Source organism: Mirounga leonina, unplaced genomic scaffold (genome assembly GCF_011800145.1).
Source record: "Mirounga leonina isolate KUSES-001 unplaced genomic scaffold, KU_Mleo_1.0 Mir_101664, whole genome shotgun sequence".
In the NCBI taxonomy this organism is placed as follows: domain Eukaryota; kingdom Metazoa; phylum Chordata; class Mammalia; order Carnivora; family Phocidae; genus Mirounga; species Mirounga leonina.
In genome coordinates, this window is record NW_023270175.1 from 11,799,633 (window position 1) to 11,871,721 (window position 72,089).

At 44.1% G+C, this 72,089-nt stretch overlaps 1 protein-coding gene across 2 annotated transcripts; it reads right to left on the minus strand.

Moving 5' to 3' along the window:
• Nucleotides 1–17,741: 17,741 nt before the first annotated feature.
• Nucleotides 17,742–53,651, minus strand: LAMP2 (lysosomal associated membrane protein 2). 2 transcript variants are annotated; one of them, XM_035008084.1, is made up of 9 exons: nt 53,414–53,651; nt 42,685–42,803; nt 41,815–42,028; nt 37,702–37,860; nt 36,607–36,794; nt 34,867–34,989; nt 30,789–30,852; nt 30,112–30,276; nt 17,742–20,058 (listed from the first exon to the last, which is right to left on the minus strand). In XM_035008084.1, the coding sequence occupies exons 1-9, from the start codon at nt 53,475–53,477 to the stop codon at nt 19,919–19,921; spliced, it is 1,236 nt and encodes a 411-aa protein (XP_034863975.1). In that variant the 5' UTR covers nt 53,478–53,651; the 3' UTR covers nt 17,742–19,918. The 2 variants fall into 2 exon arrangements, with proteins under 2 accessions (XP_034863975.1, XP_034863969.1); XM_035008078.1 differs by lacking the exon at nt 17,742–20,058 and adding an exon at nt 24,861–27,386.
• Nucleotides 53,652–72,089: the final 18,438 nt, after the last annotated feature.

Genomic DNA, 72,089 nt, shown 5'->3' on the forward strand with positions numbered 1-72,089 from the left:
CAACATATGTCTGCCCCATTCTCCTCCTGGTCTCAAGGTCTAACAACAACACTTCCTCATACCAGCATCCCAAGGATGAGGGCTTGTGGTAAGGTTTTCACTTCACTGATCCTTTATCACAAAGGAGTATCTTTCACTGAAACCACCAGCAAATTTTCTGTGTCTCCCTGGCCAGCACAAGGTAACATACCCACTCCTAAATGGTGTCACGGACAAATGGAAACAAGATGGCTGAGACCAATCATGAGACACTGCCCATATCTTAACACATCACTGTCTAAGCAATGTAGAGGTTCTGTTAGCAGGTAAGAGAGTATGGCTTGCTGTTGGTTATTAACCAGCAATATCTGTCACAGGAATGTTGATACAGTCCTTTTTCAGATATTTAATGTAGAATTTTTACAGATGGGCCAGTATATTTTATACTATATTATTTTCTACACTATTTTTTTCTGATTGGCTATTAAATTTTATTGGCTTCACAAAATGAACTGGGGAGCTGTCCATCTTTTTCTATGATGTGGAATATACATCTTTAGCTTACAATACCCATCTTTAGCTTATCGTAATATACCTTTAAGAGTTATTACACTCCTTCATATATAATGCAAGAATCTCAAAACAGGGAATTTCTCTTGGATATTAACCAAAAGTAACACAGAAATGTTGGTACAATCTCTTCGCAGCTATATTTACAAATGAGATGGGTCAGTAGCATTCTTTTTGAGGTAATATATTGTTCTCATTGGATATTATATTATAATGGCTATACAAAATGATCTAGGGAGCTTTTCATATTTTTCTATGGCTGAAATGGCATACGTCATAATCATCTGATTTTAAAGGCTAAGCAGGAATTAGCATGAAATCATGTTTTGTGCTTTTAAAAACTGACTACACTCAAACCATGCTTCTATAGGTTGGAACGCTCCAGGACTCGGTCCTCTGTTTCCTACTCATCTCTTTCCCTAGGGGATCTCATTCAAGTCCATGGTTGTTAAATACCATCAATTCACTGTTTTTTTCCCCCAAATTTATATATCCAATCCAATTTCTCCCCTCTGCTCCAGACCTGTATATCCCTGAAGGTCTACTTGATATCTCTACCCTAGTCATGAACAGACATCACAAACCACATCTCTGAAAATGTACTCTTGTTTTTTCCTTTCCTCCCCTGTTCTTCTCCATTTTGGAAGTGGTACCATCATCCACCCACCTGCTAAAGCCTATAAACTAGGGGTCATCCTTATCTCCTTTCTTTCTCTCAATCTTTACAACCCTCATACAATCTAAAAATACCTGTCAATTTTGTTTTTTTTTTTAAAAAAAGATTTTATTTATTTATTTATTTGACAGAAAGAGAACACAAGCAGGGGGAGTGGCAGAGGGAGAGGGAAAAGCAGGCTCCCGGCTGAGCAGGGAGCCTGATGTGGAGCTAGATCCCAGGACCCTGGGATCATGACCTGAGCTGAAGGCAGACGCCCAACCGACTGAGCCACCCAGGCACCCCTCAATTTTACTTTAAAAATACATTCTCTCTCCCTGTGTCCATATCCATTAACAATACTTTAGACTAAGCCAAATCATGATCATTTCTTGCTTAATCCACTGCAACAGCTTCCAAACTGTTGTCCCTGTTTATATAATTTCATATAATGTCTATTCTGTAACATCCAGAGTGAAACTTTTTAGACCTGACAACACTACCACAGGAAATACTACAACATTGCCCCTTCGTACTTAGAATAAAATCCAGTCTTCTTAATATTGCTTCCAAGGCCATTGCAAGATGGCCCTTTTGTTTATGTTTCTAACATCATCTTATTCCACTCCCTCCCTAACTTACCAGGCTCTTGTCACACTTGGATCTCTTCTACTCCTTGAAGATTTGAAAATTTTCTGCACCAAGACTTCTGCCACTGGAATTCTGGGTCTCAGTTCAAATGTCCCTTTCTCATAGAGACCGTCCCTAAACTCCTTATTCGCAGGGGACAATCCCAAACCTAGTCTCTATCTCTCACATCAACTTATATATTAACCTGATAGCACACACCACAATTTACAATTACTTTGCTTTATTTATTTACTTTCTTCATTCATTATTCCACCAATGGGACATAAATAGCAGGAGGGCTGGGAACTTTTCAGTATTTTTCAGTTTTTGTCCAATGAGCCCACTATGTGTTTAATAATTATCTGTCAAAGGAAGAAAAATGTATGGATCTGATGATGAAGAGAAAAGTCTAAGTTGGAAATACAGAGTTGTGATTTGAAGTAGTGTTTAAAATTATGGGAGTGGATAAGCTCACCCGAAGAGGAGGGGTCTGAAGACAAAACTGGGAAAACACCAACTATGGGGCTGTGTGCTGAAGAACTGGCAGTTCAATGAAAGATAAGCGAGAGAGCTAAGAGGAACATCCGTAGAATTTGATATCTCAGAAACGAAGACAGTATGGTGTCAAGGAAGGGAATGGTCAACAGAATTAAACACTGCTGAAAAATCATGTGAAAACTAACTTTTAGGGCACGTGGGTGGCTCAGTCGGTTAAGTGTCTGCCTTCAGCTCAGGTCACGATCCCGGGGTCCTGGGATGGAGCCCCGCCTCCTGCTTCCCGCTGAGCAGGGAGTCTGCTTCCCCCTCTCCCTCTGCTCCTCCCACTGGCCCTGCGCTCAGCGCATGCACGGGCGGGCTCTCTCGCAAATAAATAAATAAATAAATAAATTTTTTAAACTGACTTTCAAAGTATCCACTTGCTTTTGTGCTGAGGTAGGGACTGCTGGTGACCGTAATAGAGAATTTTCGCTGAGGTTTTGGGAGGTAAGAACCAATGTGCCGCAGACTGGATGGTGAAAGCACGATGAAGTGGACAAGAGTGTGGACTATTCTCTAAGAGTCTAATAGGAAGAGAGAAAGGGCAGGATATAGGGTAGAGGGAGGAAATTATTCGAAGCACAGAGAGAACTTGGCCAGGTTTACTGTATGCGAGAAAAAGATCCAGTAGCACAGGAGATGCTGGGAAATACGGGGGGCGGGGATAAGATGTACTGAAGTGGCTGGGGAAGGGGAACAGGAGCGACTAGGGTCTGCGGCAGGAAGACAGCGTTTAGCAAGGAAAGCCGACGGACTTCAGGGCTCAATCACTTGATTTTCTCGATGACAGGAACTCCAAGGTCATCTGCTTAGGACGAGGCGGGAAGAGGGCGGACGGCTTGGGAGTATAGCAAAGTTTGCTATCGCACCTGAGAGTGATGGGCGAGGGCGCTGAAGCAAAACGAGCCCCCGGCCCCGCCCCGCACGCACTCACCGACCCCCAGGTCAGGACTTCATGCCGCGCCTCTGGGTGCTGTCCTTCAGAAGCTCTCGGGAACGAGACGCGCCTCTGGGCTCACTGCAATTTCCAGCACAGTCGCCCACCCGCCCCGCCCTGTAGGAGGCGTTTGCCAAGGAAAGGGGGCAGAGCCCAAGGCAGCCGCCAACCGGCCAGCCAAGCAGGGGGCTCTCTCCCGAGTGGGGCCGGTCCCAGCGGGCCTTGCGGCCGTGACTCAGAGCCCGTATGTCTGACGCGCTCCTCCGTCGCCCCGAACGAGGTCGGCGGGGTGAGGCGGCTTCACGCTTTACCGAGCGAGCGACTGGGTGAGAGAGCCCGCGGAAGGGGAGGCCAGGACTGGGCGAGGGCTGAAGTGGGGCTGAGGCGGGGAGGGCGGGGGTGGGCGCCGGCGGGGGTGGTGCTGGTGGGCGGGGCGGGCCCGTAGGCCGCCGTTGTTTTCGAGCAGCAGGGGCGGCCGCGGCGGCCGACTAGGCCGCAGCGGCCATGGCCGTAGATTCCGGCGACCCCAGGAACGGCTTCCGTCACAACGAGGTGGTGGTGTTCATCAACGAAGAGGTGCTCAGTAACGGCGGCGGTCCCGACTTCTACCTGACCTTCTGCTCGAGGCCCTGGAACGAGATCGAGGACGAGCTGCTGTCCATCGTGGCCGACCCCCAGGTGCCGCGCGCCCTCAAGAGGGCCTACTCCTGGAGCGCGCTGGCCTTGAGTGTGCGCGCGGCCGCGAGGCAGCAGGAGCAGCAGGCGCGCCGCGTGCGGCGGCTGCAGGAGCAGCTGGAGGAGCGCGAGACCACCACTTGGGCTCTGGCCTCCCAGCTGCAGCGGCTGCGCCAGGAGCGTGAGCAGGCGGTCTCGCAGTTGCACGGCGTGCAGCACGACCTGCAGCGGGTGCTGGACGAGCGCCAGGCGCTGCGTGGCCAGCTGCTCCAGGCCCAGAGGCAGCCCCAGCAGGCCGGGTCTCAGGCGCAGTGGCTCTCGACCGAGATGTGGCCCCTGAATGTAGCGGATCGCAACGAGGTGCCGGCCGCCACCTGGTCGCAGCGTGACCGGGATGCGGAGAGCCAGAGAGGGGAGGCCCGGATGGCCCCCGCGACGACAGGTGTGCTTTACACGCCAGGACCGCCGCCGCCGCTGCCGCCGCCGCCGAGTCCCTGGGCCCAGGTTGTTCAACCCTCCCTGCCAATGCCGTTCCCCATGCCCTTCCAGGTGGCGTTCCCCTACCCACCACCTCCCCAACCCACAGTAGTGGCAGAAGCAGCAGCCGGAGCAGCATTCCCGCCCCAGATGCCTACCGGGGCCGTCTACCCACCTGGCACGTGGCCTCCGTTCGGGCCCCAGGAGGAGATGGTCCCGCGGTGGGGCCAGAGGAGCCAAGGCCAAGGAGAAGGTCCTGCGAGGCCCCACTTTGGCGTAAACCCCTCAGGGCACAGCTGGAGCCAGAGAGAGGAGATGAAGCAACAGCCACAGAAACAGATGCCCAGGCAACCAAATGGTAAGAAAGCCTTTGAATCCCAGCAAAAGGACAAACCTGCCTCCGACCTGAGGAGGAGGGGATTGGGACTGCCTGTGGTGTAGAGCATGATTAATTTTTCTGGACACTTGGCTTGTGATAAATGCAAAAAAAAAAAAAAAATCTACATGCTAACTTTGACCCCAAACGAGTTTCTCACTGAATTTAGGCATGTAGAAAAGAACGGGGACAAGATTCCAAAGAGAAATCAATTTCTGGAGGCCCTCTTCTGATCAAAAGCTCACTCTTTTATTTACAGCAGAGAAAAATCGAAAATGCCCCAAATTTTCAGTATCCTACCATCAAGTAATAACCATTTTTAGCACATTAATATAGCTATTTCCACAGGTGGATCTCTTTCCCCAGTTTCGTATCATACATGTTTATGTGTGTGTGTAATGTGTATTGCTTTAAAGAAAGATGAGACTCTAACGAATATGTTAATGAATCGTTTAAAGGAAAATTTTTCCAACTGTGTTTAAGTTCACAGGTGGTGGACTCTGGATGGCTGCTACCAATTGGTTGACACCCTGGAGAGGCTGACATGATGAAACATTCTTTTTCTCTTTTCTGTATTCTCATTAACCTCCTCTCTCCCACAATAGCAGGTCTTTGGCTAAGAAGAATCATGCTTTTAGAACATACGCACATTGTGTTCTAGGAACACCACTTTTCCTTGAGAATGCTATTGTTATGCTATAAACTGCAGCAGTGTTCATTTTGTTTCTTGATTTGTTTTTACAAAATTCATAGCCGAGGGCCTGTTCTTTGTGTCTCTAAGCTCCAGGAACTTTGTGTGAAGCCGAAGAAACTCCAGCTCCCAGTGTGTGAATGAATCCTCACAAAATACCCTCTGGCTCTCAGCAGGCTTCACCTCAGTGAGATCTCAACTGGCTGGGGCTAGTAGAAGTGTGAAGAAATCAGGGAAAAGGAGACATTCTGGCACACATCCTGAACAGGGGAAAGCAGACAGATTTTGTTAGAATTTGATTCTTCTGTTAGGGAAAAGGGATTGACAGCAGATTTCAAAGGGTGGATGGGAGGGTAGTATTAAATGTTGGAGGTTATAGCAAGTTTGTTGAATTTCATTCATTAATTCATTGAACAAATAGTTATTGATTGCCCAGTATGTTAGGAACTACAATTATATGTTATTATCTGGTGCACACATTATAGCTCAATTGGATGAGTTTGGTTAGATGACAGAAGAGCCTAATTTGGGATACAGTGTACATGGGGGGTGTCTTTGCCTAGCAAGTAGTAGTGGCTTTTGGGTGAACCCAATTGAAATAACATCAAGATCCATTTCTGTGATTCTGGAGGCAACGTCAAAGGCACTTTCACGGAAGGACTTGAATGACTGAACTGCTCAGCACATCAGTCCCAACGGAGACAAACAGGCAGTGGCAAAGATGGGGAAAAGTAACCTCACAAAAGTACGGGCAGGACTTTTCTGAGACTCCTGCTGATTTCCTCCCTTGAAAAGGACTGCTATTTTCCCAGTTGTCTGAAAGGCCACTGGGTTGTCTTGAAGAAGGAGAGTGTCGGCTACACACTCGCTCCCTCAGCTTTGGGACACCACCATCCCAAGCTCCTTTCCAGTCAAGATGGATTCCGAGGGCGAACACCATGCTGTGGATGGTGCTTCTCTTGGGAAGACTGACTGGATTAAAAATAGAACTGGACTGGGACAAGCCCTTTTGGGAATGCCCCGGGCCCCTTCTCTCCCATTTGGTGTGTTCTCTGCAGGCTCTCTGCTCCCCCGAGGCAGGTGGAGCCCAGGGGGTGGGAAGTTAGATGGTCTCCAGTCTGAACGAAAGGTGTCCTCGAGTTCCCCCATGAAATCCCAGCTCACCAAGCTCAGCCTCTGTCAGAGGTTTCCTGAGTCTAATAATAAAGAGTGTGCACTTGCCTGCTGTGTCTTCTGTGTGGTGTGCATCTCGGGGCAGGTTTGCTCCAGGGCGGCAGTTTAAACCCACATCTTCCCACCATCCCACTGAGGTGAAGGAAAGTTCGAGCTCATTCACCATTAGAGGGCCTCTCCTCTTCCAGCAAGTTACCCAAGATTGGGAGGGGGAGGAGCTTCTGTGGGGCCTTCAATCCATTGTGAACGTCCCTGCTCCCCTCACTGTCCGAGTCCACATGGTCCTTTGAAGGTGGGCATCTCCACTGCTCTTGGGCCCGTGGGGCACGGGAGGGGAGGTGGGGACGGGGCTCTGTCTAGGCTGGGAACCCGGATGCCTGGTGTCCAGCCTCCCTATGTGCACCAAGAAGCCATTTCCCCGAGGCCCTGTCTCCCAGAGTCCCAGCAGAAATTTCCCTTCTGCATTTCTGCCCTGCAATCCACGGTCCCCTCCCTCCTATGCATAATCCCATGAAGGTGTTCAGAGTTCGGGGGAACAGCCAGGTTTAGACGGCCTGTTAATAAGATAAATGTTCCCTGAGGCAAAGGGGGGTAGAACCTGGCTGCCTGCTTGGTGTAGGGACAGGGGATGGGGCAGAGAACTGACCCTACCCCACCAGCTTTCTCTCTCTCCTCAGTCCCGGTAACCGGGAGGCCTTGCTTACTAGAGGGGAACACTGGGGACGAAGAGGACCATCAGGGACATCGACCTAAAGCTAGGTTTTCTGGGTCAGGGGCTGGTTTTGTGATACTCCTGTGTGTGCCAATAGCTCCCTGGAATTTTGAGAGGATGGGGCACAGATGCGACTCGGCAATGTTATAGGATATTTTTATCTGATGGTTCTCAGCGTGGTTTCTGGACCAGCAGCATCAGGATCACCTGGCAACTTGTTACGAATGCAAAATCCTCGGACCTGACTCCAGAAGTCCAGGGAGTGGAGCCTAACAGGTGTTTCTGATGCCCGCTGAAGTTCAACAACGCTTGTTTGTAATCCATAGTGCAATGTGAACAAATCACCCAGGATTTCATTATGGTTGGTTCATTTAGGGCTTCACAACTCACTGATGTCCACTGGAATGTCTTTAGGTCTGTATGAAAGCAGACTCATCCCTGGGCATAGCTCTTCCACAGCCCAGTGTGATTACCCAATATTGCAAGGCTGACTTTTTTCATAAAAACATTCATAAATCTTTGCCCAGAATTACTGAGGCTGGCTCTCAATTATCTCTTCATTCTGGGCTGGGCACCTGCATGTAAAACCAGTAAGTTTAGTTTAAGGGACGAGCCTGGGCTTCGGAGCCAGAGAGACCTCGGTTCATAGATAACCTGTTCTGCCATTCAATAGCTGTGTGACCTTGAGCAAACTCCTGAATTTCTCGGATCCCCAAAAAGTGTTGGCTCCCTTCTCCTACCCTTACCACTCTGCTCTGTGATGATGGGGTAATGGGTATAAAGGATACCCGCTGAGGGCCTACCACGTGACATTTGGCCATTATCCCCCTGGTGACTGCCACAGCTCTGTGAAGTATAATAGATTCCTCTATTAATAGTTCTTCAAGGAGGATATTGTACTCCCACTTTACAGCTGTGGCAACTCAATAACTCACCCCAAATCACTCAGCTGGGAGTTGGTGAAGCCTCGGTTCTCACCCCAATCTGCCCGGCACCAAATTCCATGCTCTTTCTACTGTAATACTACAGTGCCTCAAACTTCTACCCTTCCCAGTTAATAGCCGTTAACAGGGTCTGTCAATGCCTGGACTGATAGAATTGACTATAATGAAAGGACTCGAAGTCACAGAGGCAGTCTGGTGGGGAAGGAAGTGGGTGGAGATGGCAAGAGTCCAGCTTTGGTGGCCGGGGAGTGTTGGTGATAGAAAAGAAGGTACTGGAAGAAGAGGACTGCGGACACACCTCCTAGAGGCGTCAGGCTGGTGGAACCTGCAGAGACAGAGGTACGGAAGATGGAGCAGCAGGCAGTGGGGGACTCGTTCCCAGCCCCACCTGCACAGAGCCCATGGCCGGCTACATTTCTACTCGCGTTCACCTCCGCTGCAGAGGGAATGGCTCCAATTCCAGCCTTTCCCGTGGGGGCTTCTGCAGGCAGCGTGTGGAAACGCGTAGAGATGGGGAGAAGCAGCTCTCAGATGGCACAGGAGGCAACGACAGGCCGGTGAGAAACGTGCCTCTGCATCGCTCTGGGGCTGGCAGAGCTGTGCACGGGGCATGGTTAAAGGCCAGGTGCCTGGACTAAGGAACAGTGTAAAATAAATGCATTTTTCTTTGAATTAAACATGCTTTAGGGGGCGCCTGGGTAGCTCAGTCGTTAAGCGTCTGCCTTCGGCTCAGGTCATGATCCCGGGGTCCTGGGATCGAGCCCCGCATCGGGCTCCTTGCTCGCTGGGGAGTCTGCTTCTCCCTCTCCCTCTCCCCCTGCTTGTGCACTCTGTCTGTGTCAAATAAATAAATAAAATCTTTAAAAAAAATAAATAAACGTGCTTTAAATGAGGGGAAAGTCCTGGTAGGAGTGGAGGCTTTGTCCTCTCCCAGAGCTAGCGCTCATCTCGGAGCAGACCACCAGAGAGCACCACGGAGATTCCAGACCCACTCTCTGCGGGAATTACCTTCCTGAGGCCCTTTCTGGTTATCAAAGCAAACTGGATTGACCCAAACAGAAACATCAAAAGCAGTTAAAGCCGCCCACTATCCCCAAACCTGGGGGTGACTGCTGGTTATACTTTAATGTATTTGTTTTATACCCATACAGGCTTATGTACATGTCTGCACATACAGATCTACCAAACAGGATAGGGTACATGCTTTTTTCTGCAGCCTCCTTGACTGCAGAAGTAGTGGTTCCAATCCGGACCCCTCTTGCGGGGGATTCTGCACCCAGCGTGGGGAAGGTGGAAGAAAAGGGAGAAGCACGTCTTGGGGGGCAGAGGAGCAGTGATAGATACAGATAGATAGATATACGTTTATTTACCAAAACAGAATCGTGGTACATCTTTCTTTCCAACATTTGTTTTTCTCTTAACAACAGTAAGACATGAACTGTCTCATATTCATATTGAGAATATGATTTTAAATGGCCGTGTAACATTCTGTCACACCAACGTTTCAATGGACTTAACTGGTTCTGTCTTACTGGGCATTTAGATTATTTTCAAATTTTTATTTTCACATTCAACATTTTATCAGTATGCACAATTTTCCGTACCATGGCCAAGAGTGAATGCCACCATTAAAAATATCCCAACCGGTTTGAAAGATCTCTTGTTTTAATTTCTATTTCTTTGCCTACCTGGACGATGGAACCTTTTTTTCAAGCTACTTACTCAGTTTGTATTTCTTCTATCATGATTTAGCTGTTCATGTCCTTATTCAAGTTCACTCATGGAATATTTGTTATCTTGTTTTGTATTTGATAGTAAGGATATTACCCAACCCTTTGTCATACTTAAGATTGCGAGTATTTTCCCTTGTTTGTAGTTTGTCTTTAAATTTGGGCCCGGTGGCATTTTGATGATCAGAAATATTACATTTTTATATATTGAGATCGTCTCCACTGGCATTTCCTTTTTTTTTTTTTTTTCCTTTATTCTTAAGAAGGTCTTCTTTACTGGGGCACCTGGGTGGCTCAGTTGTTATGCGTCTGCCTTAGGCTCAGGTCAGGATCCCAGGTTCTGAGTTAGCCCCGCATCAGGCTCCCTGCTCAGCCAGGAGCCTGCTTCTCCCTCTCCCACTCCCCCTGCTTGTGTTCCCTCTCTAGCGGTCTCTCTCTCTCTCTGTCAAATCAATAAAATCTTAAAAAAAAAAAAAACAACAGGTCTTCTTTATTTTGAGGTAAGATCTACAGCCATCTATATTTGATTCTATATCTTCTATAGTTTTCAAAAATTTAAGTCTTTAATCAACCTTGAATTTATTTTGGTACTATCGTGAGGTAGGTGTCTAAATGTAATTAACCCCGTGTCTCAGCTTCAATGTTTACTCTTTCCCCACTGATCTGAAAAGAACATCTTTATCAAACACACACACACACACACACACACACGCTGATGTTTGCGCGTATGTTGCCTGTTAAACTGCTGGTCTATTCTTATTCCCACCTAACATTTGATTCTGGCTTTATAACACATTTTAATAAATGCAGTGCAAGTTATCACTCCTCTTTTTCTAAACTTTTCAGGGAGTCATCACCTGTGTATTCTCTCAGTTGAAGCTTCATAGTTTACCTCTCTGTTCCTTTGAGTCCCGGATGTACTTCCTTCATTTGGATTCTGTGAGACTTACCCTATAACTTCGTAATTCACTTCTCTTTTTTTAAACCTAGTTTGAGTGAATTTCCATTCCTAAGGTTTTATCTCAGCCCTAATCTCTCTTTACTTCCTGTGTCTGTGATCTTGTCTAAACATTCGACATCTATCATCTTTAGAAAGAAGATCTTGCTCCGTATCATTAAAAAGCCCACGTTTATTGCCTTACTATGTATTTGGTGGCATTATGCTATTTAGTTTTCTTTAAAACCCTACAAGAATGGGGGGCGCCTGGGTGGCTCGGTCAGTTAAGCGACCCCACGGTCCTGGGATGGAGCCCCACGTTGAGCTCTCTGCTCAGCCAGGACCCTGCTTCTCCCTTTCCCTCTGCATGTTGCTCCACCTGCTTATGCTCTCTCTGTCAAATAAATAAATAAAATCTTAAAAAAAAAAAACCCTACAAGATGGGTAAGAGCATCATCTCCATTTTACACATGGAGAAACCTTGGCTTAGAGGTTAAGTCCAAGGTGATACCGCCACTGTGTGGTAAGAGCCAGGACTCAAATTCTGTTCTCACACACCTGCCATGCTCTACCATACAGCATTTAAAAGAAAGGAAAGTGAAGGCTAAATATTGTTTGCTTTAAAAGTGAAAATTATAGCAACCAGAGAGACAGCCTTCTGTTTTGGGAACTGAAAATGACACAAGAACCAGTACCAAAGGGAGGCTGTTACGGCAGAGCACTGCTTGGGTCTGAATCCCAGAGGCGTTCAATGGATGGAAGGTAGATGGTAGAATCCACGTCCAGCACTCTCCCCAGTGCCTGGCACATAGCAATTCTCAGATGTACATTTTTCATTTTTATACCTTTGAAACCAATGGGGTTCTCACAACCAATTTTTTTTATTTTTTTTAAAGATTTTTATTTATTTATTTGAGAGAGAGAGAGAACAGGAGAGAGAGAGAGAGAAAGAGAGAGAGAGCACAAGCAGGGGGAGGGACAGTGGGAGAAGCAGACTCCCCGCTGAGCTGGGAGCCCGATGGGGGGCTCGATCCCAGGACCCCGGGATCATGACCTGAGCTGAAGGCAGGCGCTTAACAACTGAGCCACTCAGGCGCACCCCGCCCCAAGATGCCACTGGCATCTTAGAATTGATGAAATAAAGTATTAAGCGCTTAATAAATGTTCAGCTACGGCCCAAGATGACCACTCGTACACTCAGGAACTATCTATTCCGTGTGAACTATGTGCCAGGCACCATTCTCGGGACTGGGACAGAGTAGTAAACACAGCAAAAACTCCTGCTCTCAGGAAGTTTCCCTTCTAGGGGGAGCCATACATGAAACACAGATTCACAAGTAAAATGTGTGGTTTGTCAGATGGTGAGAGGAGATAAGCAGTAAGTGGAAGCAGAAGAAGGGGAGCGAAAAGCAGGGGCGGGAGTGGGGGTACTATTTTAAATACGGTGGTCAGGGAAGGCTGCACTGCCTGAGGGACATTGGAAAAGAGAACTGAGCGGGATGGCAGGGTGAGCCTTGAGGAGAGCTAGGGGCAGATCTTTCCAGGTTAAGGCAGAGCAGGCATGGGGGCCTCGAGCACCCTCAGGGGCTTTGAGGAATAGCCGGAGGGCCAGTCTGGCTGGAGTGGCGTTGAGTACAGAAGAGCAGTGGATGAGGTAAGAAGGGGGAGCACTGCAGATGCGGCTGGAAACTTTAAGTATATGGGTACAGATTTCCTGAAATCCTCTCAGCAAGGCTCTAGATCTGACAGTAGGAATCGCGTACCGGAGCTCAGAACCACCCAGCAAGGACCGCCGGGTGTCAGAGCTGGGGGACGGCTCGGGGCAAGCATGGCGTTAATTTAGGCAAAGTGAGGACAGAGAGTTCCCACTTAGTCTCTTAAACACACTAATGCACAGTCAAAATGATTCAGAACAGTTTGACGGCAGAAATGATACGTGATTCTGGTCACGATACGTGACCAGAATAACTAGATGAGGCTCTTCTGCAAAAAGTGACGTTCAGGGCTTCCCATTACTGATGAGGCACATTGCAAACCGGCCTTGGCTTGATCTTTCAAAAGGCGTGTTGCCACAGCACCCATCCGCTCCTCGAGTGGGCGGGACAGAACTCAAGTTATTTTAAGAATACTGAAGAACATTTCGAGGATGACCACACACAGGATAGAAGAGGACAGAAGCCAGATTTCTGTAACCATTTAATATAAGGCGTATGTGTGGGTCTTTTGTTGTTGTTGTTGTTGTTAAATCTATTGTTCCTTAGAAACCAGAATGCAGAGTGGTTAAGAGCATGGTCTTTGAAGGCAGACAGAGCTGAGCTCAAATGTCAGTTTCGTCACCGACTTCCTGCGCGACTCTGGTTAAGCAGCCAAGCTAGTCATGTCATCTGTGACCTGGGGACCATACCACACCACCTCGGAGAGAATGAAATGAAAGAACGTGTGTCAAGCGCACGGCTCTGTACCTGCTCACAGCCACTACAGCTGCTGTTTCCTACTGGAGATGCATCGGGTTCCAGGAGCTCTCCGGTTTCTGATGCAGATCTCTTGAAACGAAGGGGCTCGAGTCTACGCGGCCATCAAAATACTCACAGAGAGTAAGAGCAAAAAGAAAACACCTCCTCGGAGTTTGAAAGGCCGTTCTAGCATCCAGAGTAGACACACTGAGCGTAAAAAGATGAACCTCCACGTTGACTTTTTTTTTCCAAGCGGACTTTTTAGATACTTTTTAGCCCTCCCCGCCACGTGTAGAGAACCACTCTTCTCGCCGTCAGTCTTGTTGAAGTGTTTGCTTCTTTTCAAGGCCCCGCGAGGTGCAGAACTGTGAAGTACAGTCAGTGAAGACGCTGAGACAAGAATGACGGCTTCTACCGGGAACCCCCTTGCCAGTCCCTCAAATGCAAGTAAGGCCTTTTTTCTTCTTTTTTTTTACTTAATTAACAGCCATTAAACGTCTAACAATCAGAAAGTGAAGTCCTATTACTCAGGAGCTATACAGAGGGCCAATGTTCAATGCCATGTGCCACCCACAATGCGCCCTACATAAAAAGGTGTTGTCATTTGATCCAATGATAGAACATGTGAGCATTAGACTGGGTTGTAAGGAATTTAAAGGAATCTGCAGAAAATGGGTTAGGCTCCTTCTCTGCCCCTGCCATATCCCTGAGGTATATCTTGCTCGGAATGGAATGAACTTCGACAATGAGTACAGTACATCAAGGAAAAACAGACACGTGCTGAAAGTCCATTTATTCACAAGCTCTTACATTTGTTAGATTTCCATATTTTCTTTTCAGTGTTTTCTTGGAATTTTCACAACCACATAGGCCCCCGCATTTGAATTGTCTGTACTAGAGCTTCCTAATGCCTTCTTCCTGGTGGTACTTGGTTAATTTGCAGACCTATGAAATCACAGGATTCCTACTGACAACTCAAGAGACTAGAATTTGAGGAACTTAGATTATACAAATCAATCCAAGCTCTTAAGGCTGAGCACATGGAATAAAAATGAAGTTATCCATAGTGATGTGGATTGTATAATCTTTATTATCTTTGAATCCACTGGTCTAAAAATCACACATATCAGATTAAACAGGAATACCACAGTATGTTTTATTTTGCAGGTATCGATTAGTTCACTAAATTGATATGTCCAAAACTTTAGGTTGCAGCAAGCATCCGTTCTTCCAAAGAAGCTTAGGTGAAAAACAATCCTTTATATCTGTGAGTTCAAAGTCCTACTGTCTGATCCACTGTTGTACTGACAGAAAAATGAACTCAGTGAGCAAAGCTAATTGAATCCTCAGTTCATAGATTTGGGGCTTCCCATTCTTTATTGGAATTAAAGCAGCTTTTGTTTTAACCCTCCACAAATATTTTGTATTTTAATCTTCATTCTCAAACAAGAATTAAACACGTCTGCTAATTATCTAAGATAAAGCCATGATACCTAATGATGAATTAGTGCTATTAGTCTCCTACCCGGAAGGTAGAAAACTTCTAAGTGAAGCCTTAATTCTGAATGTATCTGAATTTCCAGTTCATATACTTAGCAAGGTCACAAGTTGATTTACATCATCCGGCTTTCCAGACAATCATCTCAAAAATATTCATCGAAATTAAGCCACTGTTCTTTATGGTGCCATCATTTTGACCAAGTAACAAATAGGCAATTGTTTTCACAGAACATGTTAAAAGAAAACCTTCTTTCTGTACTTAGCAAATAGAGGCGAGCTTGAATCTGCCAGTCAGAGCTAGAGAGTTCTAAGGGAGATGTAACTGAGCAATCTGACTCTATGCCACATTGGAAAAGATGTTTTCGAGATGAACATATAGATAAGATAGCAAAGAAAGATCTTGATGAAGTCTCTTCCTTTTTAGCAAAATTTTCTAATTCCAGTTACTGGCAAAGAGTTCTGGCATCAGTTAAGGGCAACACCACAGCTGCATTGTGCTGAGAGGTAGACTGGGACTTAATCCTTGGATTTAATAGCAAACTAACTTTACTTAAGGTTTAGGCTTCATTTTTTAATCCATGGAACACTTCTGAAGCGAAGGCAGATCTTTGGAGACTTTTGTTTTTAGTTAGATAGAAAACAGCTTGGTACAATAAACATTTGCCTTAGGCTAATACCAGGTATGCAAAGTAGCCATTTGGGCCCTAGAGAAATACAACACTGCTTCCAAATCAAAGGGCAATTCAACAGCCTAGCCAACCAAGCGGGCCCTGGGATGAATGGTCTCTAGTACCTTACTCCAGAAGCCAGAGCCATGAGAGGTCCCTACAGGGAGAGAAGTCTCTATCAAGATCAACAAATGTACAGTATAATCCCAGTCCAGCTTTGGCTAGGCAGCCATCTGACTGATGAGACTTCAGAACCCACTAGCCTCTAGAGTTAGCACTTGCTGCTGCAAGAAAAAAGAAATCAGTACATCAAAAAATGTCAATCAGAACTTATTCATGTAGGGAGTGGGAGAGTGCAGGAGGCCCACAAAGTATAGAAGTGGTTTGGGGGGGTTTTTTTGGTGGAGGATGAATTCACTTTCTGGACAAGTTAAGACTCTAAGAAAAAAAAAAATCTAAATTGTAACCCTAAAAAACCATAACCCATCCTATATCAACACTTTAAAAAAAAGCTGAAGATTTTAATTCATTCTTCAGATAAATATCAAGTCTGAGATAATCAATATATTCCAAACTCCAGGAGGCAAAAGAAAAAAAAGACATCCTTATTAAAGTACAGTTGCCACAAATGGTAATGAAGAAAACAGGCAGACTTTTGCTATTAAGCACATATTGTGAAGCCATTTCTTTCTCTCTCTTTTTTTTTTTTTAACAGAAAAATACTAAACAGATTTAAATAATCCTGATCAGGAGGTGAGGAAAGGAAGTCTTATTATGAACCAAATTTTATGCTTGCCACCAATGAAAAGGAATTCATTGTTCTTGAATTTATTTCCCCAAGCAAGTTAAATTCTCTAACAGCTTTGATTTTGTAAATACTGTCAACCAAAGTAGCAAAATACAAGTAGCTGCAACATACAAAATTATTCTTCAGTAGAAATGCTTTCATAATTGAATCCAGAAGCTTAAAATCATTATTTACTAAAAAACATATTCTAAGCCACAATTTTTCTTCCAATTACACTTTAACAAAGGAAGAAAAAAAACAGGAAAAAAAATTGGTCCTAATACATTTTTTTTTTTTTAAATAAGAGCTACTCATGCCCAAGTTAGCTAGCAATTCACTGAGGTTAGTCTGCATGTCTTAAACAATCAATTGCACAGCATTTCCTGGCATCTAGCCAATGGAAATGTAACTTCTGATGGCAAAAAAAAAGCGCACTAGATTTAATTGATTACACAGACTGATAACCAGTACGACTTTTCCTTCTTCCAATCATATAGGAGATAAAGACAACAATTATAAGGAAGCCCAAGGCCACACCCACTGCAACAGGAATAAGAAAGTTGAGGTCAGAGTCAGCAGAACATTCTTCAGCTGTTAGAAAAGAACAGACAGAGAGCAAGGAAATTAGTAAGGAAGGCAATTAAGCAGAAACAAGCCAACAAGAAACAAGCATTTCGAAAGTGAATGTACATTAGTCTTTAATAGCGTTACCTCTATGTCCCTATTCCCTCGATATCCACCCAAATATTTCTAAGGAACTGATCCTCCAATATCTCCCATTATTACTTCATCTCAAATCACACCTAATTTCCTCAGTACAAAAAGCAGAAGTTAAGGGACAAACAAGAAAAGATCTGTGCTCACCTAACACGGGAAGATTTTATGTTTGTCTAATAGCACTGGGGAAAAGAGCAATCATCTACACTTAACAGCCCGCCTGCGTGTTTTCCCGCTCCCTTTCTCCCTTGCCACAATTATCATCAATATATAAATAAGAATTCTGGGGCGCCTGGGTGGCTCAGTTGGTTAAGCGACTGCCTTCGGCTCAGGTCATGATCCTGGAGTCCCGGGATCGAGTCCCGCATCGGGCTCCCTGCTCGGCGGGGAGTCTGCTTCTCCCTCTGACCCTCCTCCCTCTCATGCTCTCTGTCTCTCATTCTCTCTCTCTCAAATAAATAAATAAAATCTTAAAAATAAATAAATAAATAAATAAATAAATAAATAAGAATTCTGTAGGACTAATAAAATTTAAGTTAAAAAGGACTTGGGGTCAAGAAAATGCAGTATAATATTTTTTTTTCCCCACACGGGCATCAGGTTGTCAGGTTATAAACGTGATTATTTGTAGCTCAACAGTGGCCTGGAAGAATAATAGAATCCAGTACATCGGAGTCCATTCCGGGACTACCAGGAAGGCAGTGTGTATGTAGATTTTGAGCTTTGGACTCAGACAGAACCGACTTTGAATCTTGACTACTTCCCTAACTAGCTAAACGACTTTGGTCAAGTTATTTAAACTGGGCCTCATGTTCCTCACCTGTAAAAGGGGGATAATCATGCCCGTACTTAAGGTATTTGAGGACTAAATACAATTCTATTTCCAAAGCATCTGACATACATCAGGTGGTCAACCAGTGTTCATTCCCTTCTTTCCTGCCATGTCTGTGATCCCATCCAAGGGTTAGGTTTTGAAGTAGCAAACAGAGATCAAAAGCCAATATTCAGTACTTTCAAAAAATACTTAAAGTTGGCATCGTGTGTTAGTTATTGAAAGTAGTTAGTACAGAAGCTCAAAGTGCCCCCTTCTGATCCCATAATTTCATGTTTAAACTAGTTTTACCAGTGAGTGATTAGATTTCCTTGGGACAATTGCTATCAAAATGCTAATATTGGTGTTGCTGCCCACTAGATAGGTAACCTCAGCGAAGTCACTCCCTTTTCTGTGAAATTATAGGGTTAGAGTCAATAACCTTTAACGCCCTTTCCAGTATAAGCCTAACGTGATTAACAAGATGTGATATTTGGTGTGATTTATGATTGAGTGATAACTTGCACTTTTTCCTCTAATTTTATCTTTTGTTCCTTTTGTACTTTTGTCATTCATTAAAAACACAACACAACACAAAACAAAACAAAAAAGAGTTGCTAAGTTTCCAAGTACATGGATTTCAGTATTGACCATAGCCTTTATTGGAAGGATCCACCATATTTCACGAAAAGCCTTCAGAGACAGACAGATAGCTGGGTACCAAGATACTGTAATCAGTGAGTTACAGAAATTCTGAACAAGCCAATATATACACAGAATGAATTAATATAAGAATCACTTGGATGTGAATGTCTGCTCCAGTCCATTGGTTAAGCTTCCTTCTTATTTGTCTATACATTCAATATCTGAGCTGCACATATGACAAGGAGTATGCTTCAATAGGGGCTGATTATCTAGCTCATTTTCATGACAACAGCTTCTCTCTACACCCCCCCCCCAATCTATGCTCTGCCCCACGGGGGCCTTCTTGAAGAAGCAAGAGCCTAGTTGCTATGCTTCACTGCCTCCCTTCTGAGATTGCTGTTAGCTTACATTTCATAAGTACCAGTCTGATGACAACACTAAATAGATTTTAATGCTCTAGAGATCAACAAGATGAGGTAGAGAAACACAACACAATCTGTCCTAATTAGTTCATAGAATATTTCTATCTTTCAATGCTAATCAGGCATCCAAAGAAGAGAAAAACACACGGGAAAAAAAAAGACAAGTGGTTATATGTGCTTGAATCTTCTCAGTCTTTACTGCTGAAAAAGAAACAATTTTTCTAAAACTCTAATTCTGAAGCCAGTTTAAGTTCTGTTGTGGCCTCTTGGGGCTGTTTTTTACCTAGGGAAAAAATCACAAGCCTGAGATACTGACTTCATCCTTAAATCAAACTCAAAGAAAACAGCAAAACCGAAAAAATCTTGATGGTCCCGAGGACATTCAACTGAAAACCAAGTTTGCGCGTATCTGATGGGCATTTATGTCACATCAATATGTATTAAATGAACTATACGCAAAAGTACTGTGATGAGCTTAAATCAGGATAGTTCTTATACATTAAAACAGAACACTTGTAGTTAAACAATATTTATTAATTCCATTAAGAGACAACTGCATATTTTATTCTTATAATGGCCATGTTAGTAAGTTTAAGGCATCTTAGGTTAGGATCAAAATTTGGCCAAGGCCTCTTAGGATAGACCTCAACACACTGCAACACACCAATGTGTTTTTAACCAGTTTGTCTTCAGGACCAGTGAACACAGTATTTAATTTTCAGCCGAAAAAAGAGAACAGTTTTTATTCATAGAGACTTATCTCAAAATGCTGGGACTGATTCAAGAATTAACGTTTCGACATATCAATCTTAGAGAGCAACGTGTTTCAAAATGGAGAGGCAAGAAAATCTCATGTGCGTGTATTTTTATATCATCGATCAGATTGCAGGTTCTAAAATTGCTCATATCCAGCGTGATGGCGCTTGAGACCAATAAAGTAAGCCAGCAACACTAGAATAAGTATTCCTGCCAAGGCTGCTCCCACCACAATGGGCACAAGGAAGTTGTCGTCATCTGCACTGCAGTCTTGAGCTAGATGTGGAGAAAGGACAATTGAGAACAGAAACAATGACACAATTTCCAAGCCGCAAATGTTAATACCCAGCCTTGCCTCTGACACCGCGGTCACCAGGCATTGGCATTCCTTACCAGCGAATGAGAGGTTCCACAAAAGTGATCCTCCAAGGAACCAAACCATACACTTTTAGGTACCCCGCCCCCCCGCCCCCGCAAAACACAGTCATTTTGGCTGAAAGAGAGATTATCAACCGAACACCTACTGCCCAGATTTCTTAAACAGAAGATAATGGATAAAATATAACGAATCTTCCCTTGATGATCAGGGGGTGGGCTTTCGGGGGCAAACCGTTATCATGTAGAAGCAGGCACAGTGCCCAGAAGTATTAACGAAATGAACCAAACGGACAGCGACACAAAGCGGACGCACGACCTCCACGCAAGGCACTCTGGGGTCCTTCGGTGACAAAACGAGAGAAGCTGGCGCGGACGGCATGACTGTTGGCATCCAGCGTGAGTCAGACAAGAAAAGCGGTGGTTCTAATTCCGAAAGGTGCCGTCACGGGCAGGCAACGCGCGAAGTGTCACGGAAGCGTTCCAGAGACACACTCAACTCAGCCTTGTTACACAAGACGTACTTTGAAAGAGGTGACCCTGGAGCTGAGTTGTTAAGGATGAGCAGGAATTAACCGTGCAGGTGATGGGGGAAGGGCATTCCAGGTATAGGACACGGCACAGACCAAACTGTCTGGAGGGCAACCGAACACGGCACTTGAGGGGAAATGCAGGTGGGCTGGCAGAGTGGGGACAAATCGTGGCTGGAAAAGAGGCAGGAAAAGTGTAGTAGGACCAGCGCACAAAGGCATCGTAGGCTCTAGGTGCTTCCGCCTTACACTGATGGAAGGAAAAAAGAGTACGGTGGGATTTTAGGCAGGATATTTGTTGTAGAAGTCATGCCAACCGGAGACTGGCAGCGAGGAGGCGCCTCTATTGCTAGAGGCCAGAAGACCAATAATATGGTCCTGACCTGGGTGAACGAAGCATAGCTGCAGAAAGGGACAGACTAGAGATCCAACGAGAAGGCAGAATTGACCTGATGGATATTGGGGGCGTGGTGGGAGGTAATAAAATGGCTCCCAATTCCCCACTTGAGTGATTATGTAGATCCCGGTGCCATTCATCCCGACAGGGAATACAGGAGGGAGAATGTATGCATTCAGTTTTGTTGGTAGTTATTTGTGTGTGTGTGTGTGTGTGTGTGTGTGTGTGTGAGAGAGAGAGAGAGAGAGAGAGAGAGAGTGAAGGGTGGGGAGGGATATGTGGGAGAGGGAGACGTTCAGTTTTGGATCTTCTGGGTTTCAGATGCCTGTGTCCTAACCAAGTGGTAGGACAAAATGATGAACCTAAGTGGTAGTAAAAACCAGGGACACGTTTGTTTCTCAGCAAGGGCAAATAGAATCTAAAAAGGATTAGAGACAAAACCTTGGGAACACTCAGATTTGAGGAATAAAGGAGCAAGAAAAAGAAAAAGGCAAGTAGACAATGGCGCCACAGAAGCCAAGGAAGGTACCAGTTTTGATTAGCAAAGGGAGAAGAGTGAGAACTATTAGAGAAGCCTATCGGATCCAGTGATATGGAGGGTGTTGGCTGTGAGGCAAATCGCTGCTGGTTTAGGAGCAAATGGGAAGTGATCGGTTAGGAGATCAAGAACTTGGGATGGGGAACATTCAGTGGTCATTCCGAGAAGTTTAGAAGAAGAGAGGGCACGAGGGAGGGAGTCAGAAGGCCAACAACGGGGTCAAGAAAGGGTATCTTCGGGGTAGAAGAGACTTAAATGCGTTTGTAGAATGACGGCAAGAGCCGCGAACAATGGACTGAAGCCGACAGTACGAGGTCTCCCGGGAGGTAGGTGAAATAGGATTCCAGAAGCCCAGACAGGGAAAAGCAAAGCGAGGGAGAGTGGAGAGGAGGAAGGGATGGTGCCTGCAGACGGAGGTCCATTTGCAGAGGGAAGGCAGCTGGGATGTTGAACCACCACTTCTGTTTCCCATTTCCTTGCCTCTTATTGCCCTAGTTCTCCTCCTAGCTCGCAATCTACCAGGGATGGAAAAATCAGATAATTACGCTTATTAGAAATGTGTCAAAGTAAGAATGAATAGGCTGCCAGGCAATTCTGATTGTGCCCGCATTTAAGAAATGTGCCAGGCTTTTGCTAGCCTCTGGGGCAATAAATGGGAACAAGATGTAATCCTGGATTTTATGGACTTTATGATATCGGCTTTGGCTGCCAGCTCAGTGAGCTTTTTTACTTGCTTCTTGGTTCTGTTAGAAATCCAGATAGCTGAGATTGCTAGATGTGACCTGGGAATACTTGGTGTTAAGAGCACCCAGTTAACTGACTCCTCCCCTTCAGTTTCCCAAATTACCACCTGCCACATCAACTATTAGGTGACACAAACCAAAAAGTATTATGCCTTGGATTTAATATAACTTGGTTTTTAAAAAATTCATTAGTAGATTAATTTCTTATTCTGGCAACAGATTCACAGTCCTCTCTTTCCCAAATTGGGTATTTGACCTAGTACTGAAACGACTTTCATAAATACTGCCAATAAGGCTTTCATGTAAGACAAATATTCCCAGAGTAGATCAAAAACGCAATTCCACTAATACAAAGATCTTTCTAGATGCTGTCACTTACTTAAAATGCTCTCAATTAGTATGTGAAGTATTAATTTATAATAACTATTGATTTTATGAATTCAACCTTTAAAAATTCTTTAGGTAATGGGAAGACATTTTGGAAAACAGTAATTTTAATAGGATCACATCCTGAGGAAAAGAAAATGTCATTCTGTAAGTCATTTTGACCTGATTTATTTGCATAATGTACACTGGAAACCATATTGAAAATATCTGGGGGGAAGGAAGAGTGTATTTGTGGAAGAACTTAATGATTAATTACAGAAGCAGTGAAGATTTTTTAAGAAAAAAGTTTCGTGGCCATTGAAATTTCAATGAAAAGTTTCATGTAGATTAAAAATACTGTTAATCCTCATTTTTCTGATAGCTCAGAAATTTTCCAGATACAATTTTCAGTGTGAGTTGGAAAGCTGAGATATACAGTTGTAATAAGAATTCATCTTAAAAACCAATTGTGTCAAAATTTCTCTTTGGAAGAATCACCATTAAGAATCATAGTCTTGGGGCACCTGGGTGGCTCAGTCGTGAAGCGTCTGCCTTCAGCTCAGGTCATGATCCCAGGGTCCTGGGATTGAGCCCTGCATCGGACTCCCTGCTCCGCGGGAAGCCTGCTTCTCCCTCTCCCACTCCCCCTGCTTGTGTTCCCTCTCTCGCTGTGTCTCTCTCTGTCAAATAAATAAATAAAATTTAAAAAAAAATAAAAAGAATCATAGTCTTGGGGCACCTGGGTGGCTCAGTTGTTAAGCGTCTGCCTTCGGCTCAGGTCATGGTCCCAGGGTCCTGGGATCGAGCCCCGCATTGGGCTCCCTGCTCTGCAGGAAGCCTGCTTCTCCCTCTGCCTCTTCCCTCTGCTTGTGCTCTCTTTCCCTCTCTCTCAAATAAAGAAAATCTTAAAAAAAAAAATCATAGTCTCACACGACATCTTATTATATACCTTTTAGATCTACAGTCAAACTGAAGTACATCACATGAATGTGAAGATCACGAAGCTACTCAGTATTACCCAAACATGTCTCTACTAGTTTCAAAAACAAGGCATGGTAATTACTGATGGAGAAAGTTAGTTCCCAGAGTAAAAGAGATGGGTGGGAGAGAGATGAGCCCAAGACAATATAACCTTACCTACTTAAAGACATAAGGATGAAATGCTATAATCTTAAAAATATCTGAGTCTTACAAGAATTCCTCCTGAAACGTGCAAGAAACTTCAGCTGGTACACTTTATACTGTATGTAAAGTATATGTTCTTGACTGTAACGAGTGGCTTATCAGATTCCTTCTAAAAATACTCAAAACTGTCATTGAAATAGAAACTATCACTCACAGAAATTAAGAGGAACAGGATTTTAAAGCCCTCGGCCCCCACATGAAGAAGCTGAGACCCCAGAAGTAAGCAGCTTGGCCAAAGTCACATGGCAGCTAGCTGCGGAGCTGGGAGTTGCGACGATTAACTGGCGGTCACACAGCTTAAGTAGGTAAGCCAGAGGAAAGGTACGAGCCAGGTTGCCAAGTTTTTGTGTGTGGGAAGCTATGGGGAAATTGGAAGGTTCGAGGATTTTAGGGTGATCTGAGAGAGTGACTGCACACAATCCTATTTAGGTTCAGACCAATAGCTGCCACAGGTTCCTACCGAGTATCAGCCCCAACTTAGAGGGGCGGAGAAAAGCGAACAGAGAGATAGTCTCAAGCTTTTCCCATGAAATACATATTCTAGATCACTGGTTCCCTGATTGGCTACCCACCAGACCCCACTGGGGAGCTTACACACCCACACACGTGCATGCGTGCACACACATGCGCACACACTCGCAGGCACAAGCGTGCACGCACACACATGCCCAGACCTGCTAAGTGAAATCCTCTAGGAATGGGGCCCCGCATGTGCATTCTTCTAACAAGCTTCCCAGGTGATTCTCACTCCGTAGCCAGCCCAGCATCAGTACAGACCTATCTATGTATGGGACCACTCTTCCAGATGGTAATACACAGAATGCTCTGGAAATAATTTAGTTCCACTTCTAAGCTTTTCTAAAGTCCTCCCTTTTGGAAGAAATTGTCATATAGCATACAAAATTTTCACTTTAACCAACGGGAAAAAATGTGAGCAAATTTCCTTAAGAAATAAAAGAATCTTTATTGTTTGTTTTAGAAGCAATATGTTGAGCAAATGGACAGGCAAATATCTAAAGAGAAACACCATACATCAACTAGTGGTTTAAACATTTGAGAAAAAGAAAACACATGAAAAGTATTTACATGGACCAGTTTCTTTATACAAATGCTAAAACATGAAAAACACCCAGAACCAAATAGCAATGTTAGACCATCAAAGTGTAAACCCAGTAAAACAAACAAAACTACAAAAAGTACAAAGAACATGTGGCTATAGGAAATAATAGCGTAAATAAGAGTGTATAAACTGGTCCATGTAAAATACAAAAATATTCAATGAAGTCAGATTTTTCTATAAAACAGTGCTAATTAGAGGTATTTTAATAGGAATTAGGTATATAATCTAAATGTAAAAACTTTTAGAAACATTAACAGCATTAAGCTCGTGCCACCCACTTGTGCTTCCAATTTTTATTTTCAAAATAAAAAAAGCTGCTTTGTTTTGACTCACGAGAAGTATCTAATGTCTATTTTCTTATAAGCATTATCCATTCATATAAGGTTAACAATCCTACACTAGAACACTATTTAAGTAAAAAATAAGTTTTAAAAATTGGATTTATATTTAGTCCTCCAAAAGTGCCTTAAGCTGGTAATGCAGCTCAGTGTAGCTGGAAGGAAGAGGCTGGTCAAGAATCTGATTCTGAGCCAATAAGAGTTTCAGGCTACTCTATGCAGAGGGCAAATTTAAGTGGGAGAAAATATTTACCACTCCAATATAACTCGAAAGATACTTACAGACATCCACATGCTAACAGGCAATTGCCTCTGTGTGTGCGTGGTGTGTAGAGATAGACTACCGAATTAGTTTAACATCGATCAGAGTTTGGAACCCAGATGTCCCATTTTCTAGTGAATATGGGGGCACGTCATCTCCCACCCCAAAAACACAAGAACCTTACATATATGGCTGCATACTAACAACTCTTTAATATTTACTCAGCCATTCCAATACCAAAAAAAAAAAAAAAATCTGGAAGCAGCGAGAAATACTTGACGTGTTAACTATCAAGCTGAAATGTTTTGCTTTCTCATATAAACATTAGGTGGTGCACGGTAAATGGACAATTGGTGCATGTCCCCAGAGCACAAAACCGAACACAAAGTACATGAATTAATAATGATTCTACCATAATGAACAATAATAACGTTAAGTTTTGATTAGCACAGAACTATTTAAATGTGAAAGCCAAATTAGTAAATGTTGTAAATATCAATGCAAGCCGGAAACAAAGAACAACTTTTTAATGGACTAAGAGAAGACCAAGACTTTTGGGTTAGGTGCAGGTTACTTGCTAAGTCTAAGTGCACTTCTTTATCTGGGTTCTAGGACATTCTGGCATTTCTTAAGAAAGAGAAAAGGACAGGAGAGAAAAGGAAGAGAAAGGAAAGGAAAGAAAAAGAAAGAAAAGAAAAAGAAAAAAAAAAAACAAGAAAAGAACATAACATACTACCACCACCAAGGATACTGCAAAGCTAAAGAGAAACTACATTCATTTTAGCAGTGTACGCACAGGCCAATTTACAGGTAACAAAGGACTAATGCCCCAAATTGGCACGGCCTAGCAATTATCTCTAAAGCACCTAGAAAATGGATTGAAATGCCCAGCTGGAATAGTCTTGTGTCTTGCCATTTAAAAGACTGAAAAATCCAGTTTTTTTAAAAAGGATTAAACAAGAAGATTAACACCTATTCCAAAATGTATACAGCTTTTGTACCTTTTGTCATTACAGCCGCATTAAATACAAGTATATTCAAAAGGCATTAGAAAAGCATTCATTGCTAAGAACATAATACTAGACTCTGTTCAAATCTACTGGCATATCTCTCATAGTTCAAATATGCAGCAACGCCAAAGTAGCTAAGTTAACCTGCAAACAAAATCACAAAAAAGTACAAAGGGAGCAAGTACAAATCCACTGTAGGATGCACGGTCTCAATTTTGACTACATGCAGGAAAAAAAAAAAATCTCTTTGAAAACTGTTTTTCCTAAACTGTATATTTCTAGTCAGAATACATAAAGTGAAAACACTGAAATACTAATTCAAGATAATAGAATAGAACCAATAATCAGGTGATTTTACACATGCTTTTTGCCATAGAAATAACAGTTTTAAAATCCCTTGGTTGGGGAAACCAAAATCAGGTGACTAAGTTGTAGTTTATAGTTTTTAGGGTGTTTTTATTTATGTAAGTTTGAAATCCCCCACACCATCCATTCTAAAATCAGAATTACAACTAAGTATACCTGAAATTGAACAGTATTGCATGTTGGAACTTGTACTTGCTTTATTATTTTGTAACACAGATCACATATGGATTAGTATTACAGAGTCTGGTATCCGGCATAGCTTTTTCTTCTGCCAATTAGGTAAGCAATCACTATAACGATAATCAAGCCTGAAAGACCAGCACCAACTATAATTGGTATTAGAATGGTGTCATCATCCAGCGAACACTCCTGGGCTGTAGGTGAGAAAAAGTGTGTAACATATAATGAGTATAATCAAAAATGAATGTCCAAAAGTAAAAGATGTTGATTCAAAAGTCAGAAATGCTCTTACAAAATCACCTTTAAGTAACAAAGACAGGTATATTTTAATGATAAAGCTACAGAAAATTATGGATTGCTCTAGAATTAAAATCCTAAAACGTATTTGCCTTTTCTTTTGTGGGTGTATGTATATTCATATGTATGAATACATACATACTCATTTATATCTATGAGTAAGCACATATATATGTGTATGTGTTTCATATTCCAAGTCCTTTCTAAAATAGAGGAATGAAGAGGAGCACCTGGGTGGCTCAGTCAGTTAAGCATCTAACTCTTGGTTTTGGCTCCAGTCATGTCTCAGGGTCCTGAGGTGGAGCCCTACATCGGGCTCCACGCTCAGCACAGAGTCTGCTTGAGATTCTCTCCTTCTCCCTCTGCCCCTCCCCCAGCTTACGTGCATGCTCTCTCTCTCAAATATTTTTTATTGATTGATTGATTGATTGATTGATTGGAGAGAGACCGAGATAGCGACAGAGAGCACAAGGTGAGGAGGAGAGGGAGAAGCAGGCTCCCAGCTGTGCAGGGAGCCCAAGCTAGAGCTCGATCCCGGGATTATGACCTGAGCCGAAGGCAGACACTTAACGACTGAGCCACCCAGGCGCCCCAATAAATAAATAAAATCTTTTTTTAAAAAAAGAAAAGAAATGAAGAGAGCTAGTTCTAACCCATCTCTACATAGCCAGATTAGCCTCTTAGTGCTAGAGTGAATGTCTTTTGGGAAACTGAGAACAGATCAGAAAGGTTTAATCATGGGATTAGAACCATGCTGGCTCTCGAATCTTTCAGAGCAGAGAGCAAACTATAGCCTGGAGGCCAAATCTGGCCCAAGAGCTAAAACTGGCTTTTCCACATTTTTAAATGGCCAAAAAAAAAACCCCAAAAAACAACAGAAATTTTGTGACACATGAGCATTCTATGAAATTCAAATCTCAGTATCCATAAATAAAGTTCTATTAGAACCCAGCCACACTCATTTATTTATTGCCTATGGCTGTTTTCGTGCTACAACAGGATAGCTGAATAGTGGTGACAGAGCCCATGTGGTCTCCAAACCTAAAACACTTACTGCCCGTGCCTTACAAACAAACTCTGCGCATCCCTGACCTAGAGTATATGATCCTAGTGGCTACAGAAGTCAAGAAGCTGGGACCTCTTACTGATGTGCGTGTGTTTACTACATTTATTAACCTGGCTGGGGCTGGCAGCCCACAGGGGGCTAACTTTTCTATTTCCAGAGAGTAGTCTGATCCAGTAAAATCCATTCAACACTCTTTGACCTGACTGCAAGCTTACTTCCTCCTCCTGCACGGTCAAGTATTAGCAGTGCGTTGTACCTATAGGTACCCATAGTCAAGAACCTAGCTCCACAAACAGATTACACGTTCACTGCCAGTATTCAATGTTGTGTATTCCTTTGGGTACCATTTTTAATTCGACATACACAAAAACCAAAGTTTCAAATTCGGGAAAGAATGCAGCTCATCGCTATTAGAGCTGACTAGATAGATGAACAGACTCAAGCTGGTATCACGCCGCAAATGATTTTCAATTCTAAACACCAATCTGGACCTAAAATTAGGGTAATAATGGAGGGGAGCTAGATAAAGACTCAAAAATAAAACTATGAAAGGATCAAAATAATTGTAGTACATAAGCAATACTGACAAAAGGGAAAACAAATTCTTGAGAAAAATTTCTAAGTGTGATTAACCTTTCCAGGCATGAGAATGGTAGGGTGAGGATCCCAACTTATTCTGGCCTAACCAAGTCAGGCTGGTGACCAGCACCAGCGCAAAAGCAGCTGAGCGGCTCAGGGCATAGTCACTTTTAAACACAGCTGCCACATTTCCTTCTAAACCATAGAATTAACTGTTAAAAAGGATGTGGATGGTCTGAATAGCTCTGCTCAGCAGAGCTGTGATCCACAAACCCCCAATTTTAAGTAATCAGTTTTAAAGGACAAGTCAATTAAGGAATTTTATGGACTTTTTTTTTTGCCTCCATGCAAATTTTAAGCTTGTAATGCCAAATGCATCTTTCATATTTGTATAAACGCACTGCCATGAGCCCTCCACAAAAGGTTTCGTTAAAAATCTGATAAATACCACCATCAGCCCCGAGCAGATCTTCCAAAAAGCCTCATGCACACTTCAGCCGGCCAAAACACTGTCCATGGTATTTGAGGCTTTGCCTAACCGTAATCTTCTGTCTTAACAAAATAAGACCAAACTGCTTTTATTTGTGTATGAAAATATTTCCAACGAGAAGATGGCCCCAAGAAAACAGATCCCAGATGCTCAAAGCTGCCATCCTTCCCACAAACTAAAACCTAGCAGGGAGTATCTATACCTTAAGCAAAGCTCACTGAAGGCTTCCATCAGTTTTGAGTTTTAAGAACTTGGTTGCAAGTGGGTTTCAGATCCACACACAAAGAAATCTACTTTGAGCAAAATGATGGGCCAAATACAGAGTTCACAGAACTTGCTCAAGGCCATGCGAACTCTCCAACAGAGTCACAAGAGGTGAATTCATATTTCTCTATTTCAGTGCTTAAATTTCCATGAGTCAAAGGAAAAGCCACCTACTAGTCAACATAAGAACATAAATTATTGATAAAACTTGCTTGGTTCTTACCTGTAGAATATTTTCCTTCCATCACATTGAAAGGCTGAACCCTCAGATCAAAGGTATTTATCTGAAATGCTCCAGACACTGAAACAGTCTGCTCTTTGTTGCACATATAAGAACTTCCCAGGGGGGCATCCCAGTAGCTCAGATTGTTATTTGCGATGCTGAAAACTTTAAAGAAAACAAACATGTTAGGAGCTTTTGTTTTAAGTAGGCTCTACACCCAACATGGGGCTCGAACTTTCGACCCAGAGATCAAGAGTCGCATGTTCTACCGACTGAGCCAGCAAGGGGCCCCTGTTAGTAACTTCTTATTCTATCAATATAAGAAATGGGACAGTCCTCAGAATTTTTCAGTGAAGTATGGGAGCCTGGGGTACAGGGTCTACCAAAAAAAAGCAATTCTTAGGATCACTAAGTTTCCTATCTTCCTATAGATGTTTCTGTGGTCTAAAAATCAGTCACAGCCTTAACTATTATCCACCCTACTTGAAAATGAGGGAGACTGAAAAGATAAAAACACTATAGTTCTGTTACTGATTTTCAGTTGTGGTCAAGGTATAATTTTCACATAGATTCTTCTGTTCCATTAAATAAAAGGCACTATTTGGTAACAAAACAACTATGGTTTCTATTCCTTCAGTGTAACCTACTCTTTTCCCCAAGGCCAATGCTTTGCTTACCAGAGCCATTAACCAAGTACATGCTGACATTCACTTCCTTCAGATAGAATCGGTTTTCATTTTTCTGTTAGAAAAAGAGCTTCCAGTTAATCAACACATCACACCTGTCTAAAGGTACAGTTAATATCTACAGATGAAAAGCAATCTAATCCTATTACCCAGAAGATAAAACCATGGCTTAGACCTGGACCAACAGAATAAACTGCAGCTAAGGAAAATGTGACAGAATCCTTTTTCCTCTGCATTTTGTTTCCAATTTTTGGACCAATGGTGTAGTCACGTGGTTCTTCAACACTCAACAATTCGTTCCCTCATTTTATTCCTCCTGTCACTTGCTAAGCCCCCACCTCCTCTAGCTTGGATCATGACAGTCTCTTAACTGGGCTCCCTCCCCGCCTTTCAGCCTCTCCAGCTGGGAGCTTTCCTTCGCCGCTATTATCTTTGTGAAGCACGCATCTATCAGCCAGTCATTCTAATTACGTTAATGCTTAGCATGTACAAGGCAACATATCTAAGTACTCCAGGGAGCTAGCCGAATGAACCAGGCTTGGATCCTGCCCCCACCGTGTCTGCGATCTGCCAGGGAAGAGAAGACAAATACATAAAGAAATAACCATATTGCAAAAAAGACAGCAATAAATTATAAAAATCAAAAAGAGATAGATGACTTCGAAGTAGGGGAGAAGCAGAGCGATACGAGCTTACGGATGCGCCATTTGAACTGGGCCGAATTCAATGAGGAAACAAGCAGAAAAGGGTATTCAAGAAGGCAAGTGCATGAGTAAAGGTAGCCAGAAAATAAGCACCATCACAAGTACGGCAGCATTTGAAAACTTAGTGCCAAGCGATGTTCTTAAAACTTCACATGTGGGGCGCCTGGGTGGCTCAGTTGGTTAAGCGACTGCCTTCGGCTCAGGTCATGATCCCAGGGTCCTGGGATCAAGTCCCGCATCGGGCTCCCGGCTCAGCGGGGAGCCTGCTTCTCCCTCTGACCCTCTCCTCTCTCATGCTGTTTCTCTCTCGCTCACTCTCTAATAAATAAATAAATAAAAAATCTTAAAAAAAAAACTTCACATGTGAGGGCGCCTGGGTGGCTCAGTCGGTGAGGCATCTGCCTTCGGCTCATGATCCCGGGGTCCTGGGATCGAGCCCTGCATCGGGCTCCCCGCTCAGTGGGGAGTCTGCTTCTCACTCTCCCTCTGCCTGCCTCTCTCTGTCAAATAAATAAATAAAATCTTAAAAAATTTTTTACAGGTGAGGTGTCACTGAATAACCGTAACACTCCATTCTGGGATGGGGTGCTCGAAGTATGGCGATGTTAAGTGATTTTCCCCAAGGCCATATGGTTAGTGGCCAGTGAGGCGGGATCTGAACCCCGGAAGTCTGGCTGCAGAGCCGAGGCGCTGGTTGCTACCGCGCTCTCCTACCTCACAGAACACAGGCTTCATGAGAAGGGAAAGGAGGAGACACAAAGCCGGATATGCAGGTTATGCAGGTTCCGTTGCATGGCGGCGGGGGGGGGGGGGGGGGGGGGGGGGAGAGACTTGAACTACCCTGCCATGGAAGTTAGAGGTTACCTTGTTGGTAAAACAGAACCGCTGAAGCTTTCTGAGGAGGAGCTGTGCTTCCAGAAGATTAAGCGGATGCAGAAGAATACCAAGGGAGGAGAGGAAGGACTAGCTGGGAGGCTGGGAGGTAAGAGGTCATGCAGGCTGGACTCAGGGCAGAGGCCGTAGGGAACAAAAATGGAGGGGACAGATGCAGAGAAATGTCAGGAGGAAGCACAAAGGACTTGGCCACCTCATTACACCTCTCCTCGCCTTAGGCTATGTCTCGCCTTGGCATTCAAGGCTCCCCACGATTTGTCCCACCTACCTTCCCATGCCTGTCTTTCCCTCAACATGCCACGTGCCTCATTCTCCCAGCTGGTCTTGATCGCGTTCCTTTTTCCAGAAATAACGTGTACTTTTCCGCTTACTCCCCTTATCTCCACATGTACAAACCTGACCCATCCCTGAAGGTCCAGCTCAAATGTCATCTCTTCCGTGAAACCCTACTGACTCTCCTACACCCAGAATTAACCACTGCCCCTCTATACTCTCACAGACTTTGTATTTTCTCCTGGCCTATCACTCATCCCACCCGGAATGCACCTTCCAATGGTGCTCTAATTGCCCACAGAATCCAGTTCAAAAGCCCTAGTGTAGTATTCAAGGCCTTCCACAAAAACGGTCATTTGTATATTTTTATCTTTACCACTAAACTGTGGGCTCCTTATTAATAGAGGCCTTCTTCTTTGAATCCCACCATGGCATCCTGTACTCAACAAACTCGAATTCAATAAATTCTCCTTCAAAGTGTCTATCATGACAGGGTTGAAGATGGGCCCCAGTGAAGTCTGGTGATATTACAGGTGTTTCTTGATTTTTCGAAGTGCCTATAGCATGGTTAAAATGTCACTATTTTTTTTTATTTTCTTAAAAAGATCTTATTTATTTGAGATAAAGAGGCAGAGATAGAGAGAGCACAAGCGGGAAGGACAGTCATGATCTCAGGGTCCTAGGATGGAGCCCCACATCGCGTCCGGCTCCCTGCTCAGTGGGGAGCCTGCTTCTCCTTCTCCCTCTGCCTGCCGCTCCCCCTGCTTGTGCTCTCTGTCAAATAAGTAAATAAAATCTTAAAAAAAAATAGTCTGTTGGGCAAATTAGATATTATAATTATTAAATATTTCCCCGTAAGAGTTAGAAGAAACCATGTTCCTTTTAGGACCCGACCACAGCTAGCAAGATCAAACTCAATCACTCCAAAGGGAAGGAACCTAAAATACTATTTTATTCATTCTTACTGATAGTATAATCCCTATGAGATATCTTTAAAAGAGAATATGTCTGGGGAAGCCTGCTTTACCGCATCGAAGAGGACGAGCCTGACCAGACCTTTTTAATACTAATCCTCTGGTCACATGTGTACTGTAACAGAGGAATGATTTCAACGCTGGTAAAGGGAAGATTTTTATAAACCTCTCTAAGATATAATTGCCTGATATAATCCTCAATTACTCTGCATATATTCCATAGAGAAAAAGGACTTTAGACTAAAGATACCAAGTTTGGACTTGAAACAAACACCACACATCTAATTTTTTTAATATATCAGATGTTGACAGTATTTCCCCATCCCTAGATATTGTAATCTTATTTAGAAGCAGAACTGGTTTTTAATCTACCTATACAATAACCCTTAGTTTGAGAACTGCCGGCGGCTTAAATTTTCCCTCATTGATGGCTGTCCCCTCTTTCCCATTCCCATTTGCCAGAACACATACACACACACACACACCCCAAAAATTATGAGGGTAATAACTGCTTCTGAGAAGGTAGAAATGAAAGTCCTCGGTGATGAATTTATGCTAGCAAGAAGCAGAGCACATATGCTTAACCTGGAATCTTCTCTTTAGGGTTCAGCCCTTCATACAAGCATGAACAACAAAAATCCGAATGCTACCATTATACGCTATCTTGATTTAATGACTTTATGCATGTTAAGTACTTACACAGAGTCTTGTAGATGGCAAGTACTCGATAAATGTTAGCTATTATTGTTACTGATACTATGACAAACAGTATAGCCTCCCCCAAACCTAAAATATTAGAGTAAACAAACATGAGTTTTCCAACCAATAATAGAGAAACATATTATGGAAATTACTTTTTATCTTTTGCAATATATAATATATAAATATATATACTTTTATTATTAAATATTTCTGTATCGGGTAGATTAGAGAGGTTTTTGTTTTTGTTTTTTTGAAGTGGGTTAATTCTTGCCCCTACCGTGAAGTCTATATAATGGGCGAATAGTCGCTTTTGGTGAACATGAATATTAAGAATCCAGCCCACAGACCACTGAGGTGACTATGAGGGATTAAGAGGGGTCGATGGACTACACTTTATAACTCAGTAGTGCTGAAATGGAAAACAGAGCTAAATCCACCCCCCTACACACACACATAACTATTTAGACTTTCAGATGTGTTTCTAAGAAAACAAACTTAATCTTAGAGAAATCTGTTACTCACCACAGCGAAGACAAAGTCAAGATACTTGATGTTGCTGCAGTTCAGCCTAAGCAGGGCAGTCTGAGGCTGACAGCTCCCGGTGAAGTCAGTCGTATTGGGGTTGATGTTAATAACCGAAACAACCTGTAGGGGAAGAAGAGAGAGAAAGGTACAGCTTAACCATACGCATCCACAGCAAAAACCTTATACTCTAATGAGCAACTTCAGTGGAGAACAAAAAATCCTTTTGTCTGCATACTTAAGGTTATGGTGTCTTACTTTCAAACAAAGTTGGCCCAGGCCCTCAAGCTATGACTCAGACAACTTAAAAAAAAGAAAGAAAAAGAAAAGAAAAACAAAAGGGAAGCTTCCTCTGTAATGAGCCAAATGAAAAGACACATTTTGGGCACCTGGGTGGCTCAGTCGTGAAGCGTCTGCCTTCAGCTCAGGTCATGATCCCAGGGTCCTGGGATCGAGCCCTACATCGGGCTCCCTGCTCCGTGGGGAGCCTGCTTCTCCCTCTCCCACTCCCCCTGCTTGTGTTCCCTCTCTCGCTGTGTCTCTCTCTGTGTCAAATAAATAAATAAAATTTTTTAAAAAAAAAAGAAAAGACACATTTTATGGAGCACAAGAGCCATCTGTCTGGCTTATTGAAGTCGCAAGACTCTGGAAGTGGGATCTGCCCGTCAGCACGCCCCCTGGAGGCTCAGTGGAACACTGCAACCACAAGTGCCACCCCGGACTGGAGCCCTGAGCGCATTGGAGTCATTGCGGGGAAACAGCGGCACTTTGCCAAACATCAACCTACACTGCACTTCAGATACAAATGTGAAGGAGTTATATTTTAAACGGACTGAAATAAAAATCACCTGTGTGTACTCTGATCTACTGATGGTAAAGAGAATCTAAACCCCAGGGCGCCTGGGTGGCTCAGTGGTTAAGCGTCTGCCTTCGGCTCAGGTCATGATCCCAGGGTCCTGGGATTGAGTCCCGCATCGGGCTCCCTGCTGGGCAGGAGGCCTGCTTCTCCCTCTCTCACTCCCTCTGCTTGTGTTACTGCTCTTGCTATCTCTCTCTCTGTCAAGTAAATAAAAATAAAATTAAAAAAAAAAAAAGAATCTAAACCCCAAAGAGTCCCTGAAACGGCTAGGTTTCCTGATGGCCAAGACAACCCCTTGACAGGGACATTAACTCTTCCTGGTTACAGTAACTCCAAATTTATCAGACCTCAACAAGTCAACATCAAATCTCCATTTAAAAGGGGCACCCGGGTGGCCACTCGGTCGGTGAAACGTCTGGTCTGCCTTCTCCCTTCGGCTCAGGTCATGATCATGATCCCGGGGGTGCCGGGATCGAGCTCCATGTCAGCTCCCTGCTCAGCGGGGAGCCTGCTTCTCCCTCTGCCTCTTCCCCTGCTCGTGCTCTTTCTCTCTCTCAAATAAATATTTAAAAATCTTTAAAACAGGGCCGCCTGGGTGGCTCAGTGGTTAAGCGTCTGCCTTCGGCTCAGGTCATGGTCCCAGGGTCCTGGGATTGAGCCCCGCATCAGGCTCCCTGCTCTGCGGGGAGCCTGCTTCTCCCTCTCCCACTCCCCCTGCTTGTGTTCCCTCTCTCGCTGTCAAATAAATAAATAAAATCTTCAAAAAAAAAATCTTTAAACCAGAACCAGGCTAGCAACACTACTCTTGGGCCAGAGGTAGGATACACCATATTTGAAAGGAGATACGAGAAGAACGTATCAATAAAAACAGAGAACTATACCTTATCGTGAGTGAAATTCAGCTGCAGCCCCATGGTAGCCAGAAGACAAGTACCATTGCTATTATTAACCGAGTAGGATCCCACCTCTGGTTTTTCCTTTGGAGTGGGTGTTGTAGTAGGTGATGGTGCAGTGGTGGGGACGATGGGCACCACAGTGGTTAAAGTTTTATCTTTTTCACACAGAAACTCTAAAGAAACAAAGGACAAAATAAATTCAAGTGGCCTTTTTCTTAATTCATAAGGCCAGGAAAGAACAAAATATTTCTCACAATAGAAGTCCAAAGGGTTATATTAGGGGAATCAGGCAGAGGTTCCCAAACTGCTGCTTCGGATGCCGACAATCTCTAAGAGTTATGACACACCAGACACATACAAACGCTTTATCTACTTCATACTTTATCTACCACACACTCATCTTTTTAGACCCCAAAGTCCCTTTATTCCCAAAGAATGTCACCTGCCTCTGATATGAAAATGAGAGATTTAAGTTTGAAAACATTTCACTCCTGCCCTCTTCTTTCCCACATACAACCACTAGAAGGAAGGACAGTGTTAACCAGGAAAACGTTCAGAAATCATTAAAGGGTTTAAATACAAATGAACCTTTTATTTGTATCATTATTTGTATCACCCCTTCGACAAATCAGAGGCATTTCAACCTCTTCTTAGGAAGTGCTGGTAGGTTTTCAGAGCTGGTGAATGAGAAATTATGACATTTCCATAAAGTCATATATAAGTTACAAAAGCAGTTTATAAAATTCAAGATTCGAACACAAAAATCTCATTCCTAAGCTAAAGAGCTGATGATCAAGCTATTTGAGGATTTGTTCAAACAAAGATTAGGTTTGATCAGCTGAAAACACTATAGGTCGGGCATTTGTAAAAAGCCATCTGTACAACGTGTACATCATCAACTTGAAATTGCAAGTTCCACAAGAACAAGAATTGTGGTTATTTACAAAAACTTTATAGTCCAGTGTAAGCTACGAACAAGGCTTAGTATAGAAATGCTTCCAGATAACAACGTCAATGAAAGCCAGCTGGCATACTCTAATCTTAAATTAGGATCCAAGTATGTATACTTGAGGAACTCACCTTTTGTGCTCACTGTGCCATTCTGGACAAAAGCCTGTACATGAACATCCCAATAGGACTGGACGACACCATTCTTCTCTAAAGTTGATAAACTATTGCATCTGAAGATGTTGTTCAAGGGAATTCTGAATCCCACAGCGTCACGGACGGTCAAAATTCCTATAAAACAAGATTAACACTAGCTGTTCCCAAGAAGGTAGTTCTCAAAGTGATCACATAAATTTATCTATAGACTTTCTTCTCCTTCTGCCTGCCTGCCTCACCCCATCCTCAGGTGACAGAGGACATGGCACGTTCAAGAAATGACAAATTCACTGGGGCTGAAACACAGGGAGTAAGAGGAAAGACATGATGGGGGTTAGGAGGGAAAGACGAGTCGCAAGTGGCCACGCGTTGATGGAAACTGGAGGAGGGCAGGTTAGGTTTTATTCTGTTAGCAGTGGAAGGTTAGCTTCAGTTTTTAAAGCTGGAAATAAATAACACACACATAGTTTATTCTAAGGGAGATGGCAAAATTGTAGGGGCTAGGCAGGGGAAAAAACTTTTAAGGGAAGTCATTTAAGAGGGAAAGCAGTTAGAAGGCTATTGTTCTGGCTGAGGTAAAAGGTGAGGAGGTTGCCTAAATTAAGATGGTGAGAGGCAGTCGAAAGAGAGCAAAGAGACCAAACTGAAAACACAGCTAAGGTACGATCAACAGGGCTTTGTAACCAAAGAAGGAAGAAAGATGGATTCATCAAGGACTTTAGAGTAAATCCTTATTTTTGTGCTACTATCCCAAAGTATAAAATGAGCCTTTGGAACCTCTTCCTGGATAACATTTCAAGACTATTCCATTTTAGGAAATCTTCAGAATGTGAAAGGAGTAAGTTACAGTCAGTCTGTATGGAGTTTTTATTATAATGCCTACGGTGAAACCTCAAAAAGACTATGATCACAATTATCCACCCAAATGGCTTAGTTTCTTTTGGAGAAGCAGCAAGGAAGGAAGGGATACAAGGTCCTTAATAGGGGCTGCCTTCGGAGTCTCTCCATCATGTAGCAAGGCAGCCAATTAATGCTGTCTTGGCACCCCCTAATGGCCAAAGGAAAAAAAAAAAATTTAAGCCAAGAACCAGAACATTTTTCCCCAAAACGGTTTCTCACTGTTGACATAAGTGAATAGGTATTTGAACTGTCTTATACAGAGAGACCTCAAAAACAATCTATAGACATACTGGAGCTCTACTATGAAATGATAATTTTTTAAACTATATTATTTATGAATGTGTACAGATTAGCCAAATATAAACACACCGATAGGAAGGCTCCACCCCAAATTCCTAAGAGTGGCTGCCTCTTGCGTGGCAGAAAGGGAAGCTCTGGGGAGTGAGTACAGAGGAAACCTCAAATGTATCTGTAAGGTTTTATTTATTTTTTTTAAAGATTTTATTTATTTATTTGACAGAGAGAGACAGCGAGAGAGGGAACACAAGCAGGGGGAGTGGGAGAGGGAGAAGCAGGCTTCCCGCTGAGCAGGGAGCCCGATGCGGGGCTCGATCCCAGGATCCCGGGATCATGACCTGAGCCGAAGACAGATGCTTAACGACTGAGCCACCCAGGCGCCCCTATTTCTTTAAATAAATAAAAAGATGAGGCAAATATGAAAAAAAAAATGGCATTTATAAATCCCGGGTAACGGATACATGTAGGTCTATTATATTATTCTCTGGACTTTTCTGTATTTTAATCATGCAAAAAAACTTTTAAAAGAAAATAGCAGCTTTCAAAGTTACTTCGATTAGCAGATGCCTAAAAATAAAACACTAAATTATTTCAAAAACAACAGTCCATTTAAAGAAGCCATTTTAAATTCCCAATAGTTTCAAATATCTTCTTACATAGACGCTAGTAATAAAAAAAACTGCATCGGCCCCTCGTTTAAAATAAAAAGGAGGAGAGTGAGATGTTAATGTTAGAGTCCATAGCTTTTCCATTCAGATCTGTCAGATTTGTCCTTTTATCCGCCACCCCCTTGGTCTAGGCACGCGCTGCATCATCCCTTGGTTACTCTAACAGCCTCTTAAAGCTGCCATATCTCTGCCTGCAGTCTCCTCACTTCCCAATTAATCCCGCAGAACATTCTTTATTAACTACTGTCTCTGCTTTTGTTATGTCATTCTCCTGCTTAAAAACCTAAAATGGTTCCCCAGTGTCTACCCCATCAAGCTAAATGCCTTTCCTTGGCTTCCAAGGCCCCCTATCATTTAGACCCGCTGCACCCAGCGCACTTGATTTTCCTTCTGCTACACACACGGCCTCTATTTTCATCAGGCAGCTCTCCAGCTTCCGCTGCACATACTATGCTTCCCCCTGCTGGAAATCCTCTGCTCAAGCTCTCCGCCTGACTCAAGCTCCATTAGCCACTCCACTATTCAGCTCAGGTCCCTCCCGACACCAAGATTTCTCACTCCTCCAACGCCCGCTGACCTCTCCTTTCTCTCTGCTCCCAAGCAGACCACTGGTGAGGACACACTCAGACCGGCACTCGCAGAGGGGCTCGGGAAGTATATGCCATCCGCAACGTTTACTCTGTACCCTGAGAGAGAGGGTCGACAGGCGTCCCCCCCCAAACAAAACCCCGGAACAACAACAACAAATCACACTGATCTCAAGCGCTTTCTACTTTTGCCATCTAACTTGGAAAAACAATTTTGCTTTGTCTCCCCAACTTGTTCTAGAACTCCTTGAAGGTGAGGGGCAAATCGTAGACTAGTTCTAAAGGACAATGCAGGGCACAAAGCTAAATATATCAAGTAAACCAGTAACAGTCTCGCTTTGGTCATCCTCTCAAACGAAGAGATTAGGAAAGAGAAAACTAGGATTGATTTCCAAGTCTCCATCCGTGTTACCTCCCAAGTTTTGCATGAGCTAATTCATCTCTGGGTCCCGAAAATAGGATCTTTTGATATCCATACCTCCAAATTAGTCATTCATCCCCAGGGCTTGCAACCGAAGCCCATCTGCCTGTGTTTCTGGGGTCGGAAAGAAATACTATCTGTGAAAAATGCTAAGCTACTTATAGACACCATGTTAACCCAAACCTCAATAGAAGGGAAAGAAAGGAGAATTATAGCCCTGACAAAATTGAAATCTCCACTGTCCATGCCTTCAAAATATTTAGTACAAAAAAAAAAAAAATCTAGTATGCATTTCGGTTCTAAGAGTGACAAGAACGCCTTATTGCCAATGCTTTTCCAAGTTCGTTTTGACCTGAAATTGTCTCAAAATAGCAACAAATGTTGACTTCAGTCATTTTGCCTTTAATTAATCATTTACTTTCCAGTCCAAATCCTATCTAAATGGTAAAAAGATCTGAAGATGAAGCATTTCTGCCCATCTCAGGTTACTGAACTTGTGCAGATTTAAAATAGCTATCGGTAAAGGATTTTCTCATTCATTCAGCATTTGCTGACTACCCACTATTGAATGAAATAAAAAATAATAGTGAAGGCATGAACTCTGTAAGCTTAACAGACTTGAGTTCAAACACCAGCTCACCCACTGACGAGCTGTGTGACCTCCGGGGAAGTCATTTATTTCATCAAGCCTCATTCCCTTTACCTATAAAGCTGGGATAATATCTACTTCCCAGGCTTGCTGTTATGGACTGAGGTGCAGCTAGTCACACACTTAGGGTACTCCGTGGTACAAAGTAAAACACTCAAACAATGACTGCAAATACCATCACCGTGTCGAACACTGCCATACGTGGGGTGGCGGGGATACAAAGACATGAACTTTCTGTTCTAGTTAGGAAGACAGACATGCATGCAGATGATTTCTTACATTATTTACATTTATATTATTAATATAAAGCAAGAGAGGGGTGCCTGGGTGGTGCAGTCGGTTAAGAGTCCCACTCCTGGTTTCAGCTCACGTCGTGATCTCAGGGTCATGAGATCGAGCCCCGCGTGGGAGCGGGGAGTCCACTTGGGTTTCTCTCACTCTCCCTCTGCCCCTCCCCCCTGCGTACGTGCGAGCGCGCTCTCTCTCTCTCTCTTTCAAATAAATAAATAAAATCTTTAAAAAAAAAAGAGCAAGAGAACATAACAGAAATCTAATTTGTAAGCTTACCTTTATCTTTAGCATCAGGAAATGTCGTATTATCGCTAATGTTGTAGGAAAACGAGATGCCGTCAATTGAGTAAGTAGACTCCTTCTTCGTAAAATTCACAGTCCAGGAAAAACCAGATCCAAACTGCACTGCTATTTTGGCATTGTTCTGGACATCCCCACAAATGCTTCCATTATATGTTGCAGTGCTAAAGTTTGAAATGGTTACAGTTTTCTAAAAGAAAAAGAAGTTCGGGGGTAAGGAGCTAACAGGCAGTAATGAGCACCAAGCATTTGCAGAGGATGTGCCAATTCAGTCTCTGTCACCCCCACTCCCCCATGGCCAGGTTGCCCTTGGCCTGGCCCGTTGTGTAAACCAGTCTCAGATTCTTCACCTACATACCAGTCCTCTGGACAAATTCATGTATGTCGAAAAGGAAAAGGAAAATGGGCCTGAACTTCTATTCTTGATTTAAAAAAAAAAAAAATCAGGTTATAAGGAGGCAGGACCTTAACTAAAAGAAAATAAGAAGGCAAAAGGATTGAGAGAATACCCCCCCCAAGGAGATTTTAACAGCAAACTATTAAAAATGGGAAAGCTTTGATGTGTACATGTTAAAGCATTACAGATGTAGTCAGACCTAAACGCCACAGTCTTCGGATCGTTTGCCCTTAATCAACTGCAAGAAGAACTCCAAAGAACCCATGAAATAAAATATTCCTTCCAACACTAAACAGAATACCTTCAAGTATGTATGTTTTTGGAAACCCACAGAATTTAAGTGTTAAGTCAGTTAACATATGAAATCTTATTTACATAAATGTATACAAAGGATAAAGGGTAGGACTGAGTTCCTACTGTAAAACTCAAGGAAAAAGAAAAGCACTTACGTAAGTTTTGTTTGTGGTCTCATATTGTATTGTGAAATTCATCTGCCATTTTGCATAAAGGCAAGTGGCTTTTTCTGAGTCTGTCACATTAAGTTCCAAGGCGTAAGATGAGACCGCTCCTAGATTAGAAAGAGTAAGACTGTAAAACTGTACCACGAAAACGTATCTGAAATAAAAAGCTCTACCCACCACTGAAATTCAACCAGCTCTAAAATGCAACAAAATACTTTGAAAATATATGGTATCTTGGTGATGGTTTTTCTTTGTATTTTTAGCGGAATCCTATTGATAAAGTTAGCATCACCCCTTCCAGAAGGAATGGGTTACTTGACCTAGGATGCTTAGGTAAGGGCACAGATCGGTGACATTTACCTTTTGCCTCCTAATAGCCATATCCACATTCATCTGTGCCTTGCTAGTTTTGCGTGTCAGGACTTTTGTTTTTAAGGTAAATGAGCTTACGGGAAGCTTGGGAGGGGTGTTAAACGGTCTCTCTCATTTGCAACAAGGATGGAACTAGAGGGTATTATGTGAAGTAATGTAAGTCAGAGAAAGACAAATACCATATGATCTCACTCATATGTGGAATTTAAGAAACAAAACAGATGAACATAGGGGAAGGGAAGGAAAAATAAAATAAGATGAAATCAGAGAGGGAGACAAACCATAAGAGACTCTTCACTGTAGGAAACAAACTGAGGGTTGCTGGAGGGGAGGGGGGTGGGGGGATGGAGTAACTGGGTGATGGGCATGAAGGAGGGCACATGATGGAATGAGCACTGGGTGTGATATGCAACTGATGAATCACTAAATTCTACCCCTGAAACTAATAATACACACTATGTGTTAATTAATTGATTTTAAATAAAAAAACAAAAACAACAACAAAAAACCCTGTCTCCTTCAAACCAGCTGGTGGAACTTTCTCTGTCCAAATAATGGTAGATCGGATGTTCTATGGTCTTGTTGCTTTCAATCCTGTCACAAGCTATGTGACCCATGACACACGGATGTCTTGGCAAACTATTTTATTCTGATATTAAAGTGTGGGAGAGCTCTTTGTAAGCATGTGTACCATGTGACCAAAAGAACAGAGTTTCAAAGGTTGTTAGGTCTAAAAGCAAAAAGTTAATTTTTTATAAATGTAACATTCATCACTTTGGTTTCTTTTAAAATCCAATCGATTAGGAAGGCTGATGAATCTTCTGACATGGACTCAAAGTCACTTCCTACGTTCTGAACCTGCTACCTCTTTAGGCAGAGAAACCTTACAGGGACAGAAAAGCCTTGGGACTTTTGAGCTAACTTGGCTCTGATCTACACAGGGACATCACCTTTTAAACTGAAGAGCCCAAGGACTCAAAATACTATGTGCCAGCAAACACACCAGCAGTATAAATGCCTGACAACCATTTAAGGGTTTTCTTCACTGTCTCACACATTACCCAAGGGGTGAGCTGTTTCCTGTTAAGACAGATGCGTTTCTTTTAATGATACCTGAGCAACCCAGCGTCATCTACAAGCAGGGACATGCTATAGGCTGTGCAGCATGAAGTCCTAAGAGGAATACCAAGAAGGCGTGCCTCAGCAACAGCTTTCAAGCTGTGCACAGAAGCCGATCGTCGTGATGCTACAGAGACCAGGGGCCTCACAAGCCTGAAGGTTCTGCTAAAGCTTGTGGTTACTGAGTACCTAAATGTACTGGTTAAGGCCTGAAAAGACCTCGTGAGGCCTAAGTAGATTTCACAGCTGTCCTTTTCTAAGTACAATAAATATGGAATGGAGGAGCTTGCCATCCCTGACCCAAGGCTACCTACCCTGTAGTGGTGCCGGGAACTCTGTCTCCTAATGTTTCCAATCGACTGGAGGCCTGCTTTTCATACGCTGTCTCTCTGGTCTCATTTAAAGTCCCTAGCTTTAACATAACTTCCTTGTATTCAAGAGCTTCAAAACGGCTGGAAATCACCAAGAAAAGCCTCACACTGGTTAATCACTTACTTCCCAAAGATACTGAAGTAACAGAAAAAAAATGGCAGAAGATGGTAACAGCCCTGACGTGCCCACGTGGGAGACCTCAAGCGTCAGGAAGCGGAAGGCACAAGTTGTGGTTCAAATTTACCAGTACAGCCAATTCAAGGCAGTTTAGCTGCCGACCTGAAAAGGAGAACTGAGAAATGCCCTGAGGGCTCCGGCCCTTTCTGTTCTGGTGCCTTCGCCACCTTTCTCCCAGGGAGAGCTATTCTTTTCGCAGAGCTTCCCCGCTTCCTTCCTCTCGACCTCTCCCAACTGCACCGGAAACCACTTTCACTCCATCGCTATCAACCTCACACTCAACTATTCTAAAACGAAAATTCACTCTAAACTGGTCCCCTTCTCGGCCTCTCTAGCTCTCAAGGAGAGGTGGGACCCAGGACAGTCACTCAGGCTCACAAGTTTGGGAATCAGCTTCTACTTCATTCCCTTTGCGAAGTCCTACTGGGTTTCTTTTTTTCCCCCTTCAAATCTCTCTTAAATCCAATCTTGGCCTTTTATTTCTATTCCCAATCCACCGTCCCACCCCTCAATTACTACAGACGCCTCCTAGCTGTCCCTCAGAAATGCTCCCTGTTTAACGGTCCTTAAATACCTCTTCCTCTCTGGACCTAGCTCCAAAACTCCCATATTAAATTTAAGTTCCTCCACCTGACTTTCAAAGTAATCCTTAATCTCATCCCACCTTCTTCCTTCAGCTTCTCTCAAACCATTTTCCCAGAGCACACCCTTTAATCCGGTTAAACTTGTTCCACTGGACCCAAATGCCATGCTCTATACTCAATTTCTACCCCTAGGCTTCACCTGTCCCTACCAATTGAAATTCACGGTTTTTCCACTGACCTCAGTGTTCACCTTGGGAAGGATCTCCCTCTCTGTTTGGCTGCTGCCCCCAAATCTGAACCACCACCCCCCCCCCCACCCCCCCACACCCGCCCCGCCGACTCTGCCTCTTCCTAATAATTTCTGGCCCCTCACCACCCACTGTAAAAGCTGAAAACGTCAGACACCTGCTGTCCCGGCCTCCCTGGCAGCAGGGATGGGCACCTGTGCTCGGCTCCGCTGGACACAGGCATCCACCCCAGATCTCAGATGGGAGGGCAGCGGAATGGAGCGGCGCACGGAAGCTGCTACAGCAGGCAGGGTCAAGGTCCCAGCAACAAGGCCGGCCACGCTGGTGGCAGTGGCCCAGAGCGGGCGGACAGCAGCGTCACGCTTGGCGCTGTTAGTGCGGCTCAGGGGCGTGATTTGGGAAACTCAGCCAGGCTTCGAGATACACAGCCAGGAGCTCTGGTAATTCTGAGTTACCGGATACACATTTTTTCATAAACATACAGAAGAGTGCACACTGTAACACACGAAAGGGAAAAGCGCACGTAACGTGAAGCAGACAGCTGAGTCCACCTGCGTCAAGAAACAGAACATTCCAAGTGCCCCTGAAGCCCCACTGTTCCCCCTTCCAGGTACCTTTTTCCCCTCCCAAGGGCAACCCCTATCCTGACTTCTAACTATACAGATTAATTTTGCCTGATTTTCAACTTGATGCTTACAATCGATCAGATTTTATTTCTGGTGCTTACAATTAAGAACCTGGACTGGGGGGCACCTGGGTGGCTCAGTTGGTTGGGCATCTGCCTTCAGCTTGGGTCATGATCCCAGGGTCCTGGGATCAAGCCCCACGTCGGGCTCCCTGCTCAGTGGAGAGCCTACTTCTCCCTCTCCCTCTGCCTGCCACTCTGCCTACTTATGCTCTCTGTCAAGTAAACAAATAAAATCATTAAAAAAAAAAAAGAACCTGGACTGATAAGCTACCCATTTCTCAACAGCCAAGTATCTCTACCAAGGTCTCCTTAACTGTAAAAGCCTCGAGGAGCTGTCATACATGGCCCATACCCCTACCTTTCTGTATATTTTATACTATCCTGAATTATTCAGTTATTTTATGCGTGTAAATCCTGACTCCTATATTGTCACAAGCTCTAAGACAGCAGTTTTCAACTGTTAACTTCACAACAAACTGATGTGTCATGGTAAATTATAGTATACAGCAGGTAATTTGTTAACTAATAAAAAAAGGACCTGAGTCTGTGAATGAATGATATATATGGATTCAAGATTCCCCGTTGATAATGTCTCTGCCACTCATTTGAATTCCAATATTCTCCCTTACCAACAGATGATCTAATCTATGCTGCAGCCCCTAGGAGTGTGCCTCTTATATGAACGTCATCCATCACGGGTGCCATGGTTGGGGAGATCATGTCTATTACTTTCCCTCCATCTCCTATCATTCCTAATAGTGTGGAATACATATTAGTTTCTCAATAACTCCTGATTGATCATATCAAGGTAAAAATACCCTGCAATAAGGACCTGAAATATAGTTTAATTACAAAAAGGCCAGTGTTTTATCTCTTCCAAATCATGAACCTAACCTATCTGGCTTCTAGATAATCCCTCAATCCCCAAGTCAGTTTTTGCCTCAATAAATTTTGACATGAATTTCAAGCTAGGAATAATGTATTTTCCATAAGGCAAGTTGACAGCTGAAACATTTACACTTTGCTAAAAAAGTCCCCGGCAAACCATTTCCATCCTTATTGCTGTATTTGATTTTAGCATAGCTAAACCATTTTTGTTTGAAAGTCTTTATGACATTAAAAAAAAAAACCCACAGCTGTGTCAACTATACTCAAATTTAAAAAAATCATTAAATTTAGTTAAATAATGTTTTTCAAGAGAAACCCCACACAGCTGAATATATCCTAGAGTGTGTAATTATAGAGCTGAGAGTTTATTCTCCAAAGAAAAAGGCATGCCTCAAAATCAACTTTTTCAAATTTAAATATCCTCTCAATCTTATTTCCAAAAAGTTCATTTACAGGTTCTTTTAGAACTCACAGCTTATTTCGCCAAGCATGACATGCCGCAAAAAGTGGCTAGGTTTTTACAAGTCTATCTGACCCGAAGCGTAGTAGAAAAAATACACATTTGCAGGGGCGCCCGGGTGGCTCAGTCGTTAAGCGTCTGCCTTCGGCTCAGGTCATGATCCCAGGGTCCTGGGATCGAGCCCCGCATCGGGCTCCCTGCTCGGGCCTGCTTCTCCCTCTCCCACTTCCCCTGCTTCTGTTCCCTCTCTCTCTCTGTCAAATAAATAAATAAAATCTTTAAATATATATAGATATACATTTGCAAACAAAAGGGGATGGGGGAGGAACATAATAGCAGTGGTAAAACAAAAACAATGATCTAAGAGGCAATATAATGAGGCGATTAAGAGCCCCATCCCTGGCACTGAAAAGCTAGAATTCAAATCAAGTCAGTCCAATTTACTGGCTGTGAGACTCTAGGCAAGTTATCCTCGCTAAGAATTGCAGTACTTCTCCAACAGGTTCTTCGAAAGCCTGCAAGCTCTTCAGAGCTAAGAGAAATTTGCCAAGCAAGTTGGATATTCCAGCTTACAAGTTTCCCTTCTAGTAACTAGAGCACCTAAAGGAATCCTTCCCAAACTGTAATTCTATGTTTACTTTCATCATATTAAGTTATGAACTCCTGAACTCAAACTCATCAGTTCAGAATGATGCTGGGCAAAGGGTCTTAAAACAACAACAACAACAACACGACATGGGCATACAGTACCTATTTATTCTTTCTTTGCTGTTCATAGGTTTAATAAATCAGATTAACTGCTCCTCATTTATTAAGTCCTCATTTATGCTTCCTAATATAGGTACAACCACCCAGTCAGTTGCTGATGCTCTCAATTTCTGGTAAATCTCTTTTAAAAAGAAAAGTAATAAAATGATTTTAAGCTACAAAATAATTTAACATCAGGCAATGGGTAAGGAAGTGAGCTTCAACACTATTCAACTAATGGAAAACGCTTATTGCTGAGTGAGTGGTGTTTGGCAGACCTCCAGAATTCTTTTGCAATGCACAGCAAGATAACAACGAGCACTCATAAAGTACACTTTTGGATCTGAGGCGATCTCTGATCACTTTAATACGAAATTATGATCAGAATGCTTTTGTCACTACAGGAGGAAGAGCAGACTTCCTGCACCAAGGATCACTTAAGTCAGTGACAGTGCTATGAAATCATTGTCAATCGCAAATTCCACTCAAGGATATGGAAGAAAGCCGCACTCCTGGGAAATATTTTAATATCTATAATCCTATCAGATGTGATAACCAATGACTAATGGACAAATAATAAGCCTGTCCTTTCAACTATCTCTACTATAGCTAAAAATAATTTTAGGGCGCCTGGGTGGCTCAGTTGGTTAAGCGACTGCCTTCGGCTCAGGTCATGATCCTGGAGTCCCGGGATCGAGTCCCACATCGGGCTCCTTGCTCAGCGAGGAGTCTGCTTCTTCCTCTGACCCTCCCCACCTCATGCTTTCTCTCTCTCTCAATAAATAAATAAAATCTTTAAAAAAAATAATAATAAAAATAATTTTAGCAGAACCTTGAAATCAAAGTTATCAGCTTAACAAATGTGGTTAAGGTTACAGAGAGATCTCCTGCTTACTTTCTCTCTTTCAGATCACCTCCAAAGGGAGGGAGATTGGTTCTCTGTGAAAACCTTATTCTCCTTCCCACCGAGGCCTTCCTAGTTCTCCATGTTAACCCTGCCTACCATGGAGGTGTATCTGAAGGGGTAGCATTATGATATGGGATCATACATCAGTAAAATGGTTTATAATTATCTGCGCTGCTTAGCACTGATCTTGAAGTTCTCAATACAAAGACACAAAAACCACCTCTTGCGAAACATAATTTAAGGTTCACGGAAGAAAAAGGAGACCAAGTTGGTCTAATTTACAGTCATATCCCCAGTGCCCACCAATGAATACCCTCAACAAAAATCTCAGGGTTAACCATGTACCAGGTGCTGTGCTAAGTAGGCAATGAGAAATAACAGTGCCTAAGATAGTCTTGGCTCTCAGAGACTAATGCCTTAGGGGAGATCTGACTGGCAATGGGATTTTTTTTTAAGATTTTATTTATTTGACAGAGAGAGACACAGCGAGAGAGGGAACACAAGCAGGGGGAGTGGGAGAGGGAGAGGCAGGCTTCCTGGCTGAGCAGGGAGCCCGATGCGGGGCTCAATCCCAGGACCCTGGGATCATGACCTGAGCCAAAGGCAGATGCTTAACAACTGAGCTACCCAGGCGCCCCTGGCAATGGGATTTTTAAAAAGAGTGGAAAATAGGCTAGCCTAATAAGCTAAGAGTTTGCGAACGACAAGATTTACCCCTATTCCTCCAGATGGTCACCTGGCTGGCCTCCCTGCAACACTCAGGTCTCCGCTCACCGGGTAATCGATAGATAACCATTTGTGGGAGGGGTCCTCCTACCAGTGAAGCACACTCAGGATATTTATATGAGGTTTCTCCAACCCAGAAAAGCACCAAGAAGTCAAACTAGTTGTAAAAATCAATAACCACAGAAGAATTCTGAAATCTATGATGTCACAAAGAAAAACACTTAGGCAACGATGCTAGGAAATGATTTTTAGCCACTACTCTCTTTATAATGCATCTGTATAGCTTTTCTTCAGAAAACTCAGAGCTTTTCTTCAGAAAGCTCTCTAGTCAGTTATAATTCATTCAAATAAAGAGCATAACTTAATCTCTGTGAAAAGGACCAATAATAATACATAACCCCTAAGAACTCTCCTCTATACTTGCTGTAAAGCAGCTATTTTTAAAAAGTTCCCGCGGAGCCAGAATAGTTATAAAGTTACAAAGTGAAACTGGCACAGCTTGAGCACTCAAGCTAATGAGACTATAAATTCAGGACAGATCCCCCTGCAATGGTACCCCGGAAGAGCACAAGATTCACAGCAGCTCCTTTACAAATATTTACGGAGTTCTTAAAAACCTTATTCCTGGTATCCACTGTGATGTATGCAAAACCCACCAAGCAACTCAAGACGGGCTCAGGTCTTAAGAGAGAAAGCCACATGAAAGCGAGTCTGAGCTCCACCCTGAACCAGCAGCTGCCAGAAAAAGCAGCTGTATCGAAGAGATGATTTCTGTCTTATCCTGATATCGCCTGAAAAATCTAATCTAGGTACATTATGAACTTTTACTCCTCCAAATCCTGTTCTAAACCTGGAAGTAGAGGAAAGCGACCTTGGAAATCTTCCAAGAAGATGAATCTAGTTAGTCCCGATCAATAAATTTAGGCAAACTAGCAGATGAGCTGACGGGTTCTTTTATGTGCTTCTTTTTGCCTGTTTATTTTCTGCAATGAGCAAGCATTGCTTTTGTAAAAACAAAACAAAAAAGCTTTCATTAAAAAAAAAAAATCTAATGACACGAAAGCCAACAAGCAGGACAGCTATTATTTTTTTTTCACTTTCTCTAAACAATAACCGTGTTGTGTTTGTGCAGATTCAATTGGCAGTGAACTACTGATTAACAGATGCCTCAGTCAGATGTGTTCTAGCCACTGATAAGGTGCTTTTCGTTGTAAACAATCCTCTCCTAGGGTCACCGGCTCCTCAGTAAATGCTTCACAGCAGTGTTAGAGCTTCGAATTGTGTTTGAGCAAAGGCTCCACGGCCCCCTTCCAGAAGGGCTATGGAGGCGTCTCCTGCCCTATGTGGGTAGCTGCACTAGTTCGGGGAGTCCAAAACGTTTGGTATCAGGACCCCTTACTCTCTTACCCACTGAGGACCTCAAAGAGCTTTGGTTTACGTGCGTTCTATCTATTGGTATTTGCCATGCTCGAAATTAAAAATGAGAAGTGAATAAAACACAACATCAGGGCCATCAGAGTGGTGATGTCATCACACAGGGTGAAGCCTCTGGAAAACTCCACTGTACGCTGGAGTGAGTGTGTGAGTGAAAAAGACAAATAACTTCTTGGTATTCTTTTAGAAATACGTTTTATCTGACAGGCACCCCCTCAAAAAGATCCTTGAGAATCACTAAATCAGATCAAGAACCCTTCCAGCGCTATCACTCTGGAGCAAGACTGCTCAACCTCAGCACTACTGACATTTTGAGGTGGATAATTCTTTGGGGGGGGGCACTATGCTGTGTACTGTAGGATGTTCAGCAGAATCCCCAGCCTCTACCCCCTGGATGCCAAACGCAATCCCCTGTTGCGACAACCAAAATGTCTCCAGATATTGCCAAATGTCCCTGTTTGAGAATCCACTATTTTAGGGTGCTGATTTTATGCTACCAAAATGTGAATTACAGCATGGGCACCTCTCACTGACTTCTCAGACCCCTATTATCTTTATCTACTTGCCACTCCCATCTGGGTCTGTTCCTTCTGGGTTTTTTTATTTGGTCACAAACAGCAAGTGGGTGGATAGCAACAAGCACAGGATGAATGAGGTCAGGAAGAGACCTTCTGGTCAAAGTTCACCTTTCAGGCATTACAGCCCTCGGGGACCCAGTGATCTTTGGGGGAGGGGGGTATAACACAGTCAGCCAACATTCATCCAGCCATTCTTATGACTTGTTAACAACCAAGTCTTTGACAAGTTACCTTTCTCCTCCAAAAATGAAGTAAAGGGCCAGCTGTGCCACTGAGAAGGAGCTTCTGAAGGCAGAGAGGCAGCGTACACGACTCAGACCACCACCCCCAAAACCTCACATCCGGGAGGCCCTCCCAACCGAAATAATTGGAGATTGTTTTCAAGTCCTTTTTAAGTTGTTGTTGTTTTAAATCTGGATCAGGCCGGGAGGAAGTAGCAAAACTAATAGAAAACAGACATCCTAGGATGCCTGGGTGGCTCAGTTGGTTCAGCGACTGCCTTCGGCTCAGGTCATGATCCTGGAGTCACTGGATCGAGCCCCGCATTGGGCTCCCTGCTCAGCGGGGAGTCTGCTTCTCCCTCTGACCCTCCCCCCTCTCATGTGCTCTCTCTCTCTCAAATAAATAAAATCTTAAAAAAAAAAAAGAAAAACTGACATCAACACCTCCAAGTCAGATCTTCACTCCCCACCAAAGTTCCCCCTCTTCCCTTTAGTCTCCAGAGGTTAGGTCCGAGTTTTCTCGCCTGGAAATTGCCCCGGGCCACCTTAGGTCCCTACCCCTCAAAACTCCAACTACCAAACTCAAATCCAGCATCATTCCTCATCTCTTTACTCACCCTTCCTCCAGGACCTCAAATTCCCACCCACAAACCGCCCCCCCAGCCCCCTCGCTGTCCCCCAGACTCTACCGTCATATCTGCCCCTACCCCCCCACCCTTCCCCCAAGCTTCTTCACGCAGGCGACAGTCTCTTCCCTCCCCAATTTTCGCTCTCATCCCATAATTTTCCACCATCTTCAAAACTCTTCCCTGATCCTAAGAAACCAGGACCCCGTCTCTGCCACCCCAGAATCGCACGTAGGTCCCTCCTACACTCACTCCTCAGTATCTTCCCCAAGTTACTCTTCCTACCCAGATCGGCTCCACTCCTCACTCTTCCCCACCTACTCCCTCGGCGGCCCCCCGCGCTTACTTGCCCCTTCTCACTCTCACGGGCCCTTCCTCCCCGCCATCCCTCGGTCAGGCCTTCTCTAGGTCGCGGCTCGCCTCCCTGGGCAAGCGCCGCCGCCCAGTGTCAGCCGCTCAGCCTCTCAACCCTCCCCCCCTTCCCCCGGACCAGTCTTTCAGGTTGTGGCCTTTGAACTGGGCTCCCCGGGCCCAGGCTGCGGGACAGAGCAGGAGGGCCCAACAACTCACCCAGGACAAGGCAGAGCACAACGAGCCCCGAGCCCGGAACCGGGGAGAGGCGGAAGCACACCATGATTCCGCAAAGCCGGAGGCGGCGGCGGCTGGTCGGGGTGGAGGTGGCAGCGGCGGTGGCAATGGCAGCAGCAACACCAGCGAAAAGGCTGCGGGGAACCGGGCCAGGAGGACCGCAGACCACCGAACACAGCCCCGCAAACGCCAGGACTCGGCGCTTCAGCGCGGGTCATAAGACTAGGGGCGGGGCTCGTTCTTGCCTTTAGCCAATCTCCGCGCTTGAAAGCGGCGAGAGGGGTGGTGATGTAGGAGCCGGTGGGCGGGGCGACCATGCCCTGGCTTTTTGGTTCACAATCAGTCTTATGCGCCTGAGAGCCCTGTGCGGACGGCTTTTTCTAAGGCTTAAAAGAGAGGATTAACTTTCCGGGGTGTAGGTAGTAGAGTTCATTTCAGTTCCAACTCCTTGAGGAGGAAGAGAATAATTTTGTTGAATTAAAAAGGTTGCTAAGCATCACAACGTAATATATGTAAAAATAATACACAGTTGTTCTAGGAACACTGTTGTTACCCCTGAGGTTCATGTGATTGATTAAATGGATAAGAGAGCTAGGGGGTAATACGGTGCCGCGGATCGCCAGAGCAAGACGTGGCCTTGAAGTTCGCCTAGTTACAACACCCTGTTTTTCGGACGGAGGAATTGAACTCAGAAAGAGGAAGAATCTTCTTTAAATACAGAAAGAAAGAAAATAGGAAAGAGAAAAATAAAATAGGAAGATAAAGGGGAAAAAATAAAGCTCATCCATATTCCCACTACCCAGAGAGAGATGGTTATCTAGCTCTCTTTCCAGTTGCTTTTCCTATGCATATCCACATGTGAATATTCTTTAATGAATTCATAGTAAACATCCTATTTGGTATACTTAACAATTGAACAGATGAAACCTAAAATAGTCAACAAAGGAAAGCATTCAAAAACTATTAAAAAAATCTCAAGTTGGGATAAAGCACTAATTCTCAAATGTTAGTGTCGGAAAGAATCATCTAGGGAGTTTTAATATCATACAGACTCCTATACCTCATTCGCAGAGATTCTGAAACAGTAGGTCTCTGGCTGCCCTTGGAGTCTGCATTTTGAACAAACACCCCAGGTGATTCCGATTTCTGTGGTTCCCCGACTACAATTTGAGAAACATTAAAAAATAGAGCTCCAAAAGCGTCTAATCCAGGAGATCTTAATCAGGTGTCAATGGATGAACTTGCCGGGGGTGGGCGAGGGTGGAGGGGACCGTCTGTGAATCTCCAGAAATTACTTGCAACACTCATGTATGCGTATTTTTCACGGGGAGAGGGGCTATAGCTTTTACCTGTTCTGAAATGGGACCTGTGAGTCCTCACTCTACAACCACCCCTGCTCAAAAATTAGGAGTCATTGGTATATCCTGTCATGTGCTTTAATATGATTAATTCCTGAAAGTGAGAACACTTATTCATGACTTCTTCATGGGTGCAACTGAGTCATGAGCAGCTGACTTGCTCTAGGAGGAACTAATATACGCTACAGTATTAGACAATGCTTTTAGCAAAAGAAGGTCATTTGACTGTCCTACCACCAATAGGACTTGAAAGGAGCCATGTCCTGGAGAATCCTTGATTGAGTTGAGTCCTTACAAGTTTCCCCACCCATCCTTACTGATGGACTCTGTCCCTTCTCCCTCAACTGTAAATCACCTAACTATAATGTTCAGTGAAACCCTAAGTTCTAGAAGAAGACGAAAAAGAGCATAGTGGAAAGAACATTGGATGGGCAGTCAGAATAGTTAGATACCATTTATTGGCAGCGTGACCTTGGGCAAGTCACTTCATCTCTTTTAGTACATGTGCTGCCGAAGCAAGTCACTTCATCTCTTTAACTTCTGTATTTTTATCCATAAAATAAAAGGAGACCAGAGCAGTTTCTCAATCCTGGCTGCACTGGAATAACTGGTGGGACCTTAAAACTAGCATTGCCCCTTGGTCCCAGCCCTTGAGATTCTGATTCAGCTGGTAGGGAGTGGGGCCTGGGCATTGTGTTTTCCCCTAAACTCCCCAAGGCAATGTTAACGGGCCAGCGATGATCTCTAAGGTGGTCCCAGCTAAGATTCTATAAGAATAAATGTTCATTTATTGAAAATATAAGGAAACAGTGTCACAATTAGTGAAATGTCCAGCTTAATAAATTGTTGCCCTTAACTTTCTGCAGGTATCATCAAATTAAAAAATGGAAGACAGTGAGATATAAACAGCCTGGTAAGCTAAATCTCCCCATCACAACCTTTTCCCCTGACCAAAAACAAACACTGGCTCCCTGACTGGGACAGGAACCTCAGGAGACAGAACAATGTTTTTGAAGCGGTAAGTAAATGGTGGGTGTGTTGTTAGAATGAATCGATTAAACATTCTCAATCTTTGTTTGGTCTGAGCTTCCATACTCACCGCCCTTTCGTGAGAACCAGTCCCTTTTGCAGGCGGTGTCCCATGACCCCAGCACAGTCAAAGGAGCTTAGCGCAAGCTCTTCTGTTTTGGAGGCAGATGTGTCCGTCTGGGACCAGCGTCCATGTTTGAGAAATTCTGTGGGATCCCCTCCCCTCTGAGCTTCACATCCGGTGTCTTGTTGGTTGCTGCGGCCGCATCCAGAGTGCTTTTAAGGGCACCTCCTCTCTCCTACCTCCCCAGTGTGCAGAAATCCTCAGCACACCCCCTCCCCACCCTCTACCCCCATAGGTAGTTTATGACTCTTTTTTTTAAGTTTTTATTTATTTATTCATTTAAGCAAGCTTTACATCCAATGGGGGGCTCGAACTCACGACCCTGAAATCAAGAGCCGCACGCTCGACCGAGCCAGCCAGGCGGCCCTGTTTATGACTCTTTAAAAAAAATTTTTGGGGCGCCTGGGTGGCTCAGTGGGTTAAGCGACTGCCTTTGGCTCAGGTCATGATCCTGGAGTCCCGGGATCGAGTCCCGCATCGGGCTCCCTGCTCGGCAGGGAGTCTGCTTCTCCCTCTGACCCTCCTCCCTCTCATACTCTCTGTCTCTCATTCTCTCTCTCTCAAAATAAATAAATAAAAAATCTTTAAAAATAAATAAATAAAATAAATTTAAAAAATTTTTTTTATTTTTAAGTAATCTCTACACCCAATGTGGGGCTCGAACCCACAACTCCGAGATCAAGTTAGCTCCACTAACTGAGCCAGCCAGGGGCCCCTGTGACTCTTTTGAGCAGCTTTGCGAGCTCATGACTTTTTGGCCAGGGAGCGGGAAATCCCTGGCAAACACATCCCTAAATGTGAACACTCTGAACGGCGTGAGAAATAATGGTCCTATCAGATTTGGTAAATGAAAGACAATGAAATGTGTGGGTCAGAGGGGGGAAATGGACATAAAGATACAGAGATTTAGAATGAGAAAGTGATAAATGTTTATGAAACGTAAGGGGTACAGTTGATGGTATTGTAATCATGTTGTACTATGACAGATGGTAGCTACGTTCATGGTGGCTGTAGCATAACATATAGATTTGTCCAGTTGCTATGTTGTACACCGGAAACCAATGTAAATTGTGTGGCAACTATACCTCAATTTAAAAAAAGAAAAGTTTTGGGGCGCCTGGGTGGCTCAGTTGGTTGAGTGTCTGCCTTTGGCTCAGGTCATGATCCTGGGATCGAGCCCCGGATTGGGCTCCCTGCTCAGTGGGGGGAACCTGCTTCTCCCTCTCCTCCCCGCTCGTGCTCTCTCTCCCTATCTCTGTCTCTTTCAAATAAATAAATACAATCTTTTTTAAAAAATTAAAAAATAGGGGCGCCTGGGTGGCTCAGTTGTTAAGCGTCTGCCTTCAGCTCAGGTCATGATCCTGGGGTCCTGGGATCGAGCCCCTCGTTGGGCTCCCTGCTCTGTGGGAAGCCTGCTTCTCCCTCTCCCTCTCCCACTCCCCCTGCTTGTGTTCCCTTTCTGGCTCTCTCTCTCTGTCAAATAAATAAAATCTTTAAAAAAAATTAAAAAATAAATAAAAAGAAAAGTTTTCCTGAAAAAAATTTATGAAATGAATGAATGAGTGGCCGTGAGGTATCAATGTCATCTAACTGCCGTCCTATGGTGGTTTTATTTGCATTCTCGCTCTGCCATCTTTCTTTTCCCTATTCCTCCTCCTTTAAGTTTCTCCTCCACTCCCTTTTCCGTTTTCACGCTAGCGTGTCCCCTTTTCTGGATCATGCCTCCAAACTGTGACAATACGGTCCTCAGTCGACCCCAACAGAGAGATCACAGTGGACTCAAGAGGCTGCCAACCTTTGAGCTAGAGCTCTCTGGGTGAATGGAGACATGCTGTTTTGAGTTCTTAGTTTCCTCTAGCGGGATTCTTCTCGACCACCCCCAAAAGATATGGTTTAACCTGTTAAAACGAAATGGTTTGAGCACGCCTCAAAATAACCAAAAGAACTTTTTAAAACCCAGATTACTCAGCCCCATTATGGAGTTTGAGCAGGTCTGGGGTGAGGCACAAGAATCCCCTTTTCTAGCAGCTTCCCAGATGATCCTGATGCTGCTGTTCTGGAAACCATACTCTGAGTAATGAGGTCCCAAACTCTCATCTGTGGCTACCTGTCCTCTGGGGAGTGGAATTAAGGGGTGGGGAGGGGTGCAGAAAGGACTTTGATTAACTTCTGCAGTATTTAAATTTTTAAGAGCAATTGGATTGTTTTTGCAATAATGATTTTAAATTAATGATTTTAAATTAGTCCTCAGAGTAATAACTGTTAACACTATTTTTTAATACTCTCAGGAAAAAATTATGCCTGTACCTGCGTATGTATTTATATTCTTTTTCTAATTAGACAAATATGAGCATGCTCTACACATCGCTTACTGACTTGCTTTTCTCACTTGTGGCATATCTTGAAGGTATTTCTTTTTTTTTTTTTAAAGGTTTTATTTATTTGACAGAGAGAAAGACAGCCAGAGAGGGAACACAAGCAGGGGGAGTGGGAGAGGGAGAAGCAGGCTTCCTGCCGAGCAGGGAGCCCAATGTGGGTCTCGATCCCAAGACCCTGGGATCATGACCTGAGCCGAAGGCAGACGCTTAACGACTGAGCCACCCAGGTGCCCCTTGAAGATATTTCTTAAAAGCCATATAGCTTTACTTCATCCTTTCAAATGGCTGCTTAATATTTAATTGTGTAGCTATATCATAATTCGTAAAAACACAAATATGCTTAAACCACTCCTTTCAAACAAATCCCTAGCTCTGTCTGCAGCACCACCTTGTGGTTCCCGTAGGAATTGCATCACAGAACAGCATCGGTGTAAGGGAATTTTAAAAAACCATTTAGACTGAAGTCGGTGGTTTGAAAATTGGACGCTTAGCACAAGATAAACATTGCTGGCGTGGCCAGAGCAAAGTGGGGTCCAGAAGTTGTGAGGCTGAAATGGGTTTTTGGAACCCATTCAGCCATCAGATTATCATGCAACCTTCGGAAAATCACTTCATGCTTTGTGCATCTGATATCCCTCTCCACGCCCAAATGAAGACTCTCCCCTGTTCCCCCCTCCCCAAGCCCGACTTGGAGGAGACAGGAGCGTAGTCAGCTGACGGCAAGAAGTTGCTTCTTAGAAGAGGGGGAAGTTAAAACACTAGTTCTTCTCCGGGGCGTATCGCTTTAGTCTCTTAGAGAGGCGCCCCACAGCCTAGTAGGGAAGAGCCCAAGCTCGGGCCTCGAACTGCCTCTATTTGATTCCCGTTTCTTCCACTCCCTAATTGTGTGACTTCTGGGCCTCAGTTTCCTCATCCGTAAAATGGAGGTGATAACAGTAGTATCTATCACGTAGGATTATTGTAGGGATTAAGTGAGGTACGTGGAAAGTGCTCACATATAGAAAGAAACTAACAAATATTTCCAATGCTGTGATCAGTCGTGGTCATTATAGTGTTCCCTTTGCTCTCTGTCAGCGTGTCACAGACCTAAGGAAGTTCTCATTGGTGCTCACTGATTAAGGGAGGGCCGTTGCTAACCTTTAAATTCTAAAATTCCTTCTATATTAATGTAATATATTGCCAGCGAAGAATATTTGTAAAACACTGCGAAGCACAAAGAAAAAAATTTTAAAGCCCGTAGTCCTCCTTCTGCCTAGAATTTTCCTTCTCTTTCCACCTCCTCCAACAGCAGGCTGGCTTCTGCTGCTCCAGGTGACATGATTTTCTCAGAAGAAACCTTCTTTAACCAGCCAAGGCTGAATTAGGGGGGTTTCACCAACAGGCTCCCCCCAATACCCTGGACTTCCCTCATCATGGCATTCATCACACTGTAATTGTCTATTCACTGGCCCAGACCCGAGAGTAGCCTGTGAGCTTCCTTAGGGCAGAGGACGTGGCCTTTTTTTTTTTTTTTTTTACCAATCTCTTCTCATAGTAAGTGCTCGGTAAATGTATATTGGATTAATGAATGAATAACAGATCTAAGAATAGGATCTGGCTTTTGGAGACTATATGACCTAAGTGCTGAGCTGGAGGAATGGTCTCCCAAGCAGAATATTTCCCCAGTTTTTTCCATCTGAGTCACATCAGGGAAAGTGGCAGGCTATATGCCTTCTTTCCACTAGACCAACCAGCTGACCGTTGACAAACGTCTGCCTTCCACCTCTACCACTTTCTCCTCGTCTCTTCGTCTCTCTCTCTCTCTTTCTGAGTTTCATTCTCTCTCTCTCTCTCTCTCTCACACACACACACGTGCATGCTGGCCTTACTTATACCTCCCCCATGATCCCCACATTCTCTTTCAACACAACAGATTATGCGGGAGACTGATTCCAGGACAGTACGACCCACAAACTGTGAAATAATGTTCCATTTCCCTTCCTTTGCAGTAGGGGTTTGGAGGAGAGGGTTCACCTTCAGAAATCCTTAACCCCACCTGGTGACAGTATTCATGATGAGGATAACCTGACTCGGCAGGTACAACTGAGAAGGCCGCAGCCAACTCTTTGGCACAAGATGGCGGCCCCTTGTTGCAGACCCTTGATTTGAAGCGATGGACATGTTCAAATCAGAAGAGCCCTTGTCCGCTTCAACCTCTCCATTTTGCCCAGGGAGCTCAACTTACTTGCCCAAGTGGGCAGCCAAACGGGGACTAGAACTCTCATCTCTGTACTTCTTGTCTAGTGCTCTATTCTTGGTTAGCTCCAAGCCTGGGCTCTAAAAGGCCCCACTCATCGAAGTGTCCTGTCAGTGAGAGAGGCCGGGAAAACCCCGAGGGTGCTGTTCGGCGCTGGTGCAGAATTGATCGGGTGCAGACCTTAGCACTCTTAGGAACTGAACTGTGGGAGTTTCCTAGCAACGTCCCTCTTCCAGATGTTATTTCCTCCCTTTTGCAGCTGACTGTTCACCTAAGCACTTGCTGGCTCTACAACGGGCTTTAAGGAAGGACAGCCCATCGGCCAACCACTTCATTAGGGATTTAACAGAAGTTGAGAAAAACAAGTCCACATCCTTTGATTCCATCCCTTTCTTTCCATTGGCGTCTCTCCATCCTTTCTCCCCGGACACAGTGGTTTCTGCGAGCCAGGGTGCCTCCCGGGGGTAGGCACGTCTCCCCGAAGACCTGTAAAGCAGGATGAAGACAACAACCCTCCAGATAAAACCTAAATGATGGGCTTGGCAGGGCCCCGCGGAGGTTTGGCCATAATGCCCCATCTAGCCCCCTGCTCCCACCGCACATTCACTCACTCTCCTCAGCTTACAAACCAGGGAAGCTGCTTTCTGATCCCAGTTTGGCCACTACTCACTCTGTGGCCTCTTTAGGCCACTTCATCTCTTTGGCCACCTGATGAAACTTTACCGTCTAAGTGTTTGAACTCCGGTCAGTGTTTCTCAAAGTGTGTTCCATGGCATCCTTGGGGTCAGGGGAGGTATCTTGGAGCGAGTAAGGAAGACAGTGGCTCCAGTTTTCTTTGTTTTAGAGCATAAGTTTTCGTGGCTCTGTCGCTAAAAAAAGTACAAGAAACATTGGACGAAGAAATCGCCATGTTCACTTTTAGCTGAACTAGTCTAAAATCCTAGGTTCTTTCTCAGTGCCCAAGATAGGCCTGTTTTATGATGAAAGATTCGGGTGGATTTTGTTCTAAAAATAGAAGCTCAGGGCGCCTGGGTGGCTCAGTTGGTTAAGCGACTGCCTTCGGCTCAGGTCATGATCCTGGAGTCCCTGGATCGAGTCCCGCATCGGGCTCCCTGCTTGGCAAGGAGCCTGCTTCTCCCTCTAACCCTCCCCCATCTCATGTACTCTCTCTCTCTCTCTCATTCTTGCTCTCTCAAATAAATACATCTTTAAAAAAAAATAAAAATAAAAATAGAAGCTCAAATGAGAACACTCAAAGAGCATATCCATGGCAGTCCTCTAGAACCATCTCTAAGCTGGTAACACCCGAAAAGGCATGATAGCTAGCAGGTCCTATATGCCAGGGGCTGGTGTAAGCCTTTTCCATGTACTATCTCGTGGGATTCTCGAGACAACTCTATACAGCAGGCACTGTTATCTCTGTTTTACAGACGAGGAAACTGAAGCACAGAAAGTTTAAATAACATGCACATCTTTGTCAGTTTGAATTGCTATAATGACTTATCGTAAGTTTTCAGTCATTTAGTACAAATTCTCAGTACGTCTGTGGCAGAAACGGCTGTTGCCTTCCAAAGAGTCATTCCCCCTACTTCCTTAGTGACACGACCTTGATTATGTTACAGGTGACAATGTGTTCGGCTCCAAGAGATGAAATCACAGTTACTTTAAGCCAGCCATGCAAGCCTTTGCTAGTGATGGATATAAAGGTGACCAAGTGACCTAATTCTGACTAATGAGACAAGAGGAGGACCCCGAGGGAGCTCTGAAATTTTTCCTCTCTGAAAAAGAGACGAACGTGAGAAAGGCCTGCATCCACCTATTGTTGGGATACTAGAGTCAGGATGCAATGTTTGGTGCTGTGGCAGCCATCTTGGAACCATGAGGGAAGACATCATTGTGGTACTGAGGATGTCAGAGCAAAAAAGACAAAAATATTTTTAATAGCGCTGAGTTGCTGCACAATCCCCTTGGGACTGCCCACCTCCCAACTTCTTGTTAAGTGGGCTAATACATGTCCATATAAACTTAAGTCACTCTTAGTTGGGGAACTTTATTGCCTGACTTGAAGTCATCTGAACTAGTATCCTTCATCCAGGAAGCTGTCCATCTGTTTCACCACCAATTCAAATCTTGAAATGTTTCCAAGATGCACCTTAAACCCTACCTGCAGACCTCACCCACCTCTCTCTCTGTTGAGATTCTGAACTAGTGTTTACCACGTGTCCTATAGTTCAATATTTCGTTACGAGGGGGTTTTGTATGACTTTTCACTCTAGGTTCTCCTGGGTTCATTTGGACTCTCCAACTAGACTAAGTTCCTTGAGGAACATGCCTTCTAGTAGCTTATTTACCCCCAGCATTGCCAGCAGTACATAACGCTATAAACGCTGTCCCATACATATGGTGGTCATCGACCTTCCTTGTCGGAATAAAAATGATGCCAATTACTGTTGACGTTTTTAGTGCTGACTAAGAGGCACCTCATGTCTCTCCTTACAAGGAGTTCATTTTTACCCTAGGACAGGTAACTCGAGGTGCAAAGTAAACAGGTGACATTTTATGAGCTCAAAGGGTTTTCTTGAGGTCTGACAAGTTGTTAAAGGTTATTTGACCCTCAAATCTGTACTGGAGAACATAAAAATCAGTGTTTCTCAGTAATGGCTACGCATTAGAATCACCTGGGGAACTTTTTTAAACCTACAGATACCAGGGTCCCACCCCCAGAGAGTCTGACTTAATAGGAGGTGTGGTCTGGGCATGAGAGGTGTGAAGAGTTGAGACCCACTGCTGTAGATCACTGTGTGGAAGTCCTAAAGCAGGGTGCTTAAACTCTAGAGTCCATAAGAATGACCTGTGGTTTAATGTCAAATGATGACTCCTGAGCCTCACTACTGGAGAATCTGAGTCTGAGTTGGGCCCAGGGGTCTGCATTTTTAGAAAATAGCCAGGTGGGTCAGATGTAAGTGGTCTGTGGGCTACATTTTATAACCAGAAAATTCTGTGGTGCATTTTTTACTTGCTTAAAAATACACTTTTAACAGAAAACTAACAGAAGAAAGTAGCTGTTACAAATCAGAAAGGGGAAGGGGTGCCTGGGTGGCTCAGTCAGTTGAGCATCCAACCCTTGATTTCGGCTCAGGTCATGATCTCAGGGTCCTGGGATTGAGCCCCGTGTCGGGCTCCATGCTCAGCTCGTGCTCTCTCGCTCTCCCTCTCAAATAAAATAATCCTTAAAAGAAAGAAAGAAAGTTCAAGTCAAAGAAGGTGCTATCCCAGTGGATTCTGCCCTAGAGTCATATATTCAGTTCTGGGTACCACAGTTTCAGGGCACTAAACTAGAGAGCCTCCAGAAAAGGGAGACCAGGGTAGAGAGGAACCAGAAAATCTCCCCACGGGCACACGGTCAGGCTGGACAACAGGTCTTAGCGGGGGTAGCGGTCTTCAAATACCTACCTACAGGGCAAACACGGGGAAGAGAAAGACTCTTCTCTGGAGCTCCGGAGAGGAAATGGGAAGGTTCGTTTGGAATTACAAGGAGCCAGGATTCTGTTCAGTAGGAAGACTGTTTAACAGTAAGACCTTAACAAGTACTAATTCATAGTGACTTGTTTTGAGTTGCCACAAGTGTTTAAAAGAGAAGCCGAATGAGCATTTGTCCAGAAAAATGTAGAATGAGTTTCAGCACCGATAGAAAAGTTAGATCAGATGACCTCTAAGTGCTCTATCAACTTGGATCCGGTAGCTTTCTGAAATTCCTTGTGCCTCACAAGTTGTTAGAGGAGGGAATTTACCATAAATGAAAATACAAAGGACGGCGATACCATGAAAGGAAAGGGGCCACAAGATAAGGAATGCGGGCAGCCTATATAATGTAGAAAAAGCAGGAAAACAGATTCTCCCCCAGAGCCTCCAGGGGGAATGCAATCCTGCTGACACTTTGATTTTAGGACTTCTGGCCTCCAGAACTGTAAGATCATAAATACGTGTGGCTTTAAGCCACCAAGTTTGTGGTGATCTGTCAAAGCAGCCAACAGAAAACTAATAAAACAACCCCTGTAGGGAAAGACTCGCAGATTTTAGGGAAGGAGAGGTGGATCCCTGAGTATTTTGCCCCTGAAGTTGGCTTTTATAAGATTTTGGCGGAAAAATGTAGTTTGTTGTTTTGGGGTTTGGGTCGGTTTATTTGCTTCCTTTGCTACTTAGAAGTCCCAGAATAAGAGCAAATGCCAGTTTTCGATGGTCTCCAGACAGGCTTCTCATCTAGCCTTCTAGAAACCTGCGAGTCTTGGCAACCACTGTGGAGCAGTTTGAGGCCATGTCTCTGTTTTATGTGCCCTGTCTGCCCTCCCCACACCTTCCACCCCTCAAGTCCCAGGAAGCCTACCCAGAACCTCCATCTGGTAACTTCTTTCCAACTCAGCAGCTGCTCAAGCCCTCATACCTTCCATCTGCCCTGTGGGTAGGGTTGTTTTCGTCCTTGCTAACACCTTGCTTTGCAATCGGGTATCTAGCCATTCACTCATGTAAGCAATAAACTTTGCCCCTCTCCATGTGTGTTAGCCGCTTTGCTGTTCAGGTGCAGTTCCACTCCAGGGCTCTACCCTGGCTGTTTTCTCCGGAACATTCTTCCTTCAGATATCTGGATGATGAACTCTCTCGTTTCTCCTCCAAGTCTTTGCTTACCTGCCACTTTCTTACTGAAGCCAACCCTGACTACCCTATTTAATACACACACGCACACACACTTTCAAACTCCCTTTTCTTGCCCATTTTTCCCCAGCACTTGTCTCCTCCTAACATAAAATATAATTTCTTTATTATTATGTTTATTGTTTAGGGTCTGTCTTCCTCTATTAAAATGCTAAGGACACCAAGTGCAGGAATCTGTGTCTTTATCTGACAATGTCTTTTATAAGACCTTGTGTGACTCACAATCGGCCTGCCCAGTACGACACACAAGTTGGATTTCACTCTGACTGGCTGGGCTGTTAACACTCGGGGGCACATCCCTGGTGCTCAGCCCAGCTCTCCCCTCCTCAGCACTGACTGCCATCCTAGTGGTTGCCCATTCTCTCCACATCTCTCTCCTGGACTCAGTGGACAGGAATGAGTGAGAAAGGAGTTAAACCACTCCTTCCACTGATCTAGGTGCTTATGGATGTATTGAGGCGCTTTGGGAAAAACACAGAAGATAGTTAGAACAATAGTTTTAGGGGTTGTCCAACATACATTTGTAGGAAAACCTCAAACAACCGCCAACCTTAAGCAAAAGTTCAGGTGTGTTTTGCCTTACATAAACCCAATAAATGAGAACTCAAAAATTTAGGGAGGGGAACAGAATACAATACCCCAACGTGTGTCACTTGGGCATGTGGAATGGTTTGAGCTGAAGGCAATTAAAACCCAGCAAACTCAGGCAAAGCTTTTTACCTCCCCCTTAACCGCTTAAATGAATTTAGATAGGATGCCTGTACCTGGAAGACAGCTATTACCAGAGATAACTTTTTTTTTTTTTTGAGAGGAAGAAAGAGATGGGGGAGGGGCCGAGGGAGGGGGGAGAGAGAGAATCTTAAGCGCGCGAGCCCGATGTGGGGCTGGATCTCACAACCCTGAGATCATGACCTGAGCCGAAATCAGAGTTGGACACCCTTGGGGCACCTGGGTGGCTCAGTCGGTTAAGCATCTGCCTTCGGCTCAGGTCATGATCCTGGAGTCCCGGGATCGAGTCCCGCGTTGGGCTCCCTGCTCAGTGAGGAGCCTGCTTCTCCCTCTGACCCTCCCCCCTCTCATGTACTCTCTCTCTCTCTCATTCTCGCTCTCTCAAATAAATAAATAAATCTTTAAAAAAAAAAGAGCCGGACGCCCAGCTGACTGAGCCCCCCAGGCGCCCCCAGAGATAACTTTTTATATCAGAAAGATGTCTGACATGGCAAATATTTGTTTACCCAGCATTTGCTCTTCTCATCTTCCTGTGAAGTGTCCTCCTCCCCTTTGAAGCCCCAGGCTGCTACCCACTTCTCCTCAGCCAAGGATGATACTCTAGGACCTGGCTGCCTGGGGGTCTCGAATTTTTATTTGTTCATTTTTCTCCTGTTAATCTGTCTTATGTCAATTTGATTATTAGGCCAGGCAAAGAATCATAGAAGGGAAAAAGGGAAAAGTTTTTCACCCCTCAGCTTGTAAAAATAGATTGGATCTGAGAGTGTCCACTTGCATTTCAAAGGATGCTTCACTTCACAGAAAGAATTTACCTCCGGGTTATTTTAAAGAGTTGGCTCAATTGAAAATTTTGAACCTGAATGTCACAAAATGGAGGATTAAATGATGCACGTTACATTAATACGGTGGACTATTAAACGGTTATTAAAAGTTGTGTTCTTGGGCGCCTGGGTGGCTCAGTTGTTAAGCGTCTGCCCTTCGGCTCAGGTCATGATCCCAGGGTCCTGGGATCGAGCCCCGCATCGGGCTCCCTGCTCTGCGGGAAGCCTGCTTCTCCCTCTCCCCCTGCTTGTGTTCCTGCTCTCGCTCTCTCTCTCTGTCAAATAAATAAATAAAATCTTAAAAAAAAAAAGTTGTGTTCTTAATGTAATGGGAAGATGCTAATGTTGTCATGAGGGGGGACAGTTGGAAAAGAAATTGTATAATTATGTAAGGGAGGAATATTTGCCACCCCAAAACGTGTCTCTTTGGCATGTGGATTATTTTAAGCTGATTATATTTAAGAAATGGAAGACTCAAGAAGTCTTTTTTGCCTCCCCTCTAACTGCCTAAAATAATTTATTTTTATTTTTTTTTAAAGATTTTATTTATTTATTTGAGACAGAGAGAATGAGAGAGAGAGAGCACATGAGAGGGGGGAGGGTGAGGGAGAAACAGGCTCCCTGCCGAGCAGGGAGCCCGATGCGGGACTCGATCCAGGGACTCCAGGATCATGACCTGAGCCAAAGGCAGTCGCTTAACCAACTGAGCCACCCAGGCGCCCGCCTAAAAGAATTTAGACAGAAGACCCGCTCCAGGAAGGGAACAGTCCCCTTAGATACCTACATTATAATATTAAGTAGGGGTGGTGGGCACGGAGGAAGTTAGCAAAATCTGTTCATTGAAATTCCTCTCTATGTCCCATTGTTTCTGTATGACCCAGCAAACATTTGTTCACCAAATATTTACTCTTTTTCATCTTCTTAGGAATTGTCTTCTTCCCTTTGAAGATCCAGAACCCTAATCCCTTCTCCTTAATACTAGATGGCATATAAACCTCAATTGCCTAACTGCCTGGGCTCTCATTTTCTTGTGGAGTCCCCTCCTGTTAACCTGTCTCACGTTAATCTGTCTGATGTCTCACTTTTTCCTGTTCAGTCTGTCTCTTGTCAATTTAATTCTTAGACCAGCCAAAAGATCCTTGAATGGTAGAGGAGAATTTTTCTTTCCAACAATTAAAATGTTTTTTTTTTTTTAATTCCATAATAAAAGAGACTGGAAAGACACCAAATTATTAACAGGAATTGTTCCCGAGCATTGAGATTGTAAATAATAGACTTTTTGTCTTTTGAATTGTCTGATTGTCCACATTTTCTATAATGAGTATTATTTTCATTATAAAGATTAAAATAAGGGGCGCCTGGCTGGCTCAGTCGGAGAAGCATGCAACGCTTGATCTCCGCGTTGTGAGTTCGAGCCCTACACTGGGTGGAGAGGTGACTAAAGTAAATAAATAAACTTAAAACAAAATAAAACAATAAAAAATAAAGATTAAAATAAAACGTTTAAAAACAAAAACCAAGCTTTGTATTCTAAAAATTCAATTTGCTCAAAACTTATCTGAATTGTCGTTATTGGGGTGTATCTCCGGGGGAGGGAGAGAAAGTTCCGGGACAACTGTTTATTAAGTCTTTATCTAATTCTCCCTTTTACTTAAGAATGGATCTATAATAATCCAGAACTAAGGTAGAAGAGTGAAAAAACAAAGCAAAACAAACCCCGATGATCCTTTTAAGAAAACGTGTGGCAGTTGCTTCCGTGGGGAACGAGGGAATCACTTAGGCGATTACTTAAAACCGCTATCTTCTCATTCTGCGGGCGCGAAATGAACTGGCTAAATGAATCGAACAGCTAATTTACTTGTTCGTTGTATCGAATGGGAGAGTGCCGCTTAAATGTCCGAAATTGGTAGGTAGGACTGTACGAGAAAGGGTGAGGGCGGTGATGACAAACCAATAAATTAAAGGAGGCTCTTTGGAGAAATCGCTGAGTCAAGAGTCGGGCAATCACGTGAAGTTTTTCATAAAAACGAAACTAAACCAGAAGGGGTGAGCTTTGCCTCCCCTACCCCCCCTTCTTCGTATTGTTACAGGCGCGGGGGGCGTCCGTTGAATCTGTCCTTCGGCTCCTCCACCGGGCGGACCCGGCGGGCCGGAGCCAGAGGGGTGGTGGAAGGAGCGGGATCCGGGCGGGCAGGCGCGCCTTGGCCCTTGCGGGCCAGCCTTTCGGGAACAGCAGCGCGGCGAGCCGGACGAGACATTGGCCTTGGGTGTCTCCTGCGTTTGGTACCTTTGGAGGGCCGGCTGCAGCTGTGGCAGGCTGCGCTCGCGGCCAGCGGTCAAGGAGACCATGCTCGGCAAAGCGACTATTGTACTTTCAGCTCGTGACTCCGCAGGCTTTGCCGCTTTCTAGGCACGTCTCCAGGAGCTTTTTCCCCCTGCAGGCCTAGCTTCTAAATGCGGTTTGTTTTTGCTCTGTGATGCTGTTTTATTCTTAGCTTTGGCGCCAAGAGTGGAATGCAATCCTTACCAGTTCATTATGGCCTCTTGGAGGAAAGAACAATAAAGTGCTGGCCTTTATGTCTAAAGTTGGTTACTTCTGAGTTCAATGGCAGTAGTTGCTTTGAAGTCTTTACCTGGCGTACTTACTCACCTGGTGTCCTTTACGAGCGCAAGAACCTGCACCAAAGCCTAGTGCTCTCTTGGGTTGGCTCTAGCCAACTTCGACATAAAGACATTGTGTCGCGTCAAAACTCATCAGATTGTACACTTTAAATATGTATAGTGTATTGAATGTCAATAATACCTCAACAAAGCTTTTAAAAAGGAGCACATGTAGAGAAGTAATAAATGGTAATCAAAATTAAGGAACTGATAAAATGCAAAAATACATTTCTTTTATCTATGTCACTGAGTAGTAAAAAAAAAATCGTTATCTCCTGCCTTTTCTTGGTGAGTTAACTGTTATTTATTTTAAAGCCTTAAATTTCTGTAAATATAGGCACATGGTTTTGCCTGCAAAGTTTTTCCTAAATGAGGACATTTCATTAGTACTTTATTTACTATGGTTGTGACACCTAAGAAAACACGGTGCCATCGGGCCTCAAAAACAGAAAAGAGGGGCGCCTGGGTGGCTCAGTCAGTTAAGCGTGTGCCTTCAGCTTAGGTCATGATCCCAGGGTCTTGCTCAGCACGGAGTCTGCTTCTCCCTCTCCCTCTGCCCCTCCCACCCCACTGCTTGTGCTCTTTCTCTCAAATTAATAAATAAAATCTTAAAAAAAAAAAAACAACAGAAAAGAAACATCACTGCCCAGGGGCACCTGGGTGGCTCATTCGGTTAAGTGTCTGCCTTCGGCTCAGGTCATGATCCCAGGGTCCTGGGATGGAGCCCTGCATCGGGCTCCCTGCTTAGCAGGGAGTCTGCTTCTCCCTCTGCCTCTGCCCCTCCCCCTGCTTGTGCTCTCTCGCTCTCTCTAAAATGAATAAATAAAATCATTAAAAAAAAAAAAAAAAAGAAACATCACTGCCCAGTAGAGGTAACACATCACCAGTGTCAGGAAACAGGCTAAGGAGTCGGGCTGGCCTAGGTCTGAGCTCAAACTCTCGCCACTCAGCTGTGGGAGAAGCAGTAAGTCCCTTGTTTTCTCTGAGCCTCAGCTTCCTCACAGGGTCCTGAGTAAATCAGGGTCAGCAGAGGAGGAACAGAAAGAGAGATCATTTGGCCTCTATCCTGGGTGGGAGGTGCTCAAATCTGGGCTGCTGCATGGGAGTATTCTTGTGGAATTGCTGGTAGAATGGTTATCACAAATGTTAATCCTAAGCGAAGTCCATGGAACCCTGGTACTAGAGGGTGGGAGCTGGTGAATGTCTCCAAAATCTGAAGGCTTCCCAGGCCTTGTGGACCCTGAAGGAATAAATGAGATAATAATGAGTGTGAAGGCTCAGGAGAGTACCCTATAGATAGTAAGTACTGCATTCAATCATTGGATTTATTTTTATTTTGTGATTGGGGGTGGTGGAGCCACCTACCCTACAGTGTCATTGTGAGCAGAGCATTGGTGAAATAAACAAGTTCCTAGCAGATAGCCTGAGACATAAGAGGTAAACTAGGTGGGTCTTGGTTCTCTTCCCCCGTCTCTCTCCTTACTTTGAAACGTTCACCTCAAATTCAGCCCACTCTATGAGGCTTTCCCTGCGTCGTGTCCCCCAGTTCAACAACAGGGCCTTACCTGGGGCTCTGGGGCAGGATATAGGTGTTGCAGGGGTGGATTTTCCTCTACCCTTCAGAGTTCTTCTGGCTGGTCTAAGAATTAAATTGACATGAGACAGATTAATAGGAGAAAATAAAATTTGATTATGTAAGTACGGGGAACCTACATACATATGAGATTCCAGATAGTTGGGCAAAATGAGGTATAAATGTGTCCTGAGCTAAGGAGAAGGGGGCAGGGGTCTGGGACTAGGAAAGGGAAGGAAAGCAACTCACAGGAAGATGAGAAAGTAAATGTTTGGTAGACAAATGTTTGCTGGGCCATCTAGAAACAATGGGACACAGGGAGGAATCTTAACAAAGGGACTTTTCTAAATTCTTTTCTGTCTGCTGCCCCTAATTCATAATATACTGTAGTTATCTATGGTGGTCACTTTCTTCCTGGAGAAGGTCCCTTATCCCAACTCTTTTAGGCAGTTAGGCCGGGAGGTCAATGTTTCTTCTCGAGTCTTTTGAGCCTTGTTTTCAGCTCAGAATAATCCGCCTGCCAAAGTAGCACATCTTGGGGAAGCACAGGGTGGGAAAGCTAGGTTGGGTCCCCTGGCATGGAGGTCAGTGCGAGCGTCTCAGTTTGCACTGAAGTGTTGCCCCACACTTTGGGGACTTAGGTTGTAGTTGCTCTAAGGGCGGGAAGTGGGGTGTGACAGATTGGGTTTTCCAGAAGCAGATGCTGAGGCAAGATGTTTAGAGATCAGTATCTGTGAAAGAAATGGGTGGAAGGCGGGATTGGGCAGAGGGAAAAGTTGAACAGGGATGCCAGCCTAACAAAGCCTTGTCTGACTCACAGGGAGGTCTGGAACAAGTCTTGCCCATCAGAGTATCCCACAACAGGCCTTTATACCCCCCTCTCTTTCAATCACGGGATGCGGGCTGTCCCAGGAAGAGCATGACCTCACGACCTGAAGTGGATGCAGACCCTCAGGGGCTGACAGGGGTGTCTGAGCACACGTCCCACAGCTGGGCAGCAAGCCCTTCCTCGAATGGTGATCAGGACGGTATATTCTCT

Coding starts and splice junctions, on each gene's coding strand:
- LAMP2 (XM_035008084.1), bottom strand. CDS start 53,477: ATGGTGTGCTTCCGCCTCTCCCCGGTTCCGGGCTCGGGGCTCGTTGTG. Junction 42,029..42,684: donor AGACCACAAACAAAACTTAC/GTAAGTGCTTTT, acceptor TTTTTCTTTTAG/AAAACTGTAACCATTTCAAA. Junction 36,795..37,701: donor TGGCACAGTGAGCACAAAAG/GTGAGTTCCTCA, acceptor TTGTTTCTTTAG/AGTTTCTGTGTGAAAAAGAT.